The sequence below is a fragment of the Oncorhynchus tshawytscha genome, linkage group LG13, assembly GCF_018296145.1.
Source record: "Oncorhynchus tshawytscha isolate Ot180627B linkage group LG13, Otsh_v2.0, whole genome shotgun sequence".
NCBI lineage: Eukaryota > Metazoa > Chordata > Actinopteri > Salmoniformes > Salmonidae > Oncorhynchus > Oncorhynchus tshawytscha.
Window position 1 is genome coordinate 41316409 of NC_056441.1, and position 58830 is coordinate 41375238.

Here is a 58830-nt window from a genome sequence, read left to right on the forward strand (position 1 = left end):
ATACCATTATTACTGAGAAGACAAAATTATGCTACCCTCTGCCTATTGGCTACTTAGCTTATTCAAGCCTGTCTCAAAATACAACACTGCCCCTTTAAGACAAAAATAAATCTCGACCTGACTCTTTTTCAAAGATGACAAGAAATGCACGTTTTGTGCTCTTGTATGAAGCAATCACTCCCCCATTTCTGACTACAGATGATCTAACACTGGGCTAATAACTCCCTAACTAGCAAAGGATATGAACAAAATGACAAATGTGCACATATTGCCTGGGAGGGCATAGGCCCAGCCACTGGAGAGCCAGGCCCAGCCAATCAGAATTAGTTTTTTCCCACAAAATAGCTTTATTAAAGACAGAAATACTCCTCAGTTTCATTATCTTTCCAGGTGGCTGGTCTCAGACGAACCCGCAGGTGAAGAAGCCAGATGTGGAGGTCCTGGGTTGGCGATGGTCTATTTGTGGTCTGCGTTGGTGAGGCCAGTTGGGCGTACTGCCCAATTCTCTAAAACAATGTTGGAGGCATCTTATGGTAGAGACATTAACATAAAATTATCTGGCAACAACTCTGGTGGACATTACTGCAGTCAGTGTCAATTGCATGCTCCCTCAAAATTTGAGACGTCTGTGGCATTGTGTTGTGACAAAACTGCACATTTTAGAGTGGCTTTTTATTGTCCCAGCACAAGGTGCACCTGTGTAATGATCATGCTGTTTAATCAGCTTCTTGATATGCCAAATCTGTCAGGTGGATGGATTATCTTGGCAAAGGAGAAATGCTCACTAATAGGGATGTAAACAAATTTGTGAACAAAATTTGAGAGAAATAAGGTTTTGGCATATGGAAAATGTATATGTGAACTTTTATTTCAGCTCATGAAACATGGGACCAACACATTACATGTTGCGTTCATATTTTTGTTCAGTATACATTGTCAGTCATAGGCTTCACTGGGAAATGTGTTGTTGTTGTACTCACAATCTGGCCATACCCCAACCAAAAACCCTGGATGAACAGAGATATTTGTACCATGCTGAGAGCCCGTACTGCAGCATTCAATGTCAGCAGAACAAACTCTGATGACTCGGTGATGCGTGACAGATACAAGGCAAGCAGGTACGAACTCCCCAAATCCATTAGGGATGCAAAAAGACAATACAGACACAAACTTGAATTGACAGTCGACAACTCAAGACTTGCGATGCATGTGGCAAGGACTACAGACTATTACGGACTACAAAGGCAAATCCAGCTGTGTGGCCCACCAAAGTGTCCCTCCCAGATGATCTTAACATATTCTATGCTTGCTTCGAAGCAGACAATATCGAACCATCCAGGAAGACTCTCGCTGCTACGGACGACCAGGTGCTTTCGTTCTCCGAGGCTGAAGTGAGGGAAAACTCTTAAAAGAGTGAATACTCACAAAGCTGCCAGCCCAGATGGCATCCCTGGCCGTGTCCTCAGTGTATGCTGACCAGCTGATGGGCTTCTTTTTTGACTTCTTAAACATGTCACTGTCCCAGGCCATAGTCCCCGCCTGCTTCAAGGAGACCACCATCGTCCCAGTGTCCAAGAAAAACAAGATGATGTGTCCAAATGACTATCACCCCGTCATACTCATCCCAGTCATCATGAAGTGTCAAAAGAGGCTGGTCATGGCCCACATCAAGGCCAGCATGCCAGGTACACTGGATTTGCTTACCGCTAACAGAAACTTACTGCACAATTGTAACATTTGCCCCCCAATCACCCTTTTCCCGAAACACTATAAATTCTGCCTTCCTGTATTATCTATTCAACTGAGCCACTTACCTTATGTTCGTATTCTTATTGTTTTTATTTCTAATTGTTGTTGCATTGTCGAGAAGGAACACGCAAGTAAGCATTTTTTTGGATGGTGTATACCATGTGTATCCCGTACATATGACTAGTAAAACTTTAAACAGAAACCTGCTCCCTCCTCTCTTCAAAACATTCACACCTATATTAACTCACACTCCAAATCTCAGAAGAGCAGTCAAACCCAACCCTTGACAGTTTAAAATCCCAGGTCGATGCAAGCATTACCATTTTTATTGTCACCGTCAACAAGGTCAATCACCATCTTCTCTTTCTGCTCTGTCTCTCCATCCATCTCACAGCAGTCTCTGTATCGCAACACATGTTCTATGGGGATCACCAGTCTTTGTCTGTTTGGTACAAATACAACATGTAGCACCTCAGAGCCCAACTGCTAGAGCGGACAAGCAGGTACTGACCCTGTGGTTTCATCCAAGTAGAAAGCTACAATAAAAATAGGTCATTTCTAGGTTTTTACTGTGTAATTACCATTTCATCAAATAGTTTCTCTGCTAATACCTAGTCTTTTCTGTAGCGGTAAAATATAGTGCTGACTACCCAAACAACAACTACCTGGACTTACAATTGCTCCTCCTCTATTCCTTCTTCCAGTGTTCAACATCAGTAGCATCAAGCACAAGGGCTGCCTGGTCACACATTTCTGCAACACCACATCCACTTCTTCCATATTCCTGGGAGTCGGCTACATCGTCTCATAGACCTGCTCCAGCACCAATCTGCAACGGGGTTGGCTCCGTACAACTACCTCTCACAGTGGCCCTTGGTGCAGCCCTGGTGGCCATCTGGAGCACCTTAGCCTAGACAAACCATTCACAATAAGGATACCTCCTCCATAGGTTTCCATGTGTTGTTATAGTTCTTAAATACATAAAATGTACTAAAACAAGTAATATTCTGAAAAAGACAGCAAGTTTTATGCAGGCTAGTTTCACTAAGCTTTAGTTCTGCTTTAGTTCTGTGTATTCCGGGTTTCCAAGCTGGTTACGGGTGCACCTCAGCCACGCTCAAGGTACTAAACGATATAACCGCCATCGATAAAAGACAGTACTATGTCTTCATCGACCTGGCCAAGGCTTTCGACTCTGTCAATCACCGCATTCGCATCGGCAGACTCAACAGCATTGGTTTCTCAAATGACTGCCAACTACTTCTCAGACAGAGTTCTGTGTGTCAAATCGGAGGGCCTGTTGTCTGGACCTTTTAATTTTTTTATTTTACCTTTATTTAACTAGGCAAGTCAGTTAAGAACAAATTCTTATTTGGCAGTCTCTATGGGGGTACCACAGGGTTCAATTCTCGGGCCGACTCTTTTCGGTGTATATATCAACAATGTCGCTCTTGCTGCAGGTGATTCCCTGATCCACCTCTACGCAGTCGACATTTTGTATACATCTGGCCCTTCTCTGGACACTGTGTTAACAAACCTCCAGATGAGCTTCAATGCCATACAACACTCCTTCCGTGGCCTCCCAACTGCTCTAAAACGCTAGTAAAAGCAAATGCTTGTTTTTCAACTAGCATCACTACTCTGGACGGTTCTAACTTAGAATATGTGGACAACTACAAATACCTAGGTGTCTGGATAGACTGTAAACTCTCCTTCCAGACTCATATTAAACATCTCCAATCCAAAATTAAATCTAGATCTAAATCTAAAACTGACTATCCTACCGATCCTCGACGATGTCATTTTCAAAATAGCTTCCAATACTATACTCAGCAAACTGGATGCAGTCTATCACAGTGTCATCCGTTTTGTTACCAAAGCCCCATATACCACCCACCACTGCGACTTGTATGCTCTAGTCGGCTGGCCCTCACTACATATTCGTCGCCAGACCCACTGGCTCCAGGTCAATTATAAGTCGATGCTAGGTAAAGCTCCGCTTTATTTCAGCTCACTGGTCACGATAACAACACCCACCCATTGCACACGCTCCAGCAGGTGTATCTCACTGGTCATCCCCAAAGCAAACACCTCCTTTGGCCACCTTTCCTTCCAGTTCTCTGCTGCCAATGACTGGAACGAATTGCAAAAAAATATATATATTTTCTTTAAATAATAAATAAATAAATAAATAAACATTTTTAATATATAAAAATGACAATTTAAAAAATGAAAAAAATAGACATATTACCCTCACTAACTTTAAACATCAGCTAACCGATCGCTGCAGCTGTACATAGCCTATCTAACTACCTCATTCCCATATTGTTTTTATTTACTTTTCTGCTCTTTTGCACACCAGTATTTCTACTTGCACATCATCATCTGCTCATCTATCACTCCAGTGTTAATTTTCTAAATTGTAATTACTTCGTTACAATGGCCTATTTATTGCCTTACATCCTCACTCCATTTGCACACACTGTATATAGACTTTCTTTTTTTCTATTGTGTTATTGACTGTACGCTTGTTTATTCTACGTGTAACTCTGTGTTGTTTGTGTCGCACTGCTTTGCTTTATCTTTGCCAGGTCGCAGTTGTAAATGAGAACTTGTTCTCAACTAGCTTACATGGTTAAATAAAGGTGAAATAAAATAAAAATAGCTCAAAGTGACAACTCAAACTGGTTTTACCTCTAGGCTAAACAACATCCTACTATAGCATCGTTATGAACAGTTCAAATCTATGTCACTATTTATACTGGGAACACATCAATGACAAGCATTTTTCAATGGCATACCATCTTCTCAACCATGTCACTATTAATTATCATATCTAGTAAGTTATCATTTTCCCTATTAGGCATGTTGCACTCTGTACTCATAAAGATAACCTTATGATTATTTATTGTACATAAAATAAATACATGTACTCAAAAATATCTACTATTATATGTGTGTGAAATGATTGAACAAATACTATAATAAAGATGTTAAATTATACCCTTACCAAAAAATAGGCTTCTGGCAAACAGCTGTGGCAAACCTTTGACCAATTTGCAGCAAGCTCATATTTTCACATGTAAATTTGCTTTTGGCAAACAGTTTCGGCAAATTTGCAGCAACTTGTTAACTTCTTGCAAACAAGTCAGGGAAACGTGTGGCAAATATTCTACTGTTTGCTGCAAATTGGTTGCAAACTCAGTATGAATATTTCAATTAGATCAGGTTTTTAGTTACTGTGTGTTAACATGGAAATGTATCTAAATACACCAAATCATATATAAAACTTTAAATGAACTTCTCAGAGAAAAAACTAAACATACGAAATGTAGTAAATATACCAAACAACTTGTATTCAATTTCTTAACAGAAAATAAATGAAATCCTCAGCATGGTAATGAAGAAAAGAGCAATGACTGGATATTATCAGGATTTTTTAAAATGTCAAATTAGTATGTACAGTGGCAAGAAAAAGTATGTGAACCCTTTGGAATTACCTGGATTTCTGTATAAATTGGTCATCAAATTTGATCCGATCTTCATCTAAGTCACAGCAATAGACAAACAGTGTGCTTACAATAATTTGTGTGTCATATTAGTTTATTTCTCATCTATATTGAATACATTTAAAAACATTCACAATCTAGATTGGGAAAAGTTTGTATTTGAACACCTAGGCTAATGACTTCTCCAAAAATGAATTGGAGTCAGGAGTCAGCTAACCTGAAGTCCAATCAATGAGACGAGATTAGAGATGTTGGTTAGAGCTGCTTTGCCCTATTAAAAAAACCTCAGAAAATTTGAGTTTGCTATTCACAAGAAGCATCGCCTGATGTGAACCATGCCTCAAACAAAAAGAGATCTCAGAAGACCTAAGATTAAGAATTGTTGACTTGCATAAAGCTGGAAAGGATTACAAAAGTATCTTTAAAAACCTTGATGTTCATCAGTCCACGGTAAGACAAATTGTCTATAAATGGAGAATGTTCAGCACTGTTGCTACTCTCCCTAGGAGTGGCCATCCTGCAAAGATGACTGCAAGAGCACAGTGCAGAATGCTCACTGAGGTTAAAACCTTATATGGCTGCGATCCCCGTACAGGGATCCCGAACATCGGGGAAATTTCAGTGACAATTAAAAGTACAACGTCGTAACATTAAACATTCTTGAAAATGCACGTGTCTTACATCCTTCAAAAGATTAGGATCTTGGTAATCAAACTACTTTTTCCGATTTAAAATAGCTATTACAGAGAACAAATATCATGCTTTGTTTGAGAAGAGCATTCAACAACAAAAACATTTTCTGCCATGACAGTTTTTACACATTCACATCTGAAGGTAAAATTATGACTTACATTCTGATATCTTGCTCTTATGTCTCTTCCTGAGGGTTCCAGTGATCAAATGAAGTGCCGTTTTCTTTGATAAAATCAATTTTTATAGCCTAAATCGAAAAACTTTTTGTAACCTGTTTGTGCCGTGAATTCCATCTCTATCAATTTTTTACAGAGCATTCGACGTAATTACACACGGTAAACAATCGTTTATCTAGTCATGGTTGGTTTCAGTGCATTCCTCTGGATGTTTGCAACACAGCCAATTGATTTTTTTTGCGGTGAGTATTGACCGAAGTGAACTGATTTGAAGACAACGAGCAATGACTACCTTGCGCACCAATAATTTTAGCGAAACTTCGTTGATTGACTGTATGCCCAATGACCACTGATCTTCTTGAAATCTAGCTGGGTAGATAGCCAATGAGCCGAGGTAAACGCCAGTATGTAATGGTTTTGGGTTGGACCACCATTCCTTGTTTGAAAATGCACGCGTAAGGAACTCCATTCTCGCCTTGACTATCAGAGGAGTTGCTGTGAGGCTTGTTACGCACAGCAGTATTTTGGAAAGTTGTATTTTCAATGATTTCATTGAAGACATCATGGCGAATAAATCAGGAAAAGCGAAGTCAAAGTCTAAGTATACAGATTTGCACCAGATTATAGAATAGAAGAGATTGATTTGGAAAGTGATCTGGAAAGTTTTTTGTTTCAGGAATCTTTGAGTGTTATGATTCAAACAGGAGCTGAGGAGCTGTTTCTGCAAGGACAGGACGTACTTCTGGACGGGTAAGTGCTAATGCCGTTTTATGAAATAAATATATATATATTTTGCAATTTGCAATGAAATGTGTGGTTTGTTTGTGTGTGTGTGTGTAATATATATATATATATACACTGCTCAAAAAAATAAAGGGAACACTAAAATAACACATCCTAGATCTGAATGAATGAAATATAATATTGAATGAATGAAATGTAATATTCTTATTAAATACTTTTTTCTTTACATAGTTGAATGTGCTGACAACAAAATCACACAAAAATTATCAATGGAAATCAAATTTATCAACCCATGGAGGTCTGGATTTCCACAAAATTAAAGTGGAAAACCACACTACAGGCTGATCCAACTTTGATGTAATGTCCTTAAAACAAGTTAAAATGAGGCTCAGTAGTGTGTGTGGCCTCCACGTGCCTGTATGACCTCCCTACAATGCCTGGACATGCTCCTGATGAGGTGGCGGATGGTCTCCTGATGGATCTCCTCCCAGACCTGGACTAAAGCATCCGCCAACTCCTGGACAGTCTGTGGTGCAACTCTGGATGGAGCGAGACATGATGTCCCAGATGTGCTCAATTGGATTCAGGTCTGGGGAACGCGCGGGCCAGTCCATAGCATCAATGCCTTCCTCTTGCAGGAACTGCTGACACACTCCAGCCACATGAGGTGGCTGGTCTCCTGATGTACTGGCCTGTCTCCTGGTAGCGCCTCCATGCTCTGGACACTACGCTGACAGACATAGCAAACCTTCTTGCCACAGCTCGCATTGATGTGCCATCCTGGATGAGCTGCACTACCTGAGCCACTTGTGTGGGTTGTAGACTCCGTCTCATGCTACCACTAGAGTGAAAGCACCGCCAGCATTCAAAAGTGACCAGGAAGCATAGGAACTGAGAAGTGGTCTGTGGTTATCACCTGCAAAACCACTCCTTTATTGGGGGTGTCTTGCTAATTGCTCATAATTTCCACCTGTTGTCTATTCCATTTGCACAACAGCATGTGAAATTTATTGTCAATCAGTGTTGCTTCCTAAGTGGACAGTTTGATTTCACAGAAGTGTGATTGACTTGGAGTTACATTGTGTTGTTTAAGTGTTCTTTATTTTTTTGAGCAGTGTATATTCCATGTCAGATATATATATATTTTCTATTTTTTTATTCAAATGGAATGGAGTAGAACAGCAAACACACACATGGCCACTGCGCCTGCTACTCCTCTCCATTTCCATATGAAATAGCCATTGGGTGCTTTTCGGGGGAGGGCAAGCCCACAACAATGGCCGGAGTTGAATGGAACAGCACTTCACCTTAGTGACTGTTCCCTCTGCTCTATACAATACAGATCTGTTTATTTAATGTGATGATAAAAGGCTCATACAATACAAATATTGTTCTTGTTTTCTTTCACAGTGATAGCGACTCCGACTGGGAGCCCCCGGTGCCAAACTGCCCGCTCTATCTCTGCCCCCTCTACTCCTGCCTCCAGTGGTGTTCATATGCCACAGTTCATTACTGCAGGCATAACTGTGTCTCAGGGCCAAAAGGGCACAGCATGGAGGTGTCGTTGTGTTCTGTGTCACATGACCTGCACCACTTGTTCAGTTTGCCTCTGCTTTACATCAGAAAGAGACTGCTATGGGACATGGCACAGGCAGCAAAATATTGTGTAGAGGACTTCCAAAGGGTGTACTGTTTTTTTTTTTTTTAAATGTTAGAAAATAAATGTTTTAACATTTTTTTTGTGTATGTTAGAATTGCTTTTTGATATGTTGTATATAGTTATTTGCACTGTTGTATATAGTTATAGGTAATTTCACCAATTCGGCCACTTGGGTACATTTGGGCAACTTGTGTGGGACACCTGGGTGACTTCATGCTAAATGTCATGTAGCTCACCCATTCCTGAAGTTATCAGTCTGAAACTTTGCACACCTACAAATTATCTCCAGCTATTCTAGTACATGTGAAAGATGATACTACAATAAAAAACAGAAAACGTATGCTCTTTCTTTCTCTTTTCTTCCACCAGATCTACTGTGTTATATTCTCCTACATTCAATTAACATTTCCACAAACTTCAGAATGTTTCCATTCAAATGATACCAAGAATATGCATATCCTTGCCTCTGGGGCTGAGCTACAGGAAGTTAGATTAGGGTATGTCTTCAGGTGGAAATTGAGAACAAGGAATGCAGCCATAAGAGGTACATACTTGTCTGTCACAACAACGTGATTTACATTATACTTATTCTGCCACGCTAATGTGTTCCCCGACCTGCCAACTCTAGTGAGAGAAGTTCATCTCAATCTAATTCGCTAGTCTTAGATATGTCGCGTAAATACTTAGTCTTTGCCTGCCTTTGAACGGTCTAGGTAATTAGAAAAGAGGATTTTTGCCTATATGTGACCTACCGGCTTAATCCGGTCTTATGTAGCGAAATTTGAAATGGTGGAATCTACAGGTTTGCATAAATATCCAAATGCAGAAGAATATTATAGCTGTTATTTGGATACAGCTCACTAGTCCTTACTACAAGCTAACTAGCAAGCTTTGTGCAATACACATAGCTAGTGAGATACAAACAAGTGTTACCGACTTACCAGTGATGAAGTGCTTTGAACACACATACATGTATTGAGTAACAGGAGCTCACAGCTTTCAATCATAATCATCACAGCGTAATTGCCAGAAACCATGAGGTACTTCTAACCTGGTTCATGTGCAGTTGATGAAACTTCATTTGGTTGTCTTTTTCTCCTAATATTGTTCAAACAAAATGGTACGTAACAGCTTATCAGCATCTTAAAAGCAGAGCTATTTAAGAAAGTGTTGGAATCGTCTTTTCGGCTGATAATCATGACGTACCTTCCATGCGACAGTGTATCTGTTCATGCTAACATTTTACATTTAGATGAAAGTGTATTTAATTAAGACACCATGGAAGTATGTTAAAAGTGACCAACCAAGCACATACAAAATGTTTATAGAATTAATAAAAATGTAAAAATGAATACAGCCGTTGTCATGTTATAAGTAGGCAATTTAACATATGCGCAATGGGCTGTACCATACTCAGGGGCCTGCCTACAGTATCTATAGGTTAATTTACACAACAATGTCTTGGAGTGTGCCGTTCTGCATAACAGATATTGGAATGGTGTTCTGTTCATTCAAGGCTTACAAACGCTATAATCTAATTTCCCCATCCATCTCCCTATCGACTATTTAAATTTACAGGCTGCAAGTCAATGAAGGACTTTCTGGTCTCTTAGAAGCTGGGTCGGAATGTCTTCCTGCCAATCTTGTAGACTGGTGTGGGAGGACCACTGGCAGAAGTCTTAAAACGATGTCACCTTGTGCATCTGGAGAGAAATGTTTAGTGATTAACCTGATCGTTTCAGGCAAAAAAATGAATGAGCATCTGGCACCACCAGAATGGTTCTTTCAAACTATACCTGCACTTTGAAGAGAAGATCTTGGGCCTGCTCGTCAGCTGGCAAAGCAAAGTTTTTGGTCCTTGAAGACCCCGATCCAGTTCAGTGAGGTTCACCGAGCAGTCCGGGGTTCAAATAGAGAAGTCCCGAACAATCTGTAGTAAAGCAGACAAACAATTACTTTTCCATTGCAGTTAATCATTAGTCTAACACCTAACTCTCAAAGTCATCCTGACCTTAGTCTGGAAAGGCTCTTTGAGGTTGTCGGCACAATGCGTCGATAATGAAGGGGGCTGTGCTTTTACTGGTTTGCGCACCTCTGTGTCTCACTCAAACGGTGCTCAAACACCCACAGCCACACTCAGCCCCCTAGCACCGCCCCCTTTTATTACAATGGTTGAATTTTCTAATCTTAAACAATGAGAAGTCTCAACCCGAGGGGGGAAAAAAAACATTGAGAGAACCTGTCGCACAATTTATGAGTGAACATTGCATTAACAAACAGCCTCCTTTCCAGACCAGTGTGGTCATATCCAATATTCCCTCTAAACTGGACGCAGGCGTGCAGCTCCCCGGGACTGTCACGCAGAAAAAAGATCAGCCCTCGCAGAGAAGCACGAGATTGAACTTCCATGAACATTCTAGAGTTCTCGTTAGTTAACACTATCAATGTTTCCCTTTACTGTTGGAATTGTGATCGAATTAACACAATATTATCCACTTTCAATGCAACATACCGAAACAAAATGAATTATGCACGATTTAGTATCCAAAACGAACTATTCAAGAGATCTTGATATAGGCATAGCGTATCAGAGTAGGATTCTATCGCATTGACAGGTATTCCTCTACACAGATAGGTGCGCCATAACCAATCAGAGCTCCAGTAGACCTATATGCAAATAGACCATTGCCATACATGGATTTGTGCCATTCATTTGGAACATTTTGAGAACAAATCAAGAGCTGCATGGAGCCACTCGTGCACATTTATTCATATTCTTTGCTAGTTAGTGTTAGCCCAGTTATATATAACTTGTAGTCAGTAATGTTGGAGTGATTGCTTCCTACAAGAGCACAAAAGTATGTACATTTCTAGCCATCTTTGAAAAGTGAGTCAGGAAAATAGCTTTTTGTTATGTCTAAATGGGGCAGTGTCATAAAGGTGCTTCATGGTTCTAAGAAGCTCCTGTGAAGTTAAGTCTTTCAAGTTTCTACTAAGGTTGTACTATTGGTTATCAATGATAATGTGGAAGATGTAGATGCTGTTTTACCCACCAGAGCTCTGTCCCCTCACTCTCAAAAGATAATTTATCAATTTTACTAACCCTCAAACTTCGGAATCAAAAAGGCCAGGTTACACTCAGTCAGCATATCCTTTACAAAGCTGTCCATTGGCCTTGACCTCTGCATTTAAGTACAGAATAAAGAGATGTTAGAAACAATGCTAGCTAGCAGTGAAGGCTCCTCAGAGGAGGATCATCCTCCTCAGAAATTTCAGAAAAACAAAGTGACACATTTAAAAAAAGTTATCCTTATAAAACTATACTAAATATATTCACAGCACCAAATAATTTATTAAAATACACTGTTTTGCAATGAAGGTCTACAGTAGCCTCAGCAGCACTCTGTAGGGTTGCACCATGGTGTAGCCGGAGGTCAGCTAGCTTATGTCCTCCTCTTTGTATTAAAGTCAATGTACCCAAACTAGGCGGCTCGTGGTTCTCACTCCCTTCCATAGACTTACACAGTAATTATGACAACTTCCCGGAGGAAGTCCTCCAACCTATCAGAGCTTGTGTAGCATGAACTGACATCTTGTCCACCCAATCAAAGGATCAGAGAATGAATTAATCTAGTACTGAAAGCATAAACTACAGCTAGATAGCACTGAAGTGCATCAAATGTGGTGAGTAGTTGACTCAGACAATAGTTGAACAGTTCAATTATTTCTTCCAAAATTAAGGAGAGGCGAGAGAGAGCTATATATTTCGTAGTATATTGTTTCACTTACTTAGCTAGTGTCAAATGCAGCTAGCTAGTTTAGCCTACTCAAATAACTGGCTCAAACAGAAAGGGATGCTATGTTAGCTAGCTGGCTATGGCTATCCAACACTGGAACTCTTTGCCACTTGAGCCCCCCAGTGTAACTGCCAAACGGGTTGCTGCTGACTATACTGTACTGCATGATTGTAGCGGGTTAGTTCTAGTAGCTATGTTGACTATGACATGACAATGATGTACTGTAGATATTACTGCACTGTTGGAGCTAGAAACGCAAGCATTTTGCTACACTCGCAATAACATCTGCTAAACATGTGTATGTGACAAATAGCATTTGATTTGATTTTGTGTTAAACATTTTCAAACTTCTAGCAACATTTTGTGGCACAATATGTTAGTTTGCATCAAATTTGCCATAAACTTGCTAGATGTTTTCTGCAACAAATTCGTTTTTGTAAGATAATTAAGGCTAATCCCATTTAGTTGACTGGTCGACTATTTGGTTGATAGGCTGTTGGTTTCCCGAGAATTCTTTAGTCGAGCAGTCGGCTAGTTATTTATTTTTCTTCATGGTGGACAAGACACCGGTCACATTTGTGCATGTCTCAGTGGTCTAATCCATTGTGTATGCCACGGGGATGGCACAGTCCATCAATCTAAGAAATGTGATACTGAAATAGTATATGCTTATATTATATAAAAATAATAATGCAGCAATAATAAATAAAATACTATTTTATAACAAATGCGCCTTCTCTCACGTTGGGTACGGTCCGTCAGTGGGCCGTAGAATTGGTGCCTTTCCCTATGTTGCTATGTGCATAATAGCAAAATTAACTAGCCTATTGGGATTGAGAACAATGCGGCGGCGGAGGAACAGCAACAGAGATGAGGTAACAGCCTTAGCCTAAGAAAATTGAGAGGAAACCAACTTAATTAGGTCTATAATCAATAGCCTAACTTTAAATAAATAAATCACCCATATACAGTGCCTTCGGAAAATGTATTCAGATCCCTTTACTTTTTATACATTTTGCAATGTTACAGCATTATTCTAAAATGGAATGTTTCAAAAATGATCCTCAATCTACTCACAATACCCCATAATTCAGGGAAGTCAGGAACCAATATACTTAGTCAGTTTGAAAAGCTAGCCTTAGCTTTCCTAACATTTCAATAAGCATTTTTCTACGGCTGGCCATGCTTTCTACCTGGCTACACCTACCCTGGCCAACATCTCAGCACCCCCTGTAGCAACTTGCCCCCCCCACACACCCCCACCCCCACTTCACCCAGACCCAAGGTCCTGAAACGATATCCTAACTGCCATCGATAAAAGACATTACTGTGCAGCAGTCTTCGTCAACCTGTCCAAGGCTTTCGGCTCTGTCAATCACAGCATTCTTATCAGCAGACTCAATAGCCTTGGCTTCTCAAATGACTGCCTCGCCGGGTTCACCAACTACTTCTCAGATAGAGTCCAGTGTGTCAAATTGGAGGGCCTGTTGTCCGGACCTCTGGCAGTCTCTATGAGGGTGCCACAGGGTTCAATTCTCAGGCTGACTCTTTTCTCTGTATATATCAATGATGTTGCTCTTGCTGCTGGTGATCCTCTGATCCACCTCTACGCAGACTACACCATTTTGTATACATCTGGCCCCTCTCTGGACACTGTGCTAACAAACCTCCAAATGAGCTTCAACGCCATACAACACTCCATCCGTGGCCTGCAACTGCTTTTAAATGCTAGCAAAACTAAGTGCATGCTCTTAAACCGATTGCTGCCCGCACCCTCCCGCCCGTCTAGCATCACTACTCTGGACGGTTCTGACCTAGAATATGTGGACAACTACAAATACCCAGGTGTACTGGTTAGACTGTAAACTCTCCTTCCAGACTCACATCAAGCATCGCCGATCCAAAATTAAATCTAGAATCGGCTTTCTATTTCACAACAAATGGTTTGGGATGAGTTGGACCGCAGAGTGAAGGAAAAGCAGCCAACAAGTGCTCAGAATATGTGGGAACTCCTTCAAGACTGTTGGAAAAGCATTCCAGGTGAAGCTGGTTGAGAGAATGCCAAGCTGTCATCAAGGCAAAGGGTGGCTACATTGAGGAATCTAAAATATATTTGGATTTTTTTAAACACTTTTTTGGTTACTGCATGATTCCATGTGTTATTTCATAGTCTTGATGTCTTCAATATTATTCTACAAAGAAAAACCCTGGAATGAGCAGGTGTGTCCAAGCTTTTGACTGGTACTGTAAGTATTCAGACCCTTTGCTATGAGACTCGAAATTGAGCTTGGGTGCATCCTGTTTCCATTGAACACCCTTGAGATGTTTCTACAACTTGATTGGAGTCCACCTGTGGTAAATTCAATTGATTGCTTTACCGACGCTTTATCCGGACATGGTTCTAAAGGACCTCCACCAGCCGAAGCTATGTTGTAACATTAACAGTATGCCTTCTAATTGCAGTCGCTGTACTCATAATATACAGGAGAACGATCGCCTTATGGCGAGGATAGCAATGCTGCAAGCCCAGCTTCAGATGCAATCGTTAGGCAAGGGTCATTTAAGTGTAGGGAAAGGATGAAACTGCGTCTGTGCCACAAATAAGTACAGATAGTAGTAGAAATCCCCTCGCACAGTCCCTTTCAACTGGTTCTCCCCATTAAGCAACGAGGCTGAGCCTTCTCTGGTCTCCCCTCCACTTGTTACGGGGTCTGAGACGCCGAAGCCTCCCACCATTAGCGCTGACAAATTGAAAACCCTAGTCATTGGCGACTCCATTGCCCGCAGTATTAGACTTAAAACGAATCATTCAGCATTCAGACACGGTTTACCAGGGGGCAGAGCTACCGACTTTAAGGCTAATCTGAAGATGGTGCAGGCTAAAGTTAAAACTGGTGAGTGTAGAGAGTATAGGGATATTGTTATCCAATGTCGGCACCAATGATGTTAAGATGAAACAGTCAGAGGTCACCAAGCGCAACACAGCCTCAGCGTGTAAATCAGCTAGAAAGATGTTGGCATTGCGTAATTGTCTCTGGCCCGATCCCAGTTAACTCGAAGGCAGAGTCTCACAACTCAATCACTGGTTAAACTGTTTTCTGCCCCTCCAAAAAAATTAGAATTTGTAGATAATTGTCCCTCTATCTGGGACTCACCAACAAACAGGACCAAGCCTGGCCTGCTGAGGAGTGAGAGACTCCATCCTAGCTGGAGGGGTGCTCTCATCTTATCTATGAACATAGACAGGGCTCTTAACTCCTCTAGTTCCACTATGAGATAGGGTGCAGGCTAGGCAGTATGGCTGTTAGCCAGCTTGGTGGAGTCTGCCACTAGCACAGTCAGTGTAGTCAGCTCAGCTATCCCCATTGAGACTGTGTCTGTGTGTCGACCTAGGTTGGGCAAAACATGCCGGTGTTCACTTTAGCAATCTCACTGGAATAAATACCTCCTCCATTCCTGTCATTGAAAGAGATTGATATCTCAAAATAGGGCTATTTGATGTTAGATCCCTCACTACCAAGGCAGTTATAGTCAATGAGCTAATCACTGATCATAATCTTGATGTGATTTGAACTGACTGAAACATGGCTCAAGTCTGATGACTTTACTGTGTTAAATGAGGCCTCTCCTCCTGGTTACACTAGTGACCATATCCTCCTGCCCAACCCACAAAGGCGGAGGTATTGCTAACATTTACTATACCAAATTTCAATTTATAAAAAAAAAGACTGCGTTTTTGTCTTGAGCTTCTAGTCATGAAATCTATGCAGCCTACTCAATCACTTTTTATAGCTATTGTTTACAGGCCTCCTGGGCCGTATACAGCATTCCTCACTGAGTTCCCTGAATTCCTATTGGACCTTGTAGTCACGGCAGATAATATCCACATTTTTTGTGACTTTAATATTCACGTGGAAAAGTCCACAGACCCACTCCAAAAGGCTTTCGGAGCCATCATCGACTGTCCAACATGTCTCCGGACCTACTCACTGCCACAGTCATACTCTGGACCTAGTTTTGTCCCGTGGAATACATATTGTGGATCTTAATGTTTTTCCTCATAATCCTGACCCCCATTTTATTAGGTTTGCAATCGCAACAAATAATCCCCAACCAAGGATCATAAAAGCCGTGCTATAAGTTCTCGGACAACCCAAAGATTCCTAGATGCCCTTCCAGACTACATCCACCTACCCAAGGACGTCAGAGTGCAACAATCTGTTAACCACCTAACTGAGGAACTTAATTTAATCTTGCGTAATACATTAGATGCAGTCGCACCCTTAAAAACAAAACAAAAACATTTGTCATAAGAAACTAGCTCCCTGGTATACAAAAAATACACGAGCCCTGAAGCACGCTTCCAGAAAATTGGAACGAAAAAGGTGCTACACCAAACTGGAAGTGTTCCGATTAGCTTGGAAAGACCGTACCGTGCAGTATTGAATAGCCCTCACTGCTGCTCGATCATCCTATTTTTCCAACTTAATTGAAGAGAATAAGAACAATCCAAAATGTATTTGACACTGTCGCAAAGCTAACTACTAAAAAACAGCATTCCCCAAGAGGATGGCTTTCACTTCAGCAGTGATAAATTCATGAACTGCTTTGACAAAGACCTTGATCATTAGAAAGCAAATTACGGACTCCTCTTTAAATCTGTATTTCTCCAAAGCTCAGTTGTCCTGAGTCTGCACAACACTGCCAGGACCTAGGGTCATGGGAGACACTCAAGTTTTTTTAATACTATATCTCTTGACACATTGATGAATAGTCATGCTCTCTAAACCTTCACGCTGCATACTGAACCCTATGCCAACTAAACTACTGAAAGAGCTGCTTCCTGAACTTGGCCCTCCTGTTGAACATAATAAACGCCTCCCTATCCACCGGCTGTGTACCAAACTCACAAAAAAAGTGGCAAATCTTGACCCAGAAAATAAATATATATTTTTAAAGGATCGGCCTATATCAAATCTTCCATTCTTCTCAATTTTTGGAAAAAGCTGTTGCGCAGCAATTCACTGCCTCCCGGAAGACTAACAATGTATTCGAAACGCTTCAGTCTGGTTTTAGACCCCATCATAGCACTGAGACTGCACTCGTGAAGGTGGTAAATTACTTTTTAATGGCGTCAGACCAAGGCTCTGCAGCTGTCCTCTTGCTCCTAGACCTTAGTGCTGCTTTTGATACCATCGATCACCACATTCTTTTGGAGAGATTGGAAACCAAATTGGTCTACACGGACAAGTTCTGGTCGGGTTTAGATCTTATCTGTCGGAAAGATATCCGTTTCTCTGTGGATGGTATGTCCGCTGACAAATCAACTGTAAACTTCGGTGTTCCTCAAGGTTCCGTTTTAGGACCACTATTGTTTTCACTATGTATTTTACCTCTTGGTGATGTCATTCGGAAACATAATGTAAACTTTCACTGCTATGTGGACGATACACAGCTGTACATTTCGATGAAACATGGTGAAGCCCTGTCCCAATAAACAAAGAGATCATGTGTTGGATCTGACAAGTAATCTTGAGTATTGTACAGTCTCAAATAAAACTGTAAAGGACCTCTGCATTACTCTGGACCCTGATCTCTCTTTTAACAAACATATCAAGACTGTTTCAAGGACTGTTTTTTGAAAATCTACATAACATTGTGAAAATCTGAAACTTTGTCCAAAACTGCAGAAAAATTGCTGTCTCTGCCTGGCTGGTTCCCCGCTCTCCACTGGGATTCTCTGCCTCTAACCCTATTACAGGGGCTGAGTCACTGGCTTACTGGTGGTCTTCCATGCAGTCCCTAGGAGGGGTGCTTCACTTGAGTGGGTCTCTGACTTGATCTTCCTGTCAGGTTCATGCCGTGGGGGAGATCTTCGTGGGCCATACTCGGCCTTGTCTCAGGCTAGTACGTTGGTGGTTGAAGATATCCCTCTAGTGGTGTGTGTGCTGTGCTTTGGCTAAGTGGTTGGGGTTATATCCTTCCTGGTTTGCCCTGTCCGGGGGTATAGTCAGATGGGGCCATAGTGTCTCCCAAACCCTCCTGTCTCAGCCTCCAGTAATTATGCTGCAATAGTTTGTGTTGGGGGGGGGCTAGAGTCTGCTATATCTGCAGTTTTTCTCCTGTCTTATCCGGTGTCCTGTGTGAAATTAAGTATTCTCGCTCCTGCTGTCTCTAACTCTGAATGATCGGCTATGAAAAGCCAACTGACATTTTCTCCTGAGGTGCTGACCTGTTACACCCTCTACAACCACTGATTATTATTATTGGTCACGTATGAACATTTGAACATTTTGGCCACGTACTGTCATAATCTCCACCCAGCACAGCCGGAAGAGGACTGGCCACCCCTCATAGCCTGGTTCCGCTCTAGGTTCCTGCCTTTCTAGGGAGTTTGTCCTAGCCACTGTGCTTCTACATCTGCATTGCTTGCTGTTTGGGGTTTTAGACTGGGTTTCTGTATAGCACTTTGTGACATCGGCTTTATAAGTGAATTTGATTGACTGTGCATGTCAGAGCAAAAACCAAGCCATGAGGTCCAAGGACTTGTCCGTAAAGTACAGACAGGATTGTGTCACGGCACAGATCTGGGCAAAGGTACCAAAACATTTCTACAGCATTGAAGGTCCCCAAGAACACAGTGACCTCCATCATTCTTAAATGGAAGAAGGTTGGAAGAACAAAGGCTGTTCCTAGAGCTGGTCGCCCGCCCAAACTGAGGAATCGGGGGAGAAGGGTCTTGATCAGGGAGGTGACCAAGAACCTGATGGTCACTGTGACAGAGCTCCAGAGTTCCTCTGTGGAGATGGGAGAACTTTCCAGAAGGACAATCATCTCTGCAGCACTTCACCAATCAGAACTTTATGGTAGAGTGGCCAGACGGAAGCCACTCCTCAGTAAAAAGCACATGACAGCCCACTTGGAGATTCTCTGGTCTGATGAAACCAAGATTTAACTCTTTGGCCTGAATACCTAGCATTTCATCTGGAGGAAACCTGGCACCATACCTGCGGTGAAGCATGCTGTGGGATGTTTACCAGCGGCAGTGACTGAGAGACTTGTCAGGATTGAGGGAAAGATGAACGAGCAAAGTACAGAGAACATTGATGAAAACCTGCTCTAGAGTTCCTCTGTGGAGATGGGAGAACTTTCCAGAAGGACAACCATCTCTGCAGCACTCCACCAATCAGGCCTTTATGGTAGAGTGGCCAGACGGAAGCTACTCCTCAGTAAAAGGCACATGACAGCCCGCTTGGAGTTTTCCAAAATGCACCTAAAGACTCGCAGACCTTGAGAAACAAGATTATCTGGTCCGATGAAACCAAGATTGAATTATTTTAGCCTGAAGGCCAAGCGTCACGTCTGAACTAAACCTGGCACCATCCCTACGGTGAAGCATGTTGGTGGCAGAATCATGCTGTGGGGATCATTTTTTGCGTCAGGGACTGGGAGACTAGTTAAGATCGAGGCAGATATGAATGGAGCAAAGTACAGAGATATTCTTACTGAACCTAATCCAGAGCTCTCGGGACCTCCGACTGGAGCGGAGGTTCACCTTCCAACATGACAATGAGGCTAGTACACAGCCAGGACAACACAGGAGTGGCATTGGGAGAAGTCTCTGAATGTCCTTGAGTGCCAGAGGCAGTAGAGTCATACCCTACGGAGTTTGTAGCCTCATACCCAAGAAGCCTCGAGGCTGTAATCTCTGCAAAAGGTGCTTCAACAAAGTACTGAGTAAAGAGTCTGAATACCTAAATGTAATATTTCCTTTTTTTCCCATAAAATTAGCAAACATTTCTAAATCGGTTTTTGCTTTGTCATTATGGGGTATTGTGTGTAGACTAATGAAGAGAAAACAATTGAACACATTTTAGAATAAGGCTGTAACCTAACAAAATGTGGAAAAAGTCAAGGGGTCTGAATACTTTTTACAGACATAAAAATGATCTTGCTTCTGTTGCCTGTTTGTTTAATAGTCTACTGAATCTTTGAAGACCAGCACTCATGCAACCGCAAATGTCTGTTCAAGCAATTTCACAGATTCAGCTGTTTTTAATCTTTGCTATGTAAAGAAGGCTTTACAATTTGTTAGAACAGACTGGCATTATTTATTTAGTGTTTACACTGTTCCAAACAGGCAGAAATTATATTGTAATCTAACAGCACCTGTTTGTCACACATAATATGCACACAACTCATGCTCCTATACCCCTTTTTCTTGATCTCCTTATTTTTATAATAACTACTATTATGATCATCATTATAATAAGTAATGTTTAGTCTTAATACCATAACTTAATTTATGCCTATATTCATACCATCACACAGCATACGAGACATTCATGCTTTGAAATGCAATCAAGCATTTCTGTTTATTTAAATGTTAAAGACAGCTTTGAATAATTAGCCTAAACAATAAATAAACTGCAATTCAAATGCATACAACTGTTTTTAGTCTTCTGTAATAAAGGCTTATATATTTTTTAAATTCTTCGATACTCTCTGGTACACTTATTTTGTGGTGTTTACACAATTCCAAATGGTCAGAAAGTATTATTGTAATCTAACAGCCCACATTATACTCCCGCAACACTTGGTCCTATACCCTCCTTTTTCTTGATCTCCAGAACTTGTAGCGCCACAAGTAAAATGTCACCCACAGATTTGACTTCCCCTTTCCCTCCTAAGAAACCTGTAAACATTTGTCAGTTTCGAGTTTATTTTACTATCACGTGTTACTGTGTTCAGAGTTTGTTATAACCAATTTATTGATGTGATTATGATCGACTATTGGTCACATGCATGCGACATGTTACATGTTTCATGTAAAGAGAGCAACCGTTGAGGGGATATTTTTCATAAAGAATTTAGGGATTCCGGTAACAGAACTTTTCAGTCACATCTTTTCTGTCAAACAAGTAAGAAACTAAAAGGTTGAAATTGTTGCAGCTTCGGCTCAGACAGCGCAATAAACACTTGCTCTGTTGCGGTTTTGCTGCAGTAGGGAAGAGAGCGAGACAACGTGCTCCAGTAACACAGGCACTCGCTGTCATTTTATTACACAGTCTGACCATCGGGCTCTTTAGTCATTTGTTAATGTTTAGTCATTTCTTTAGTCATTTCTTAATTATTTAATCAAATAGTGTGCGTAAAGCATCAGACAAGATCAGTGCATAGGTCGTATTTTAGGGTGTGTCTGACCAATTTATCAAAAGAACAGGACGATTCTCGGTCGACCAAGATGTATTTATTTTTTGTCGGGGACAGCCCTAAAGAAAATTTACTTTTTGACTGAGGGCTCCAATGCATTTTCATACATATATTTGTTTTACCATCTAGAAATTAAAGCACTTCACTGTATATCTACTCCTCCCATTTGAAGGTGTCATAAGTATTTAGAAAAAATGCACTGGTGTAGGAAAGTAGCCAAGTGTGTAGTATTTGGTCCCATATTACATATTTCTAGGGTTAAGGTTAGTACTTTTACACTATTTATCCTACTCATTTTTGGACCCGTAATGTGCTGGAGCTCAGCTCAAACTCATTACTGGTGTTAATTAATTTAAAAGTACAGAATGCTTTATTTTGCATCTATTTTAAAACACTTGTGTGCACACCCATTCCTTTTATTCCAACAAGCATGAAACTGACATCATGTGGGTGTCTCTTCACATTAGCTCCTTTTTTTTCTAAGAGTGGAATGTAGGCTATCTAGAACCTAAAAGGGTTCTTATGCTGTTCCCATAGGAGAACCTTTTGAATAACCCTTTTGAATAACCCTTTTGAATAACCCTTTCGGTTTGCGGTAGAACCCTTTTGATTCCAGGTGGAACCCTTTTGAGTTCCATGTAGAACCCTTTACAGAGGTGTTTACATGGAACCCAAAATAGTTATACCGGGAACCAAAAATGTTTCTCCTATGGGGACAGCCGAAGAACCCTTTTGGAACCTTTTTTTCTTCTTCTAAGAGTGTAGTGTCTTGCAAGTAGGAGTGTGTGTTTTGCATAAGTCCCATAACTTCAGTGTAACATGTTATTGCCCACCGTAGCAGCTTAGGCTGGTGGAATCTTTCTCAACCCATTTTATCTGCCACTCTGCAAAATCTGGACCCCTACAAATCAGCCGGGCTAGACAATCTGGACCCTCTCTTTATAAAATGATCCTCCACAATTGCTGCAACCCCTTTACTAGCCTGTTCAACCCCTTTTCGTATCGTCTGAGATCTCAAATGATTGAAAAGCTGCCGTGGTCATCCCCCTCTTCAAAGGGGGGAGATACTCTAGACTCAAACTGTTACAGACCTATATCCATCCTGCCCTGCCTTTCTAAAGTCTTTGAAAGCCAAGTTAACAAAAACAGATCACCGACCATTTCGAATCCCACTGTACCTTCTCCACTATGCAATCTGGTTTCCAAGCTGGTCACGGGTGCACCTCAGTCACGCTCAAAGTCCTAAACTATATCATATCCGCCATTGATTAAAGACAATACTGTGCAGCCGCATTCATCAACCTGGCCAAGGCTTTCAACTCTGTCAATCACAACATTCTTATTGGCAGACTCAACAGCCTTGGTTTCTCAAGTGACTGCCTCACCTGGTTCACCAGCTACTTCTCAGACAGAATTCAGTGTGTCAAATCGGAGGGCCTGTTGTCCGGACCTCTGGCAGTCTATGGGGGTGCCACTGGGTTCAATTCTCAGGCCGACTCTTTCCTCTGTATTCATCCATGACGTCGCTCTTGCGTGCTGGTGATTCTCTGACTCACCTCTACGCAGATGACACCATTCTGCATACTTATGGCCCTTTATTGGACACTGTGTTAACAAACCTCCAGACGAGTGTCAATGCCATACAACACTCCTTCCGTGGCCTCCAACGCCTCTTAAATGCAAGAAACTAAATGCATGCTCTTCAACCGATCGCTGCCCGCCCAACTAGCATCACTACTCTGGATGGTTCTGACTTAGAATATGTGGACAACTACAAACACCTAGGTGTCTGGTTAGACTGTAGACTCACATCAAGCATCTCCAATCCAAAATTAAATCTCGAGTCGGCCTCCTATTTCGCAACAAATCCTTAACTTATGCTGCCAAACATACCCTTAGAAAACTGACTATCCTACCGATCCTTGACTTCGGTGATGTCATTTACAAAATAGCCTCCAACACTCTTCTCAGCAAACTGGATGTAGTCCATCACAGTGCCACCCATTTTGTCACCAAAGCCCCATATACTACCCACCACTGCGACCTGTATGCTCTCGTTGCCTGGCCCTCGCTTCATATTCGTCGCCAAACCCACTGGCTCCAGGTCATCTAAGTCTTTGCTAGGTAAAGCCCCGCCTTATCTCAGCTCACTGGTCCCCATAGCAACACCCACCCGTAGCACGCACTCCAGCAGGTATATTTCACTGGTCATCCCCAAAGCCAACACTTCCTTTGGCCGCCTTTCCTTCCAGTTCGCTGCTGCCAATGACTGGATTGAATTGCAAAAATCACTGAAGCTGGAGACTCACACCTCCCTCACTTTAAGCATCAGCTGTCAGAGCAGCTTACAGATCATTGCACCTGTACACAGCCCATCTGTAAATAGCCCACCCAGCTACCTCATCCCCGTATTATTTATTTTTTGCTCCTTTGCACCCCAGTATCTCTACTTGCACATCTATCACTCCAGTGTTAATGCTAAATTGTAATTATTTTGCCACTATGGCCTATTTATTCCCTTACATCCCTAATCTTACATTTGCACACACTGTATATAGATTTTTATAGTGTTATTGACGGTTTGTTTATCCCATGTGTAACTCTTTCGCACTGCTTTGCCTTATCTTGGCCAGGATGCAGTTATAAACGAGAACGTGTTCAACTGTCCTACCTGGTTAAATAAAGGTGAAATATATTTTTTTTTAAGAATGTCAGTGGAGTTGTTTATTTTTGACACAAAAAAAAAAATGCTAAAACAGAAATGTCCTGAGTCACTAAGTATTCAACCCCTTTGTTAAGGCAAGCATATATACTTTAGGGGTAGAAATGTGCTTAAGTCACAAGTTGCATGGACTCTGTATGAAATAAGTGTTTAACATGATTTCTGAATGACTACCTCATCTCTGTACACCACACACACATAATTTTAAGGTCCCTCAGTCTAGCAGTGAATTTCAAGCACAAAGGCCTGGGAGGTTTTCCAATACCTTGCAAAGAAGGGTGCCTATTGGGTGGGTGCCTATTGGTAGATGGATAAAAAAATGCCTGCTATTGAATATCCCTTTGAGAATGGTGTAGTTATTACACTTTTGATGGTGTATCAATACATCACTACAAAGATACAGGCTGCCTTCCTAAGTCAGTTGCCGGAGAGGAAGTAAACCGCTCTGGGATTTCACCATGAGGCTAATGGTGACTTCAACAGTTAAAAGTTTAAAGAGATATTTCAGTATTTTGGCAATGAGGCCCTTTCTCTACTTCCCCAGAGTCAGATTAACTTGTGGATTCAACTTTTATGTCTCTGTGTCCAGTATGTAGGAAGTAGTTTTGCGAGCCAGTGCTAACTAGCGTTAGCGCAATGACTGGACATCTAGCGGCAGATACCCATAGACTTCGTCATTGCGCTAACGCTCGTTCGTGAACTTCCTTCATACTGGTCACAGACAAAGCGTATCCACAAGTTCACCTGTACAGAATAAAAAATATGTATCCTGTTTGCAGTAAAGCACTAAAGTAAAACTGCAAAGAATTGTGGCAAAGAAATTAACTTTGTCCTAAATACAAAGCAGCATATTTGGGGCAAATCCAACAACACATCACTGAGTACTACTCTTCATATTTTCAAGCATGGGGTGGTTGCATCATGTTATGGGTATGCTTGTCATCAAGGTCTGGGGAGTTTTTCAGATAAAAAGAAGCAGAATAGAGCTAAACACAGAAAATCAGGAAACCCTTGTTCAGTCTGCTTTCCAACAGACACTGGGAGACAAATTCACCTTTCAGCAGGACAACTGCAAATATGCACTTGAGTAGCTTACCAAGATGACATTGAATATTCCTAAGTGGCCTCGTTACAGTTTAATTAAATGGGCTTAAACTAATTGCAAGACTTAAATGACTGTCTAGCAATGATCAACAACCAACTTGACAGAGCTTGAAGATGTCATTTCTTTTTAAACTTATTTTGTATTATTCAATTCCAACATACAGGTACTGCACTGATTGTTATTGAAAAATAAGACACCTAACCTAAAGCAAGAACTATAACAAACAAACCTTAACAAAAGCAGTGACACTAGCAAGATTTAACACACACCCGAGTGGGTTGGGATGTGTCCTGTACATACTTTGAAGGAATCAGTTAATATATACACATGTAGGCTACAGTCCATAAAAAGGAAGGGGTCATTGATCAGAATCAATCCCTTGTCCCAATGAATCTCCATGTTGTTCAGTTAGTAATGACCATCTGTCCACAAATTGAACCTTTAATTAAGATTATAGCATGTTCTTATAATTTAAATCCGCTCCTCTGTTGGATGTTAGTTTAACCCTTTAAACCCCAATAGAATTCTACAATGCTGCTGTAGATTACTGAAAATTGAAGTAAAGCTCATTTTCTCACACATTTCAAACCGACAGAGCTCAAAAACAAAGAACAAATGACAATTACAAGTTAAAGAGCACATCCTCTATATGACACCACATTTGTGTCAAGGAATAACACGCATTGCTTTCCAATGTGTAAATAAACTATCAAACAACAGTTAACACTCAAAAGAACAAAAACCATAGAGTATTTAAATTGTAGTAAATTACTCACTCAAAATGTAACAATATACTTTATATATAAATAAGAATATCAAAAACGTGACCAGAGGACAATATTCATAAAGTATTTCAAAACACAATGCTATTTGATTGAGAACGATTCTTTATTCTGTAATGATGTCAAAATAAACGAGAGACCATGTCAAAATGTAGGTAACCTCAATAAGATGTAGTACAGACCAGGCCTGACAATGTAGAAATAGTAGCCTACTTTGACAACAATTCAGTGAACACAAGAAGTATTAGATACACATTGTCTCTGAACAGTTGTTTTTGTAGGACAAATTCATATTTCACACTCACTTTAGTCTTTGCGTTTGCCTAAAGGTCATGGAACTTCAGGAAGCACTGCCCAATCCTGCAAATTGGCACAGAACACAGTGCACGCAAATGAGGTTTCGACACATCTGCCACTCTTTGCCCTGCGTCCACTCCGGATGCACACCACACACCCACACACCACTTCACCTGCTTTCAAATGAGTTACAACTCAGTTCACACGCCCTGGTGCCACAGTCTTGGCTCCCCTCTTCCTGCCACTGTAGCCATATCACAAAGTGAAGGGACAAACTGCATTTTGAATGCCTTCAGGGACCAGCGCCTACGGTTTCTGGGAAGGGGCCTTTGCAGGGTCCCCCACACAATGTATGCATTTAAAATGGCAATGTTGAGCATCCCCCAAAACACATACTTCCACTATTTTCTGCCTGTACGTTCAACATTGTAATAGCTCCTAAATTGGTCAAGATGGTCAACCCCACCTATTTTCTTGTTGTAATCCATTACAAGCTCTGCAAAATATATACATTTCTACAACCTTAAACATATCCAAAACCCCAGCCACTTTCACTTTAGGCCCAGGCTGTGTGGTACAAGGGTGAAAGGTGGGACTTGGGGCAGACACCTTCCATGGAAATGTAGGCTCCCCTTCTCGGGTGTGCGGAGAGTACACTCTTCCTCATCTGCGAGGCAATGTATGAATAGGCTATGAATATCTGCACCTAGCACACCAAACTCAACCGATAAAAACGAATTACTCTAGCCTTGGCTTCATTTCGGTGGCCAGTTAACTGGATGTCTGTATGGCTAGCTGGAGGAAGTGCCAGCTGAGGTTGACACTTCATGAGCGCAACCCACTTTTATTACCTGACTAACTAGCTAGCTATAGTAAGCAGCTTGGGTTGTTTCCATATGAATTACACCAGTAGAAACAAGACAACCAACTAGATACAGCTAAACACAAACTATTTCCATGAGACAGAGAGCAATCATTCGCGCTTCCCCGCTGATGTGCTCGCCTTTACCAACCAAGTTATCATGACATGATGTGCTCATTTGTGAGCTATTCCCCAAGTTCCACAGGATCACACATATCTGCTGTTTACTTTTCACTCACCTCGACATCATCGCTTTTCAAAGTGCGTGTCCGAATCATCAACCAACATTAGCCTATTTCCCTGTGAAAAGTCGTGTCTGCTTCGGCGCCGTCATTTTGAGTAATTGTATTTAACCAAATTCTTATTTACAATGACCGTAAAACCCCGGACGACGCTGGGCCAATTGTGCGCCGCCCTATGGGACTCCCAATCACGGCCGGATGTCATACAGCCTGTATTCGAACCAGGGACTGTAGGGACGCCTCTTGCACCGAGGCGCCACTCCGGAGCCCTGTAATGAATCTAAAATAAACGTTGTAAAGTCAAATGACAGCATACCATGTTTCTGGTGTGATGTGATGAGAACTCGATCGGGTGGAATACGACGATACGAGCAAAGAATAATGAGGTTAACTTAAACATATTTGAAACAAGCGCTTATTCCAGAGAGCGCTATGAGCCACGCCCCAGTGGGCAGAGCTAGGCGTGTTGGACTGGGACACATTTTAATAAATTCAAACCTCTTTTAGTGGCTCCGCCATTGGTCTGTGTAGCCTAGTTAGGTATTTTTTTAATCCGTTATTTTACCAGGTAAATTGACTGAGAAGACGTTCTCATTTGCAGCAACGACCTGGGGAATAGTTACAGGGGAGAGGAGGGGGATTAATGAGCCAATTGTAAACTGGGGATTATTAGGTGACTGTGATGGTTTGAGGGCCAGATTGGGAATTTAGCCAGGACACCCGGGGTTAACACCCCTACTCTTATGATAAATTTCATTGGATCTTTAATGACCTCAGAGAGTCAGGACACCCGTTTAACATCCCATCCGAAAGACGGCACCCTACACAGGGCATTGGGATATTTTTTTTAGACCAGAGAAAAGAGTGCCTCCTACTGGCCCTCCAACACCACTTCCAGCAGCATCTGGTCTCCCATCCAGGAACTGACCAGGACCAACCCTGCTTAGCTTCAGAAGCAAGCCAGCAGTGGTATGCTTTTATTTGAGACCAGTGTATTGCAGTTAATTTAGTCTTTTACTTAAGTAAAATATCTTTAAGTAGAAAACAGGGAAACATACCAGTGTCGATTACTACCTTTTATTTCACTCTAGTTGAGTAAAAGTAGTTTTGTTATGGTCGCAAGAGAATCCAGAAAATTTCAGTAAACAGCGCCACACTCAGGTAGAAAACTGAATGTTCTATTCTCAGCCAGGCCCATCTTTTAAAAGAAAACAATTTAATTAAATCTTTATTTAGGCAAAATAAGTAGTTATGTTGTGATCACAAGAAAATCCTATTAATTCAGGTAAAGAGCCACACAGTCAGGCAAACAAATCTGAATATTCTATGAAAGTGAGAACAATTACTTTCCCTGACTGATATGGCTTCTACTTACAAATATTATCAGAGTAAATGAATAGCTGTCATTCACTGCTATCAACGTGTCTAATATAAACACATGATTTACACAGACCTTCATGGGAAAAGGCGTTCCATGGTCTGTTTTGTCAACGAGCCCATGGAATTCCAAAGCCTTGTGGAAACCCGATTATCCCAATAATTTATGTTCTATTGTGAACTGCCTGGGACTCGTTGTTTCCATGTTTTCTACTCAAATATATTTTACTTATTAACTGCAAATATATTAGCCTAACTAGGCTAAACAGAACCAAAGCGGACTTTTAAAATAAGAGGCTTTATATCATATTAAAACGTGTCCCAGTTCAACATGTCTAGCTCTGCCCACTGGGGGCGTGGATTACCGAGCGCTCTCTGAAATAAACGCTTGTATTGTCCTATTCCGCCAGATCGAGTTCTCAACACCTGTTTCTGGTTGACGACAATAGCCACGCGAATACGACAACAGGTTGTTAGGAAGTTCATTTTGCGATATTGACACATTGTTAGAAAAACAAGGCAGTTCCCGGCCGCTATAGTAAATTAGAGAAAGACTGTATATGTGTTCTAAAGGGTTTTAAAATATATTTTTTTATTGTTGCATTGGATCTCAATCCGCCACATCTGCCCATGTCGCACTTCCGCATCTGTGGTGAAAGGTGACAAAGCTAGAGCGGTTTCGTCAGACCATGAGACGTCCTGAAAATCGGTCTTCTCACAAAATCGTCTGTAGCTTCCGAACGTCCATGCGTATGGGCTAATAGTGTTTCCCAACCCCTCGGGGTACGTGAGCAGTCTCCAGGGGGTACCTGGGAGATTATACATTTTATATATATGTATATATATGTATATATATCTGTATATCTATATACAGTGCCTTGCGAAAGTATTCGGCCCCCTTGAACTTTGCGACCTTTTACCACATTTCAGGCTTCAAACATAAAGATATAAAACTGTATTTTTTTGTGAAGAATCAACAACAAGTGGGACACAATCATGAAGTGGAACAACATTTGTTGGATATTTCAAACTTTTTTAACAAATCAAAAACTGAAAAATTGGGCGTGCAAAATTATTCAGCCCCTTGACTTTCAGTGCAGCAAACTCTCTCCAGAAGTTCAGTGAGGATCTCTGAATGATCCAATGTTGACCTAAATGACTAATGATGATAAATACAATCCACCTGTGTGTAATCAAGTCTCCGTATAAATGCACCTGCACTGTGATAGTCTCAGAGGTCCGTTAAAAGCGCAGAGAGCATCATGAAGAACAAGGAACACACCAGGCAGGTCCGAGATACTGTTGTGAAGAAGTTTAAAGCCGGATTTGGATACAAAAAGATTTCCCAAGCTTTAAACATCCCAAGGAGCACTGTGCAAGCGATAATATTGAAATGGAAGGAGTATCAGACCAATGCAAATCTACCAAGACCTGGCCGTCCCTCTAAACTTTCAGCTCATACAAGGAGAAGACTGATCAGAGATGCAGCCAAGAGGCCCATGATCACTCTGGATGAACTGCAGAGATCTACAGCTGAGGTGGGAGACTCTGTCCATAGGACAACAAATACATATTGTATATCGTATATTGCACAAATCTGGCCTTTATGGAAGAGTGGCAAGAAGAAAGCCATTTCTTAAAGATATCCATAAAAAGTGTTGTTTAAAGTTTGCCACAAGCCACCTGGGAGACACACCAAACATGTGGAAGAAGGTGCTCTGGTCAGATGAAACCAAAATTGAACTTTTTGGCAACAATGCAAAACGTTATGTTTGGCGTAAAAGCAACACAGCTCATCACCCTGAACACACCATCCCCACTGTCAAACATGGTGGTGGCAGCATCATGGTTTGGGCCTGCTTTTCTTCAGCAGGGACAGGGAAGATCGTTAAAATTGATGGGAAGATGGATGGAGCCAAATACAGGACCATTCTGGAAGAAAACCTGATGGAGTCTGCAAAAGACCTGAGACTGGGACGGAGATTTGTCTTCCAACAAGACAATGATCCAAAACATAAAGCAAAATCTACAATGGAAGGTTCAAAAATAAACATATCCAGGTGTTAGAATGGCCAAGTCAAAGTCCAGACCTGAATCCAATCGAGAATCTGTGGAAATAACTGAAAACTGCTGTTCACAAATGCTCTCCATCCAACCTCACTGAGCTCGAGCTGTTTTGCAAGGAGGAATGGGAAAAAATTTCAGTCTCTCGATGTGCAAAACTGATAGAGACATACCCCAAGCGACTTACAGCTGTAATCGCAGCAAAAGGTGGCGCTACAAAGTATTAACTTAAGGGGGCTGAATAATTTTGCACGCCCAATTTTTCCGTTTTTGATTTGTTAAAAAAGTTTGAAATATCCAATAAATGTCGTTCCACTTCATGATTGTGTCCCACTTGTTGTTGATTCTTCATAAAAAAATACAGTTTTATATCTTTATGTTTGAAGCCTGAAATGTGGCAAAAGGTCGCAAAGTTCAAGGGGGCCGAATACTTTCGCAAGGCACTGTATATCTATATAGGAAGAAAAACATTTACTGAGGCCAATGGTGTGACATCTCTAGTTATTTTATATTTACAGTGCCTTCGGAAAGTATTCAGACCCCTTGACTTTCCACATTTTGTTACGTTACAGCCTTATTCTAAAATGAATTAAGGCAACAACATCTCCTCCCCGCTGATCCTCAACACTGGGGCCCCACAAGGGTGCGTTCTGAGCCCTCTCCTGTACTCCCTGTTCACCCACGACTGCGTGGCCACGCACGCCTCCAACTCAATCATCAAGTTTGCGGACGACACAACAGTGGTAGGCTTGATTACCAACAACGACGAGACGGCCTACAGGGAGGAGGTGAGGGCCCTCGGAGTGTGGTGTCAGGAAAATAACCTCACACTCAACGTCAACAAAACTAAGGAGATGATTGTGGACTTCAGGAAACAGCAGAGGGAACACCCCCATCCACATCGATGGAACAGTAGTGGAGAGGGTAGCAAGTTTTAAGTTCCTCGGCATACACATCACAGACAAACTGAATTGGTCCACTCACACAGACAGCATCGTGAGGAAGGCGCAGCAGCGCCTCTTCAACCTCAGGAGGCTGAAGAAATTCGGCTTGTCACCAAAAGCACTCACAAACTTCTACAGATGCACAATCGAGAGCATCCTGGTGGGCTGTATCACCGCCTGGTATGGCAACTGCACCGCCCTCAACCGTAAGGCTCTCCAGAGGGTAGTGAGGTCTGCACAACGCATCACTGGGGGCAAACTACCTGCCCTCCAGGACACCTACACCACCCGATGCTACAGGAAGGCCATAAAGATCATCAAGGACATCAACCACCCGAGCCACTGCCTGTTCACCCCGCTGTCATCCAGAAGGCGAGGTCAGTACAGGTGCATCAAAGCTGGGACCGAGAGACTGAAAAACAGCTTCTATCTCAAGGCCATCAGACTGTTAAGCAGCCACCACTAACATTGAGTGGCTACTGCCAACACACTGTCAATGACACTGACTCTACTCCAGCCACTTTAATAATGGGAATTGATGGGAAATGATGTAAATATATCACTAGCCACTTTAAACAATGCTACCTTATATAATGTTACTTACCCTACATTATTCATCTCATATGCATACGTAGATACTGTACTCTATATCATCGACTGCATCCTTATGTAATACATGTATCACTAGCCACTTTAACTATGCCACTTGGTTTACATACTCATCTCATATGTATATACTGTACTCGATATCATCTACTGTATCTTGCCTATGCTGCTCTGTACCATCACTCATTCATATATCCTTATGTACATATTCTTTATCCCCTTACACTGTGTATAAGACAGTAGTTTTTTGGAATTGTTAGTTAGATTACTTGTTCGTTATTACTGCATTGTCGGAACTAGAAGCTCAAGCATTTCGCTACACTCGCATTAACATCTGCTAACCATGTGTATGTGACAAATAAAATTTGATTTGATTTGAATTAAATGTTTTTCCCCCCTCATCAATCTAAACACCATAATGACAAAGCAAAGCTTCTAATAATGTTTTTTTAGAAATATCTCATTGATATAAGTATTCATACCCTTTACTCAGTACTTTGTTGAAGCACCTTTGGCAGCGATTACGGCATCAAGTCTTCTTGGGTATGAGTTTCCCATTCTCTGCAGATCCTCTCCAGCTCTGCCAGGTTGGATGGGGAGCGTTGCTGCACAGCTATTTTCAGGTCTCTCCGGAGAATTTCGATCAGGTTCAAGTCTGGGCTCTGGCTGGGCCACTCAAGGACATTCAGAGACTTGTCCCAAAGCCACTCCTGCGTCGTCTTTGCTGTGTGCTTCGGGTCGTTGTCCTATTGAAAGGTGAACCATCTTTCACCCAGTCTAAGGTCCTGAGCACTCTGGAGCAGGTTTCCATCAAGGACCTCTGTACTTTGCTCCGTTCATATTTGCCTTGATCCTGACTAGTCTCCCAGTCCCTGCCACTGAAAAACCTCCCCACTGAAGCATGGTGATGCTGCCACCACCATGATTCACCGGGGGGATGATGCCAGGTTTCCTCCAGATGTGACGCTTGGCATTCAGGCCCAAGAGTTTTAAGTCATGGTTTCATCAGACCAGATAATCTTGTTTCTCATGGTCTAAGAGTCTTTAGGTGCCTTTTGGCAAACTTCAATCGGGCTGAAATGGGCCTTTTACTGAAGAGTGGCTTCCGTCTGGCCACTCTACCATAAAGGCCTGATTGGTGGAGTGCTACAGAGATGGTTGTCCTTCTGGAAGGTTCTCCCAACTCCACAGAGGAACTCTAGAGCTCTGTCAGAGTGACCATCAGGTTATTGGTCACCTCCCTGACCAAGGCCTTTCTCCCCCAATTGCTCAGGTTGGCCAGGCGGCCAGGTCTAGGATGAGTCTTGATGGTTCCAAACATCTTCCATTTAAGAATGATGGAGGCCACTGTGTTCTTGGACCTTCAATGCTGCAGACATTTTTTGTACCCTTCCCCAGAACTGTGCCTTGACAGAATCCTGTCTCGGAGCTCTATGGACAATTCCTTCAACCTCATGGTTGGTTTTTGTTCTGATGTGCACTGTCAACTGTGGGAGCTTATATAGACAGGTGTGTGCCTTTCCAAATCATGTCCAATCAATTGAATTTACCACAGGTGGACACCAATCAAGTTGTAGAAACATCTCAAGGTCGCTCAATAGGAACAGGATGCACCTGAGCTCAATTTCGAGTCTCGTTGCAAAGGGTCTGAATACTTATGTAAGGAAAGTATTTTTAAAATGTTTTAATACATTTGCAAAAATGTCAAACTGTTTTCGCTTTGTCATTATGGGGTATTGTGTGTAGATTGCTGAGGATTTTTTTTACTTAACCAATTTTAGAATAAGGCTGTAATGTAACAAAATGTGGAAAAAGTCAAGGGATCTGAACACTTTCCGAAGGCACTGCATAAGGCCTACTTTTTAAACTTTAGTTTCGGCGCATTGCTCTGTCTACCTGGCCTCTGCCCACCCACCCATTCGCTCAATGGTTGATTCTCTGTTTGTGTCAAGTACACATGATCCTTTGCTCTGCGCTAGAGTGCCTGCTGCTGATATACTCCCAGAAACTATGATTGATAAGACAGCAGCTGATGCACTGAAGACCCTCTAAATTTTTTGGGCACTGAGGAAATTTCAGGTTTGCTGAGTGCAAACTTGAACATTGTGAAAATTATGTGTAACTTCCAGTGCGTGTTTACTGTGAACACTGAGGCTGTACCCTCTAAGGTATCGTTTTAACATTGATCATGTGGGCTACTGTGGCTATTCAATCAAAATGTAGGCCTACCAAAGTGGCCTACCATCAAAAACAATGGAGAAAATGCATCCCATAACATTTTGACATAGAAATAGCTGTTGAGATCATTCAGCCTACAGTAGCAGATAATGTGGGGTGTTCAATGTTGGCCTACATTCCAAAATACATGCAGGGCTTGACAATTAACCTGTTTATCATCTTTCAAATGTTATTGTTTTATGCAAGAAACCACTTTACAAAATAAAATGCAGTATTATTCCCATATCATTATTACAGTCAGACAAATTATGCTATTCTCTGCCTATTGGCTACTTAACTTAATTCAAGCCTCTCTCAAAATTCAACACTGCTCCTTTAAGACAAAAACAAGCTCTTTCCCTTACTCGCTTTTCAAAGATGTCTAGAAATGTACAAGTTTTGTGATCTTGTAGGAGTAAATCAATCCCCTATTGCTGACTACAAATGATCTATAACTGGGCTAATAACTCACTGACTTGCAAAGGATATGAACAAAATGTGCACACATGGCTACATGTAGCTTTCACTTTGATCTCAAAACAAGAGCATCTACTCACGACCACTCATGCTGTAAACACAGTCCAGCTCAAAGTAAATGGCACAAATCCATATATGGCAAAGGTCTATTTGCATAGGCCTACTGCAGCTCTGATTGTTTGTCGCACTGGTCTGTGTAGAGTAAGGGCTGAGTAGTGTGTCTATGCAATAGAATCCTACTCCAATACGTTCTACCTACAACAGAATCATTTGTTTGCATAGTTCGTTTTGTTTCAATATGTTGCATTGAAAATGGCTAATATTATGTTGATTCGGTCACAATTACCACAGTAAAGGGAAACATTGATAGTGTTACCAGGGAAACTCTAGAACAGTGGTCTCCAACCTTTTCTGAGTCAAATCAAATTTTATTTGTCACATGGCCGAATAAAACAGGTGTAGACCTTACTGAGAAATGCTTACTTGCAAGCCCTTTTAACCAACAATGCAGTTTTAAGAAAAATACCTAAAAAAATAAGAAATTAAAGTAACAAACAATTAAAGAGTAGCAGTAAAATATCAATAACGAGGCTTTATATAAGGGGTACCGGTACAGAGTCAATGTGCGGGGCACTGGTTAGTTAAGCTAATATGTACATCAGTAGATGCTGCTGATGGGAGGATTGCTCATAATTATGTCTGGAATGGAGTAAATGGCATCAAACACGTGGTTTCCATGTGGTTGATTCCATCCACTCCATTCAGCCATTATTATGAGTGGTCCTCCCTCAGCAGCCTCCACTGATGTACAGTGGGAACAAAAAAGTATTTAGTCAGCCACCAATTGTGCAAGTTCTCCCACTTAAAAGATGAGAGAGGCCTGTAATGTTCATCATAGGTACACTTCAACTATGACAGACAAAATGAGAAAAAATAATCCAGAAAATCACATTGTAGGATTTTTAATGAATTTATTTGCAAATTATGTTGGAAAATAAGTATTTTTTTCTCATTTTGTCTGTCATAGTTGAAGTGTACCTATGATGAAAATTACAGGCCTCTCTCATCTTTTTAAGTAGGAGAACTTGCACAATTGGTGGCTGACTAAATACTTTTTTTGCCCCACTGTATGTATTTTTCTCCTGCAAATGACGGGGATGAGGGCCTGTTCGGGTGTCTGGAGCAAATCCCTCTCGTCCGACTCATTAAAGAAACATTATTTGTCCAGTTCAAGGTCCAGAACCTCTTTCCTGTCATAAGAGACGGTAGCAACAACATTATGTACAAAATAAGTTACAAACAATACGAAAAAACAAACAAAATAGCACAGTTGGTTAAGAGCCCATAAAACGGCAGTCATCCCCTCTGGCGCCAAACTCACTGAGGGAAAATACAAGCTGAGATCTACCACTCCGATTTTTTTTTAACATGACAAAAAAACGTACAACTATGCAACGTTAACCAATTAAAAACAGTACTGTAGCAATGAGGTTTGTGCAGTAAGCTATAGGTGCAATACATTATCACCTTATATTGACTTTGCTTGAATTGCCCTGCTAATGCTTTGTTGTTCGGGCCATTTAAAAAAAAGAAGAGAGTTCTAAATTTGAGATAGGCTATGTTATCACACCAGTAAAAGATCTGTTGTATTACTTGTGAGGCACAGCTGAGTGAGCATACATTTAAATTGGCTTTTTATATTTATTTTACAGGGTTGATGATGACTGTATCTGATGGACAGTCTCAGCGGGGGGAGAGAGCAACAGACTGAGGGTCCGTCTGTCAACATCGCTCTGCTCTCCCGTTCCTCCACTGACCAAAAAGGGACCGCCTCCCTCCAGCTGATGGCGAAACTCGAGTCGCAATGCATTACTTCTGCCTCGTACACAAATTCATGTTGTTACTCCTATAATCAGATAATGTTAAATATTCCTCTATTTAAAAAAGACCCAAGCCGCTAACAACAACGCAAGCCTATAGATACACTTTCCTACTCATTCATTACTGCTGCAGTACTTGTTGTAGCACTGAGTGGAAATAGGAATTTATGGCTTAAAAAAGGTGTTGAATACAAAGTGTTGACAGTGGTGAGTAAGAACTTAACCATGAACTCACTCATAAAAACAGCATCTCTTCGCTGTATTTGTTGACAGTTTCTCTTAACTTTGCTGTAGCTTTAGCCTCGAGGCTGCCTTATACTTTATTGCAGACATGGTCATCTGAGCCATCTGATTGGCCAGCGGGAGGCCTATAGTGCACTTGATTTGCTCTCTGGTCCTGCCGGGAATGCAGAGTTTGTACCTTCAGACACTTGAAATGATTCAAAATGTCAAGTTTGCCTACCCGGCGTGTTGCTTTATCATTGTTTTTTTTTAAACTGTTTGGCAATCGTCTAGGAATGCCTTGGAGATTGACCAGTCCATTGCCATCTGACAGGTTGGTGACCACAGTGCTAGAAAGTTGAGTGAAGTTCAATCTCTTGTTTCTTTCTGTGGGCTGATATTTCTGCAAGGAAGTCTCGAGGCTAATGCGCACACCCAGTGTAGAGGGAACATTGGTTGCAGTGCTTTCTGTGTGGTGTATACATTGGATTTATCAAACGCATGCATCAAACTGTATGCGTAGACGGCTTGATAGAAATGGTAGCAGAAGCTTAATGTATCTAACTCTGCAAGGTAAAGAGACACACGTTCTTAACATGTATGACACAGTGTGTAGATTCATGAAGAAGATCAAACTCTGGGAGAGGAAATGTGAAAATGGGGATATAAGTTGCTTGACACCTACAGTACCTTTTTGTACAGGTGATGTTGACAGAGCTCCTATGGTGCAGATAGCAAGTTCACATTTATTCAAATCCAACAGCAAGTTCAACTCCTACTTCCCTGGCATTGAAAACAAGTCTGCAAAACTTGACTGGGTGCGTAAACCACATTTTTGTCAAATTTACACCTAATTTAGGAATCGCGTGCGCATGAGGTTGAACTATAAGCAGGTGTTTTAGGGGTATAGTACCCCAAAATGTTTGGGAACTACTGGGCTAATAGCATTTTTAATAATTCAAGATGTCTTCAAAATCAATTAATGATAATTGGTATGACCTTAAAACAATTCCATCTAGTTTAGTAGACCCCCACTAGCACACACACTCTACACGAATATATTGTTGTGCTATACATTTTGTAATGTAGATATATGGTGGTGTAATAATGTTATATGATGTACTGTTTTGTTTTTGTGTGATGTAATTGCCTTAATTCTTTTTGACCCTAAGAAGAGTAGCTTCTACCTTGGCAGCAACTAGTGGAGATCCCTAAAAAATACAACACTCTCATCCAGAGCCACTTCCAGAAGTAATAAGGTTTAAGGGAATTGCTCAAGGGCACATCGATAGATTTTACACCTAGTCGGCTCTGGGATTCAAACCAGCAACCTTTCCGTTAGGCTACCTGCCGCCCTTTTAGACCCACTTGCAAATTGAAAGTGATCTGGTGGAGTGAACAGGTGACTTTGTGAATTTGTTTGTTGCACAATTGTCAATTGTAAATGTACTTAGAGTTTTGAAACATGATTCATTTTGATGATCTGTTTAGAGTTTTTATGTTAAGAGTTGGGAAAATGTACATGTGAAAATTGCACCAAAGTGAGTGATTTAAAAATATATATTACAAAACTTTTGATAATTCAAAAACAGCAAAAAACAAAAGATTCCTTTCTAGGATTTTCTTTATTTTAATTCCATAATACATGCAACACATATGATTGTGGTAACTTAAGGATACATAAATAAATGCCTATGTAAGGTTTAAGAATGGAATGTTACAGCTTCAACAATACACTGATTGACTTCCACAACAATAAGTATCTTAACATTCAGGAACAGAAACTGTGTGAAAACAAAGTGAGTGTCTTTAATGCATTCTGAGACATGTTGTTTTCTCTGCAAAATTTGAGGTGAAAACTAAAAAGCCCTTGATTATGGATACTCAGTGCATTACTCTGATAGGAGGCAAAGAACTTGAGAGGACGATGTGACAGCATAGCATCAAAACATGAGAAAAACAAGTCAAGCTGGTTTAAACATGCACTGTGAATGAAACAAACTGTTGTCAAACCGGGTTAACTTCTTATGGCTGCAGAAGCAGTATTGAGTAGCTTGGATGAAAGGTGCCCAGAGTAAACGGCCTGCTCCTCAGTCCCAGTTGCTAATATATGCATATTATTAGTAGTATTGGATATAAAACACTCTGACGTTTCTAAAACTGTTTGAATGATGTATGTGAGTATAACAGAACTCATATGGCAGGCAAAAACCTGAGAAGAAATCCAAACAGGAAGTGGGAAATCTGAGGTTGGTCGATTTTCAACCCAGCCCCTATTGAATACACAGTGGGATATGGATAAAGTTGCACTTCCTAGGGCTTCCACTAGATGTCAACCGTCTTTAGAAACTTGAATGAGGCTTCTACTATGTTGTGGAGCCGGATGGGAGCTCTTTAGTCAGTGGTCTGGCAGAAAGCCAGGTCCTGGTCACGCACATTTCACAGGATTGGCGACCTGCGTTCCATTGCTTCTCTACAGACATAGGAATTCTCCGGTTGGAACTTTATTGAAGATTTATGATAACAACATCCTAAAGATTGATTCTATACTTAGTTTGACAAGTTTCTTCGGCTTGTAGTATAACTTTTTGAAGTTTTCGTCCGACGTCCGACGTTCGGCTGGACCTGCATGAGCGTTTGGATTTGTGTACTAAACGGCGCTAACAAAAGTAGCTACTTGGACATAAATAATGGACATTATCGAACAAATCAAGCAATTATTGTGGAACTGCGATTCCTGGGAGTGCATTCTGATGAAGATCTTCAAAGGTAAGGGAATATTTGTAATGTGATTTCTGATTTCTGTTGACTCCAACATGGCGGATAAATACAAAACATTCTGAGCGCCATCTCAGATTATTGCATGGTTTGCTTTTTCCATTATTTATTTTTCCAATCTGACACAGCGGTTGCATTAAGGAAAGGTCTATCTATATTTCCATGTCTAAGAATTGGATTTTCATCGACATTTATAATGAGTATTTTTGTAAAATGATGTGGCTCTCTGCAATATCACCGGATGTTTTTGGAACTAGTGAACATAATGCGCCAATGTATACTGAGGTTTTTTTTACAACTTTTTTTACCCCCTTTTCTCTCTAATTTCGTGGTATCCAATTGTTAGTAATCACTATCTTGTCTCATTGCTAGATTTTTTAAATATAAATATGCACTTTATCAAACAAAACATACATGTATTGTGTAACATGAAGTCCTATGAGTGTCATCTGATGAAGACCATCAAAGGTTAGTGATTCATTTTATCTCTATTTGTGCTTTTGTGACTCCTCTCTTTGGCTGGAAAAATGGCTGGGTTTTTCTGTGAGTTGGTGGTCACCTATAACCTATAAACCCATAATCGTCTGTGGTACTTTCGCTGTAAAACCTATTTGAAATCGGAAACTGTGGTGGGATTAACAACAAGATTACCTTTAAAACGGTATAAGATACATGTATGTTTGAGGAATTTTAATTATGAAATTTCTGTTGTTTTGAATTTGGCGCCCTGCACTTTCACTAGCTGTTGTCATATCGATTCCGTTAACGTGAGTGCAGCCCTATTAAGAAAACATTTCATGATGTATAAACAGACTAGGAGTGGTCTATATTTCGATGTAGGGGCGGTCTTCTAGTTCTTAGGAATCAGAATCAGAATGTGTCTTCTAGTTGTTCTAGTTCTAGTACAGCATGCTGCCCCACATGGAGGCCACCAGGGCGGCGCCGAGGGCTGCGGTGACATAGAGCTTGGCAGACGTTTCCAAGCTGATTGTGGCTGGGTTATGCTAGTGCAGTACCCCGCCGGATGTTTTTGTACTGGTCGAGGGCAGTCAGGTCTGGAGTGAACCAAGGGCTATATCTGTTCTTAGTGTCATAGCTGAATCAGAATTAGTTAGGTAACATTGATAAATAAGATGTTTTATTTACTTTCATAATATGCTTATGTGAGATACTTGTCATTAGGATGTGTTTTTTTTAAACTATACTGTCGGCAGTTGCATTTTCCTTTCTTCTCTAGGGAAAAGTCACTTTGGGCCCAGAGAGGAGGTCAGGCTTGTCTTTTACATGTCTGGTAATATGCAGAATATCAGAAAGGGAGAAGTCAGAATTGAACAGTGTCTTCCAATGTGAATGTATCTGTTAAATCATGTGATGGAGAGATGTCATGGAAAATTGCAAGATTATGTTATAGTGCTTGTAAGATTATTTTATAATCTTTGTATTGCATTAGAATATTAGGATGGGCCTCTATGAGATAGCACTGACAGAGGATATTTACGATGTCTTTGGCCAGTAAAGCCTACAGAGCATTCCAGATAGTGGGTAATGTTTTGGTACTATGAAGTACCAAGAACGAGATTAGAACCTCGTTTTAGAGAGCAAACTGAATGATAATTTATAGCTAATGCGATCTGGCTATGGGATACTCCTTTTTTAAATTAGAAGCTCGAACTGTTTGGGCATAGACCTGGAAAGTATGACAGAACTGCAGGCTATCTCTGTAGTAGATTGCAACTCCTTCCCCTTTGGCAGTTCTATCTTGACAGAAAATGTTGTAGTTGGGGATTGAAAACTCAGAATTTTGGGTGGCCTTCCTCAGCCAGGATTCAGACCCGGCAAGGACATCAGGGTTGGCGGAGTGCTAAAGCAGTGAGTAAAACAAACTTAGTGAGGAGGCTTCTGATGTTAATATGCATGAAACCAAGGCTTTTACGGTCACAGAAGTCAATGAATGAGAGCGCCCGGGGACATACAAGGCCTGGGTTAACCTCTACAGTCATGGCCAAAAGTTTTGAGAATGACACAAATATTAATTTCCACAAGGTTTGCTGTTTCAGTGACTTTTAGATATTTTTGTCAGATGTTACTATGGAAAACTGAAGTATAATTACAATCAATTACAATCACATGAAGTTGATGCAAAGAGTCAATATTTGCAGTGTTGACCCTTCTTTTTCAAGACCTCTGCAATCCTCACTAGCATGCTGTCAATTAACTTCTGGGCCACTGATGGCAGCCCAATCTTGTATAATCAATGCTTTGAGTTTGTCAGAATTTGTGGGTTTTTGTTTGTCCACCCGTCTCTTGAGGATTGACCACAAGTTCTCAATGGGATTAAGGTCTGGGTAGTTTCCTGGCCATGGACCCAAAATATCGATGTTTTGTTCCCCGAGCCACTTTTGCCTTATGGCAAGGTGCTCCATCGTGCTGGAAAAGGCATTGTTCATCACCAAACTGTTCCTGGATGGTTGGGAGAATTTGCTCTCGGAGGTTGTGTTGGTACCATTCTTTATTCATGACTGTGTTCTTAGGCAAAATTGTGAGTGAGCCCACTCCCTTGGCTGAGAAGCAACCCCACACATGAATAGTCCCAGGATGCTTTACTGTTGGCATGACACAGGACTGATGGTAGCACTCACCTTGTCTTCTCCGGACAAGCTTTTTTCCCGGATGCCCCAAACAATCGGAAAGGGGATTCATCAGAGAAAATGACTTTACCCCAGTCCTCAGCAGTCCAATCCCTGTACCTTTTGCAGAATATCAGTCTGTCCCTGATGTTTTTCCTGGAGAGAAGTGGCTTCTTTGCTGCCCTTCTTGACACCAGGCCATCCTCCAAAAGTCTTCGCCTCACTGAGCATGCAGATGCACTCACACCTGCCTGCTGCCATTCCTGAGCAAGCTCTGTACTGGTGGTGCCCCGATCCCGCAGCTGAATCAACTTTAGGAGACAGTCATGGCGCTTGCTGGACTTTCTTGGGCACCCTGAAGTCTTCTTCACAACAATTGAACCGCTCTCCTTGAAGTTCTTGATGTTCCGATAAATGGTTGATTTAGGTGCAATCTTACTGGCAGCAATATGCTTGCCTGTGAAGCCATTTTTGTGCAAGGAAATGACGGTATGTGTTCCTTGCAGGTAACCATGGTTGACAGAAGAAGAACAATGATTCCAAGCACCACCCTCCTTTTGAATCTTCCAGTCTGTTATTCGAACTCAATAAGCATGACAGAGTGATCTCCAGCCTTGTCCTCGTCAACACTCACACCTGTGTTAACGAGAGAATCCCTGACATGATGTCAGCTGGTTCTTTTGTGGCAGGGGCGAAATGCGGTGGAAATGTTTTTTGGGGTTTCAGTTCATTTGCATGGCAAAGAGGGACTTTGCAATTAATTGCAATTAATCTGATCACTCTTCATAACATTCTGGATTAAATGCAAATTGGCATCATACAAACTGAGGCAGCAGACTTTGAAAATGTATATTTGTGTCATTCTCAAAACTTTTGGCCACCACTGTACATCACCCCGAGGAACAGAGGAGGAGAAGGATGAGGGTACGGCTAAAGGCTATCAAAACTGATCATCTAGTGCGTTGAGGACAGAGAATGAAAGGAGCAGATTTCTTGGCGTGGTAGGATATATTCAGGGCGTAATGTACAGACAGGTATGGTAGGGTGCAGGGTAAACCTAGGCATTGATTGACGATAAGAGAGGCTGTATCTCTGGAGGCACTAGTTATGCTATGTGAGGTCACCGCATCTGTGATGATTTCTAGGCATACAAATAAGATTATATCTAGATGCATTTGAAACAAGGTCTAGTTGTGGCCGCAACCGGACTAGATTGTGAGCGACTTTTGGCGGGATATATTGCTTGACTGCCGTGAGGATGATAAGCACAATATACAGGATGCCTGGTTGCTCTTCAAAAGTGCTTTCCTCTCCATCTTAAATAAGCATGCCCCATTCAAAAAAATGTACAATTAAGAACAGATTTAGCCCTTGGTTCACTCCAGACTTGACTGCCCTTGACCAGCACAATAATATCCTGTGGCATTCTGCATTAGCATCGAATAGCCCCCGCGATATGCACATTTTCAGGGAAGTCAGGAACCAATCCACTCAGTCAGTTAAGAAAGCTAAGGCTATCTTTTTCAATCAGAAATTTGCTTCCTGTAGCATTAATTCCCAAAAGTTTTGGGACACTGTAAAGTCCATGGAGAACAATAGCACCTCCTCCCGGCTGCCCACTGCACTGAGGATAGGAAACACTGTCACCACCGATAAATCTACGAAAATCGAGAATTTCAACAAGCATTTTTCCACGGCTGGCCATGCTTTCCATCTGGCTACCCCTAGCCCGGCCATCATCTCAGCACCCCCTGCAGCAACTTGCCCCCCACCACCCCCACTTCTCCTTCACCCAAATCCAGACAGTTGATGTTCTGAAAGAACTGCAAAATCTGGATCCCTACAAATCAGCTGGGCTAGACGATCTGGACCTACTCTTTCTAAAAAAAATTGCCTCAATTGTTGCAACCCCTATTACTAGTCTATTCAACCTCTTTTTTTCATATCATCTGAGATCCCCAAAGATCCCCCTCATCCCCCTTTTTGAAGGGGGAGACACTCAAGACCCAAACTGTTATAGACCTATATCCATCCTGCCCTGCCTTTCTAAAATCTTCGAAAGCCAAGTTAATAAACCGATCACCGACCATTTCGAATTCCACCGTACCTTCTCCACTATGCAATCTGGTTTCCGAGCTGGTCATGGGTGCACCTCAGCCACGCTCAAGGTTCTAAGCGATATCATAACCACCAACGATTAAAGACAGTACTGTGCAGACGTCTTCATCGACCTGGCCAAGGCTTTCGGCTCTGTCAATCACTGTATTCTTATCGGCAGACTCAATAGCCTTGGCTTCTTAAATGACTGCCTTGCCTGGTTCACCAACTACTTCTCAGATATAATTAAATGTGTTAAATTGGAGGGCCTGTTGTCCGGACCTCTGGCAGTCTCTATGGGGGTGCCACAGGGTTCAATTCTCGGGCCAACTCTTTTCTCTGTATACATCAATGATGTCACTCTTGCAGCTGGTGATTCTCTGATCCACCTCTACGCAGACAACACTACTCTGTATACAGTTGAAGTCGGAGGTTTACATACATCTTAGCCAAATACATTTAAACTCAGTTTTTCACAATTCCTGACATTTAATCCTAGTAAAAATTCCTCAGTTAGGATCACCACTTTATTTTACGAATGTTAAATTTCAGAATAATAGTAGAGTGAATGATTTAATTCAGCTTCTATTTCTTTCATCACATTCCCAGTGGGTCAAAAGTTTACATACACTCAATTAGTATTTGGTAGCATTGCCTTTAAATTGGTTAACTTGGGTCAAACGTTTTGGGTAGCCTTCCACAAGCTTCCAACAATAAGTTGGTTGGATTTTGACCCATTCCTCCTGACAGAGCTGGTGTAACTGAGTCAGGTTTGTAGGCCTCCTTGCTCACACACACTTTTTCAGTTCTGCCCACAAATGTTCTATAGGATTGAGGTCAGGGCTTTTTGATGGCCATTCCAATACCTTGACTTTGTTGTCCTTAAGCCATTTTGCCACAACTTTGGAAGTATGCTTGGGGTCATTGTCCATTTGGAAGACCCATTTGCGACCAAGCTTTAACTTCCTGACTGATGTCTTGAGATGTTGCTTCAATATATCCACATCATTTTCCTGCCTCATGATGCCATCTATTTTGTGAAGTCCACCAGTCCCTCCTGCAGCAAAGCACCCCCACAACATGATGCTGAAACCCCCTGTGCTTCGTGGTTGGGATGGTGATCTTCGGCTTGCAAGCCTCCCCCTTTTTCCTCCAAACGTAATGATGGTCATTATGGCCAAACAGTTCTATTTTTGTTTCATCAGACCAGAGGACATTTCTCCAAAAAGTACGATCTTTGTCACCATGTGCAGTTGCAAACCATAATCTGTCTTTTTTATGGTGGTTTTGGAGCAGTGGCTTTCTTCCTTGTTGAGCGGCCTTTCAGGTTATGTCAATATTGTACTCATTTTACTCTGGATATAGATACTTATGTACCTGTTTCCTCCAGCATCTTCACAATGCCCTTTGATGTTGTTCTGGGATTGATTTGCACTTTTTGCACCAAAGTATGTTAATCTCTAGGAGACAGAACGCATCTCCTTCCTGAGCAGTATGATGGATGTGTGGTCCCATAGTGTTTATACTTGCGTATTATTATTTGTAAAGATGAACCTTCAGGCATTTGGAAATTGCTCCCAAGGATGAACCAGACTTGTGGAGGTCTACAAAAACAATTCTGAGGTCTTGGCTGATTTCTTTTGATTTTCCCATGGTGTTAAGCAAAGAGGCACTGAGTTTGAAGGTAGGCCTTGAAATACACCCACGGTACACCATAGGCTAATTGACATCATTTGAGTCAATCAGAAGCTTCTAAAGCCATTACATTATTTTCTGGAATTTTACAAGCTGTTTAAAGGCACAGTCAACTTAGTGTATGTAAACTTCTGACCCACTGGAATTGTGATACAGTGAATTATAAGTGAAATAATATTTCTGTAAACAATTGTTAGAACAATTACTTGTGTCAAGCACAAAGTAGATGTCCTAACCGACTTGATGTAGATGTCCTAACTAACCAAAACTATAGTTTGTTAATAACAAGAAATTTTAATGACTCCAACCTACGTGTATGTAAACTTCCGACTTCAACTGCACATCTGGCCCTTCTTTGGACACAGTACTAACAAACCTCCAAACGAGCTTCAACGCCATACAACACTCCTTCTGTGGCATTCCAACTGCTTTTAAATGTTAGTAAAACTAAGTGCATGCTCTTCAACCGATTGCTGCGCCTCAACCTCCCACCCGACTAGCATCACTACTCTGGCCGGGTCGGAGTTAGAATACGTGGACAACTACAAATACCTAGGTGTCTGGTTAGACTGTGAACTCTCCTTCCAGACTCACATTAAGCATCTCCAATCCAAAATTAAATCTAGAATCGGCTTCCTATTTCGCAACAAAGCCTTCTTCATTCATGCCGCCAAACATACCCTTGTAAACTGACTATCCTACCGTTCCTTGACTTTGGCAATGTCATTTCCAAAAAAAGCCCCCAACACTCTACTCAGCAAACTGGATGCAGTCTATCACAGTGCCATTCGTTTTATCACCAAAGCCCCATATACCACCCACCACTGCGACCTGTATGCACTCATTGGCAGGTATATTGCACTGGTCATCCCCAAAGCCCAAACTTCCTTTGGCTACCTTTCCTTCCAGTTCTCTGCTGCCAATGACTGGAACGAATTGCAAAAATCACTGAAGTTGGAGACTTATCTCCCTCTCTAACTTTAAGCATCAGCTGTCAGAGCAGCTTACCGATCGATCACTGTACCTGTACACAGCCAATCTGTAAGTAGCACACCCAACTACCTCATCCCCATATTATTACTTACCCTCTTGCTCTTTTGCACCCCAGTATCTCTACTTGCACATCATCATCTGAATGTCTATCACTCCAGTATTAATGCTAAATTGTAATTATTTTCACCTCTATGGCCTATTTATTGCCTAACTCCCTACTCTTCTCTTCTCCTCTTTTCTTTTGTGTTATTGACTGTACGTTTGTTTGTGTAACTCTGTGTTGTTGATTTGTCCTACTGCTTTGCTTTATCTTGGCCAGGTCATAGTTGTAAATGAGTTGTAAATGTAAATGAACAAGTTTTTACAGTTATAAATGTACAGTTGTAAATGAACGAGTCACTCAGAAAAACAAATCATGACTCTCAGGTCAGTAACAATAGTCACTAAAAATAATCAGAATCAGGTAGGTGATGGGGGGGGGGGTGCAACCAAATCTCCCTTTGTAGCTCTGGCTACTGATATAATGTCATGCATAGGTGTAATAGGTGGCAGGGAAGTCAGGCGCAGGAGAGTCAAATGGAGTGTAAAATGGAGTCTTTTAATAAAGTCCACGGAGTATGCTCCATAACACTAAATGTACATAAACACACAAACATGGGTACGAGGACCCGACGCGCACCTATACAACAATCACACTACACTGACAATAAAACAATCTCTGACAAAGACATGAGGGGAAACAGAGGGTTAAATACACAACAGGTAATGAATGGGATTGAAAACAGGTGTATGGGAAGACAAGACAAAACCAATGGAAAATGAAAAAAGGATCAATGATGGCTAGAAGACCGGTGACGTCGAACTCCGAGCACCGCCCGAACAAGGAGAGGCAACGACTTCGGCAGAAGTCGTGACATATAATGCATATTGGTTAAGAGAGTTAAGTTGTTTAACTGCACAAATAGAGTGATTGCACAAATCATTTGACTGCTTGTGTGGGGGATGGGGAGTTTCTACCAAGCATGTCGTTCAGGTGAGCTGAATGAGAGGAGGGGATGGGGTGGGTTGGTGTTTGAGGAGTTGAGTACTTACTGGCTCTTCCAGTGAAGCAGCTACTTGTACTGGTTGTGCAGACCTGATCAGCAGCATTTTTTTTTGGGGGGGATGACACTGATAAAATGTTAATTGTTTGTTTCTGTTAGATACATAGGAGGTTGAAAATACATCTGCCAGTACGGAATAAACAGGGGGCATCTTTGTGTAAGGTTGTGTTTCATGACTGAAGACCTCAGATGATTTGATGTGTGGTCATAGACATCTGAGCCCTTTGGACCACACCCTTGTTTGGTGTGCTATACACTACCACAGCAGTATAGGTATGTGGCGCCCCATTTTTCTGGATTACTACATGTTTCCCGTCAATGGAGCCAAGACAGTTGGGGAAATTCAACCTCTCCAGGAACTTGGCAGCGATGGCCCTCCAGTCTTCCTCCATGGGGACAGGCATGTCTTTTTTAGCATCCAATGCCAATGGCATGAATGACACTGGTTGGGGAATGGCATTTACATATGTTGTCAGGTAGGTGACGACCAGTAGTGAAACCTGTTTGATCTGGATGTATTATTGTTGCAATCACTGTGTCACGACTTCCACCAAAGTCGGTCTCTCTCCTTGTTCGGGCGGCGTTCAGCGGTCGACCTCACCGGCCTTGTAGTCATCGCCGATCCACTTTTCATTTTCCATTTGCTTTGTCTTTGTCTTACACACCTGGTTTCAATCCCCCAATTACTTGTTCATGATTCAACCCTCTGTTTCCCCATGTTTGTTTGTGATTGTTTATTGTATTGCGGTCCGAATTTGTGTCCTTGTATTTATACGACGTGTATTGTGATATTTTTGAGTAAAATTGCTTTCATTACTCATATCTGCTGTCCTGCGCCTGACTCATCTCACCAGCTACACACAGACGCTTTACACACTGCCTCCAGCCGTTTAGCCAATATGGAGGTCAAGATTTTACAGTCCGCTTTAAGAATTTTTTCAAAGAATAATGTGCAAATATTGAACAATCCAAGTGTGCAAAGCTCTTAAACTTACACAGAAAGACTGCCAAAGATGATTCTAAGATGTATTGACTCAAGGCATGTGAATATTATGTTAATGAGATATTTCTGTATATGTGAGAACAAAAATGTATTTAATCCATTTTGAATTCAGGCTGTAACAAAACAAAATGTGGCAAAAGTCAAGGGGTATGAATACTTTCTTAAGGCACTGTATAGCTAAGAAATTTGAAGTATTCACGAGCTGGGTTTTTCGAAGCTTGACATTCTTTAGTGTAATATCCGGTGTCAAACAAACCTTCCTTGTTTCCCTGTTGTATAGTAGTAGAGCATCCTATTTGTTTTAGCTGCATCTTAAAATATACTTCTGTGACCAGTTTGAAATGCACAATGATTGAATGTTATCAGTTAGGCCTATACGTTTCATGTTTTTGATCAACAACCCTGAGTGGATCCTTAGCTCTCTTGTGAACCACTCTTCCTGCTGAGTTGCACAGTGTATATTCTATGGTATACTTTCACCTCATCATCACTTGAGTGTGACTATCACCTGATATGAAAGGAAATTCTACGGTGATATTCAGTCAGTTGACTTGTATAAGGTTAACCTGGCACCAGGTGCTGTGCGATGACATACCTGGGCTTTGTTTGAATATTTGAATAACAGAGGAATTCAGTAACACCTAGATACTGTAAATCATAAACCTCCCTCTTTTCCCTCCTTCCGCCCATCCCACCACCGTCTCTCTCATCAACCACTTAGATTAGTATACCTCTCATTCCAAACATTCACACCTTTCAGAGGATGACCGAAAACCGGTTGAACTCCATTTTCCCCCTCCTCCTTTCGCCCCAACCCAATTCTGACAGTATAAAATCCAATGTCTAGGATCCAGGCTTTACCAGTTGGTTTTGCTAAATAAGACGTTTGAAAGGGATCAAATCTCAACTCATCACTTCTGTCAAGATGAACAAAATCGCTTTTGGAATCCTTGCAGTTGTTGCATCTTTTATGCTAGGTGAGTCTAATTAATCATCATTGCCACTCGCTCACAAACAAAACTGAGGATGCAATTTGCTTGGACAATATTGTATTTCAGTTGTTATCATGACAGGGTAAATTTAAGCTACAGGTTTGTTCCTGCAACAATTCTCATCCATAGGTTTTATGATACGTGTCCGTTCTATTCAGTCTAAAGGATAGTCTACTTTATTAGAGGCTCTTTTTGTGTTTATTTTCGGCTTCGGGTTGTCGTTTCATTTGTAAAGTTTTTGAGTTTGTAGTCCAGTTATGTAGCAATGTCCAGCATCTCCTGGCTAGTGTTTTTTAAAGTATGTAGCAATGCTAGTAGAAACTGTAAGCAGTAGCTAGCGGTGCATTCAACAGCAGGGAAGTGGGTGTAGAAGGTAGAGAGCACTTTCCCTATGCTTTTGAATGCACTGCTAAGTCATTGTTAATTGACTGGTCAGAGAAATTGCTACAGAAACTTTGTAGAGACCTACTCTGTAGGAGTTAACATTTGGTCAGGGGTCTTCATTCACAATCCTGCAGAGAATGATGTTGTAGACAGCAGTGATGATGATGATGTATAGCACACCAAACAAGGGTGTGGTCCAAAGGGCTCAAATGTCTATGACCACACATCAAATCATCTGAGGTCTTCAGTCATGAAACGCAACCTTACACAAAGATGCCCCCTGTTTATTCTGTACTGGCAGATGTATTTACAACCTCCAATGTGTCTAACAGAAACAAACAATTAACATTTCATCATTGTCATGTTTCCTCTCTCACTCATCCATTGTGTGTTGTGTGTGAAGCCATGTGATCTGATTGTCTAACCCCACCCAACGCTGTGTGTTTCAGCGGAGTCGCTGACATGTAACAAATGCGATGTGGGCCTGGTGGGCGTTTGCCTAAATGCTGCTGATCAGTTCTGCACAACCAACACAAGTCGCTGCTTCACTGGAAAAGCTAGTAAGTACTCAACCCCTCCTCAAATCCCAACCCACCCCATCCCCTCTCATTCAGCTCACCTGAACAACATGCTCGGTAGAAACTCCCCATCCCCCACACCAGGGATAGGCAACTGGGGGCCACAAAAAATCTGAACTCATAATGAGGGGCCACATTGGCTCGCAGGTCTCCACACCCACACAAGCAGTCAACTGATTTGTGCAGTTAAACAATTTAACTCTTTCAACTAAATGCATTACATCAGTAGCCAGAGCTACTAAGGGAGGTTTGGTTGCACCATCATATTATTTATCACACCGTCACATTATTTTTGCACCATCACATTATTTATCACACTATCACATTATTTATCATCACATTATTTTTCACACTATCACATTATTTATCATCACATTATTTTTCACACTATCACATTATTTTTTTGCACCATCACATTATTTATCACACCATCACATTATTTTTGCCTCATCACATTATTTATCACACCATCACATTATTTTTGCACAATCACATTAATTATCACACCATCACATTATTTATCACACTATCACATTATTTATCACACCATCACATTATTTTTGCACAATCACATTATTTATCACACCATCACATTATTTATCACACTATCACATTATTTATCACACCATCACATTATTTTTGCACAATCACATTATTTATCACACCATCACATTATTTACCACACCAACACATAATTTTTGCCCCATCACATTATTTATCACACCATCACATTATTTATTTGAAAAAAAAAAACATTTTAGCACCCAGACAAAAAGAAAGTATCAACTTAGTGGCAGTACATTCTCTGGGCGCATCGCAGTTTGTGAATGATTCCTTATTTTTGAGCGACTGTTTCTACTGACTCGAGAGTCATGATTCGCTTTTTCTGAGTGACTTGTTCATTTTAGTTGTTTGGGGGGCTGAAGTTATATTGTGCTTATCATCCTCACGGCAGTCAATCAATGCATTCCACCAAGAGTCGTTCACAATCTTGTCCGGTTGCGGCCACAAATAGACCTTGTTTCAAATGTATTACAAAATAATCTTATTTGTATGCCTAGCAATCAACAAATTCAATTTTTTAAAACACTTTTACAGGTCTCAGTAACAAATGAAAGGTCCGATAAGCCCGCTATGGACCTGCGAATGAGAGGCTTGTAGAATCATGATTCCTACGTGCTACTAACTCAAATTAAGGAAATGAGTCAAAGATCAAGAGTCAGTAAAAATAACTGAAAATCCCATTACTAGATCTTAACTAGAGCTAACTAGATAGTGGCTACAAGTAAACTGATATTTACTGTTTGGAGCTACAGTGAAAGAATGTCACGTTACCAGCCACAACGAACGGTAAAGGCAAGGACATAATTTAAATGGAATGCTTATGCACATATTATGTACATTGAAATCTCTTCCTCTCCTTAAACTTCCATCAATGGGAATAGCCTCTAATTTACCAATCTAAAAATTGTTAGTTGACATGGTTAATTGAGTGACTGACAACAGTAAGTTGAGACCCCAACTGGAAATTGATCTGCAAGCCTACAAAAGGGGTGCCAATTTCACCAATTGCCCATCCCTGCCCGACACACACACACACACACACACACACAGAATCAGGTTCATCATCATTCTAACCCTCATATCTTCTCTCTCTCTCTAGCCTTCCCCTCCCTCAGTACTTTCCTAGGCTTCAACACCCAAGGCTGTCTGGAAGGTGCTATGTGCATCACCACCAATGCCACCCTCATGGGCGCCACCTACACCACTGTCAGGACCTGCTGCGACACCAACAAGTGTAACCCAGTCACAATCAGCGGCGCAACCTCTGCCAAGCTCTCTGTCACCGCAGCCCTCAGTGCCACCCTGGTGGCCTCCGTGTGGGGCAGCATGCTGTACTAGAACTAGAACAACTAGAAACATTCTGATTCTGATTCCGAAGAACCAGAAGCTAGCCCCTACATCGAAATAAAGACTTTACATCCTCCAGCCTGAAATAAAGACCAATCTTAGTATGTTTATACATCATGAAATTAGTGTTGTTTTAGTAAACCGGTTTGACGAAATGTGTGTTTCATTCACACTGCATGTTTAAACCAGCTTGACTTGTTTTTCTCATGTTTTGATGGTATGCTGTCACATCGTCCTCTCAAGTTCTTTGCCTCCTATCAGAATAATGCACTGAGTATCCATAATCAAGGGCTTTTTAGTTTTCACCTCACATTTTGAGAGAAGCACATGTCTCAGAATGCATTAAAGACACTCATTTTGTTACTTATTAGATACTTATTGTTGTGGAAGTCGATCAGTGTATTGTCGAAGCTGTAACATTGAATTCTTAAACCTTACAAGTGTTTTTCTTCTTTCTAATTAAGCTTAAGTTACTACAATATGTGGCACGTGTATTATGGAATGAAAATAATGGAAAGCAATCTTTCATTTTTTGCTGTTTTGAATTATCAGAAGTTTTGTAATGAAAAGAAATCACTCACTTTGGTGCAATTTTCACGTGGTATATTTTCCCAACTCTTAGCATAAAAATCTAAACAGATCATCAAAATGCATCATGTTTCAATACTCTAAGTACATTTTCAATTGACTGAGTACAAAAAACAAATTCACAAGTCACTTTTTCACTGCACCAGATCACTTTCAATTTCCAATTTTTTGCACCTAAACATCTATATCGGTGGGCGGCAGGTAGCCTAACAGAAAGGTCGCTGGTTTGAATCCCAGAGCCGACTAGGTGAAAATTCTGTCTGTGTGACCTTGAGCAATTCACTTAACCCTTATTGCTTCTGGAAGTCGCTTTGGATAAGGGTATTGTATTTATTAGGGATCTCCACAAGTTGCTGCCAAGGCAGCAGATACTCTTCCTGGGGTCCAAACAAATTAAGGCAGTTACACAAAAACAGAAATAAAACAGTACACCCTATGACATTTTCACACCACTACATATCTACATTACAAAATGTATAATACCACTGTTCTGGGCCAAATGTAATTTGCCAACCTCTTTGTGGCAATTGACCATATGACTGGGCAATAGTCCAGTTGCAAAAAAACTTGGGCCTGTAGGACTTGTTTTGTTGATAGCAATGTCAAGAAAGCAACTCTTTATTACTTATTACTGGCAGACCTCTCCCCATCTTAGCTACCGTTGCATCAATATGTTTTGACAATGAGAGTTTTACAATCCAGGGTTACTCCAAGCAGTTTAGTCTCCTCAATTTGCTAATTACAAGATTTAGTTGAGGCTTAGGGTTTAGTCAATATTTTGTCCCTTAAACAATGCTTTTAGTTTAAAAAAATATTTTGTACTAGCTTACTACTTGTTACCCATTCTAAAACTAAAGTAAGGGGCCTAGACAACAGCCCTCGGAATGTCCAACTCTACCTGGATTATGTTGGAGAGGCTTCCATTAAAGATCACCCTCTGTGTTCTTAGACAGGTAACTCAATCCACGATATAGCAGGGGGTGTAAAGCCATTACACATACTTTTTTTCCAGCAGTAGATTATAATCAATTATGTCCAAATCTGCACTGAAGTCTAAAAAAACAGCTCTCACAATCTTCTTATCAATTTCAGCCAATCATCAGTCATTTTTGTACATGCTGTAGATGTTGAATGCCCTTCCCTATAAGCATGCTGAAAGTCAGTTGTTAAAGGAATCCCTGCCCAGGTTCAGCCATTTTGAATGTTATATGGGGGCGGCAGGGTAGCCTAGTGGTTAGAGCGTTGGACTAGTAACCGGAAGGTTGCAAGTTTAAACCCCCGAGCTGACAAGGTACAAATCTGTTGTTCTGCCCCTGAACAGGCAGTTAACCCACTGTTCCTAGGCCATCATTGAAAATAAGAATTTGTCCTTAACTGACTTGCCTAGTTAAATAAAGGTAAAATATTGTTTTTGTGCATCTCTGAGTGATGTTTAGAGGTTGACCGATTATGATTTTTCAACGCCGATACTGATACTGATTATTGGAGGACCTGTCACACCCTGACCATAGTTTGCTTTGTATGTTTCTATGTTTTGTTTGGTCAGGGTGTGATCTGAGTGGGCATTCTATGTTACATGTCTAGTTTGTCTATTTCTATGTTTGGCCTGATATGGTTCTCAATCAGAGGCAGGTGTTAGTCATTGTCTCTGATTGGGAACCATATTTAGGTAGCCTGGTTTGTGTTGGGTTTTGTGGGTGGTTGTCTCCTGTGTCAGTGTTTGTACCACACGGGACTGTTTTGGGTTTTCACGGTTCTTGTTTTTGTAGTGTATTCATGTATGGTTTCATTATTAAAGAACCATGAATTATAACCACGCTGCATTTTGGTCCGCCTCTCCTTCACCAGAAGAAAACGTTACAGGACCAAAAAAAAAACCGATACTGATTAATTGGACAATTTTTTATTTATTTGTAATAATGACAATTACAGCAATACTGAATTAACACTGTTATTTTAACTTAATATAATACATCAATTGAAGCATCGTTACCCATCGCTCCACAAAAGCCTCAGCCCTTGCAGAGCAAAGGAACAACTACTCCAAGTCTCAGAGCGAGTGACTTTTGAAACGCCATTAGCGCGCACCCCGCTAACTAGCTAGCCATTTCACATCGGTTACACCAGCCTAATCTCGGGAGTTGATAGGCTTGAGGTCATAAACAGCTCAATGCTTGAAGCACAGGGAAGAGCTGCTGTCTGACAAATGGCTGCTGGCGATTTGTCTCCGGTAAGATACATTCTAGTACATTTTGAAAGCCTTTGATACCATAATTGATTGATATTTGATACGTTGTTTTTATGTGCAACCTAGCTAGCTAAAGGGCTCTCTATTAATAGTCCCTACTTGACATCAGATGTATTTTTACAGAATGTTCATTAGGACTATAACTTTTCCCAAAGTTGGTTTATAATCCTTTTTTAATTATGCAATGTTACCAAATGAAAAGAAAGGTGCCTTCTGCCCTGATGAAGGTAGGCTAGTGTTCTCCAGGACCCATTGTTGTTCAAGACAGTTAGTCATTCATTACATTCTTATTGTACTCACATACACTCTTAGAGAAAAAGGTTCCAAAAGTGTCCTGCTTTCCCCATAGGATAACCATTTTTGGTTCCAGGTATAACCCTTTGGGGAAAATGTTATACATGGAACCCAATAGGGGTACTACCTGGAACCAAAAAGGGATCTCCTATGGGGACAGCCGGAGAACCCTTTTAAGTAGATAGTACCATTCTTTCTAAGTGTAGAGTTGGCCTGGGCTACAGTTTATTGATATAGTCATAGACTGAATTGTACCGTTTCACGGCGTTGTTAATGTTGGTTGATGAGTATTACAATTTAATTAGTAGAGCATAATAAACTGTAACGAGGTAGCTATGTGAGTAGATATAATATGTGGGTAGAATTCAAGTTACACACAATATTGATCATTATTTTGAATTATGTTTTCAGATTCTTGGCGACAGGAGACTACAGGACCATAGGATTCAGCTTACGAGTTGGACGGTCCACGGTGGCAGGCATTGCCACCTCTGTGGCACAAGCCATTTGGGACTGTCTAGTTGGTAAATATATGCCTGTCCCCAAGGAGGAAGACTGGAGGGCCATCGCTGCAGAGTTCCTGGAGAGGTGGAATTTCCCCAACTGTCTTGGCTCCATTGACAGGAAACTTGTAGTAATCCAGGCTCCACTGTGCTCACGTTCGCAATTCTACAACTACAAGGGTACATATTCAGTTGTACTCTTTGCTGTCGTAGATGCCATCTACTATTTCCGTGTTGTCAATGTTCGTGCTTACGGCAAGGGCAGTGATGGCGAGACTCTCCGGGACACTGCCTTCAGCCAGGCACTTCAGGATAGCACCCTGGAGTTTCCACCACCTGCATCACTCCCTTGGGCTGAAGATCTGGGTCCTGTTCCCCACGTCTTCGTCGGCGACGAGGCCTTCCCTTTAAGACCCAACCTCATGAGGCCCTACGCTGGACGCCAGCTGCCATTGCCAAAGCCTGTAAGGATCTTTAACAAACGACTATCCTGTGCAAGGTTAGTTGTTGAATGCGCCTTTGGGAATCTGGCAGCCCGGTGGAGAATGTATTGGAGCATGCTTGGTCTCAGCCCCTCAAATGTCGATGCCTGCGTAAAAGGCCACATGTGTTCTCCACAACTACATGCGGAGGTCATTCCAGGAGCTGCTCCGGGTGGAGATGGCCACGCCAAATGGTCACCAACCTGATGTCACCAGGGCAGGTGCCAACAACGTCCCCAGACAGGCACTGCAGGTGAGGGAGAAGCTGACCACCTACTACTCATCGCCAGCAGGTGAAGTCCCATGGCAGTATGCCGTGGAGTGAAACAGGTCTTTTAAGAGCCCCATAACAAAGGTTATTTTAAGAACCATCCACCATTGTCCATAAAATTTCATTTTTCCCCAGATTACTTTATGTATCATTGTCTCTCTTCAATTGGAAGCTATATTTAAGTGAAATTTGGGAGTAAAGACCTCACCTTAACCCTTCCCTCTCCCATTAACGTCAGTATTATACACACCTGGCATGGTACACCAGGTGAGCAGGAGCACTAATTAAGGTTATACGACATAGTTAGTATGATAACAAACGGGAAAGGGTAACCTAGGGTCCATACAAATAATACAGTTTACCACCTTGTTCACTGGCCTGATAAAATACAGGTGGGAAAAAAACTAATTAGGAAGAGAATGTGTTTTTACTTTCATCTCGTCTTAGATCTGCAAAGGTGTAAGGAAGAAATAAGCAGATGAAGTCTAAATGAGATATTAATAAACAACTGAAACAACTGACTATGAAAACACAATTTAATTATTATTCAAGTATAGGAAAGAACATGATAGGTGTGTGTTGTAAAAATGTTTTAAAAAATAGAACTATTGAAAGAGATGTGTGTGCGTGTCAAAACATAATTTTTTTAAATTAATGTGTAGCCTGTAATCTGTAAGAGAACAACAAGAGCATGTATTTTTGGCACAACTGCAGACTGATACAGGGACTACTCAAGAAGCCTAGATGTAGTAGGGGAACTTCAGACATGGCCATAAAGGGCGAGAGGGCAGGGCACTGGAGATCTGAGGGACAGAGAGGAGTGGAGAAGAGGAGTGTGTGTCTCTCTCTGGAAAAAATAATATGTAGCCATGACACAGCTAAACAAACAAATGGCCCCTGGACGTCATGGACCAGTCGATTGAACTCAACTTCACAAACAGTTTC

At 41.4% G+C, this 58830-nt stretch overlaps 2 long non-coding RNA genes across 2 annotated transcripts; one reads left to right on the plus strand and one right to left on the minus strand.

The window, feature by feature from the left end:
* The first annotated feature begins 844 nt into the window (after nucleotides 1–844).
* On the plus strand, nucleotides 845–2937 carry LOC121839066. Its single transcript, XR_006078621.1, has 3 exons — nucleotides 845–1685; nucleotides 2144–2252; nucleotides 2454–2937. It is a non-coding gene; the product is annotated as an uncharacterized LOC121839066 (long non-coding RNA).
* Nucleotides 2938–9820: 6883 nt separating this feature from the next.
* Nucleotides 9821–27860, minus strand: LOC112265927. The gene is made up of 3 exons (XR_002955845.1): nucleotides 27549–27860; nucleotides 10328–10461; nucleotides 9821–10234 (listed from the first exon to the last, which is right to left on the minus strand). It is a non-coding gene; the product is annotated as an uncharacterized LOC112265927 (long non-coding RNA).
* Between the last annotated feature and the right edge of the window lie 30970 nt (nucleotides 27861–58830).